Here is a 71,313-nt window from a genome sequence, read left to right on the forward strand (position 1 = left end):
GCAGGAATGGCGAGCATGGTATGGCAAATGATTTGTGAATTTAGGAGTGTTTGGAAAAAGAGGTGCAGGTTTGACTGGTGGGTGAAAAGGAAGGGTGCTGTGTGCGAGGGGGGAGGTGTCCCTGGGGGGGGGACATCTCACCCCTGTGGCAGAAGGCAGCAGAGAACCCATTTCCATTGACACCTGCCCGGGTGGACTCCTGCCTGCTCCGTACCCTGCACTTGTCTGAGGCATGCAACGGATGATGAAATGGGCTGCATTCTGCAGCAGCTTCTGCCAAGACAAACTCGTTAGTCTTTAGGGTGTCACAGAGTCCTTAATTTTGCCACAAAAGGCTGGCACAGCTTCCCTCCATAAATATGAAGTGTGTATGTGTGTGTTGGGAGTGGGGGGGGCTCTAGAAAGAAGCAAGGATGAGGCAGCGGGCTGCCCTTGGGGGAGTTTGAAGAGCAGCAGCTGACAGGAGGGGAATGAACACCTGACCCGCCGCTCCGTGTCAGCAGCTGCCAGAGGGTGGCCGCCAACCCACGAGCAGAGCACGTCTCCCTCTTGGCACGGCCAGCCTGCGTCTCCGTCCGCTTGGTGGCCAGGCCGGGGTGGAAGGAGGCTGACACCAGCCAGGCTGATCCCACTTGAGTCCAAAGCCCGACAGGTCTGGATTCTGCTGTGGGCTCCAGGGACACAGATTCATTTTGATGCAGGCTTTGACTCTCCTGAAACCCATGTCGGCAGCTGGAACCTAGCCTGGGGGCCAGTGTTGGCGCCTGGGCATGTGCAGAGGGCTCGAACTTTGAACCAAAGCTAGCTTTACAACTTCTGGCATATGGTCAGAACTTGGGATCTTTTTAAGCATGCAGAATTTCCCAAACAGCATGAGCAGTGGTAAGACTGAGGATGCTGGCAGCTGCATGACCAAATAAATACATAAATAAATAAAGGGGGGGGGGACTTTTTGAAAGCCATTCTCTTTTCCCACAACCCAGCATCTTCTTTTCTTGTGACCTTCCTGTGGTGGCTGGGATGGGGTGCTCAGTGGGGCATAGAGGGAGTGAGCATTCAGAGGGATGGAGAGGCAGAAGAGAGGCCCCAGGTAAGAGCCAGGTAAATGTCAGGGGGCTAAGGTGGATCTCCCTTCCAAAGCAATGTATATTGCATCCCCTTTCTTTTTTTGCTGAGCATCATGCAAGCTGAGTAATTTCCAAACTTCAGTCCCTGGTATTTTAACCCTTGCTGAATATCAAGGTGTGTCGTATTTCAAATATGCTGTATAAATGTGCCCTTTGAAAGTAAGATGGAAGGACAATCATGGATTGTGGTTATTGTTCCAATTTGCATGCTTTTCTCCTGGTTTAATCTAACATATGGAAAAGCCATGTGCCTGTATAAACTCTCTCCCCCCCCCTTTCTTGGCATAAGTCAGTTAAAGGCAAAAAACCCCTGTGGTTTAGTGGTATTAGTTAGTTAACTCTAGCCATGAGGCTTAGGACAAGTCAGGATTTTAAAGCACACGTTGAGGTTAGTTTAGGACTGTGGCTTGTATCGAACTTGCAAAATCGTAGTTTCCCAGTAAGGCTAGAAAAGGAAACTGAACTTTGTTGGATTCCAAGTATAATTTCCAGCAGATGAGGAGGGAAGAGGGGAAGCCATGAAAAAGCTGCTACAAGACTCATCCATAGGCCAAGACAGGATGGTCCAAACCAGGCTGTGTACAGAGATAGCCAAACAGGGCCCTCCACAAGCTGTTTTACAGTTGCTTCTCCTTAGAATTAAATACTACTGCTCGTTATTTGTGTGGCTCTTGGTTGTTCCAGGTACAGTGGTGCCTCGCTAGACAGTTACCCCGCATGACAGTTTTTTTGCTAGACAATGGCTTTTTGCGATCGCTAAAGCAATTCGCAAAACAGTGATTCCTATGGGGGAATTTCGTTGGACAATGTTTGGTCCCTGCTTCGCAAACCGATTTTCGCTAGACGACGGACGATTTTGACAGCTCCCTCCACGCTTGCAAATGGGCGTTTTCGGGACCTAAGCTTCGCAAGACAGCGATTTAAACAGCTGATTGGCAGTTCGCAAAGTGGCTTTCCTATGTCCGATCTTCGCTAGACAACGACGATTCTTCCCCATTGGAACGTATTAAACAGGTTTCAATGCATTCCAATGGGGAAATGCTTTTCGCTAGTCAATGGTTTCGCTAAACAGCAATTTAAGTGGAACGGATTATCATCATCTAGCGAGGCGCCACTGTACTTGAGATACAAAATCTCAGTATCCTTTACAAAACCAGTCTTGTGAGGTAGGCTGGTATTGCCATTCCTCTCTCATAGATAGAAAAACAGAAGTGGTGAGATGCCAGAGTTTGAACTCAGAATTGCCTTATTCACTGCCATCACGTATGTATCCCCTCAGTGGTATACTGTATTTTGAAGTGCAGGAGGAGCTTATTGTGGTAGTTCTCATCCTTGAGGAGGGATGCAAAATGTAGACACCTCCAGTGATTCGTGTTCACCAGCCGGTTGGAACAGTTTCTGTCTCTAGAAGGAACGAGCCTTTTGTCAAGCCAACCGGCCTTATTGCCTTATCAAGACCACGCTGAGATTTGCAGCACAGCTCAGACATTAACAGGGAAATGGAAGGGGATGGAAGAGAATGGGATGGTTTCTGATGACTCAGTAATCCCGTTGCTGTGATGGTGTGAGTCCTGATCCCACTACCTCTCTGTATTTACTTTGGTGTCCTTTTCCACCTACCCTCGTTCTGGGTATCCCTGTTTCAGGTGAGCAGCCTTCTGCTACTCACTTTATGCCACATTCGTTCTTTGCCACTGTGGCCTAGCACTAGAGCTTGGGGGAAAGTTACATTTTTCAGAGGATAGCTACCCCAAGAAGTGTCTTCTCCGAGCCCTGAATAGTGCCGCCCCTTGCCTATTTCGTGCCCGGGAGACTCCTCTTGTCATCTGTGAAGAAGCCGCTCTCACGAGCAACATGTGCCTGGAGGCACAGCTGTCTGCGATTAGGAAAGAAAGTTAGAAAGCAGCAAAGCATTTCGGGAGGGAGAGCGTTTTGGGAGAAAGTGAAATACGAAGGCTAAACAAGGGTGGAAGGTAACGCGATGGTGTCACTTAGAAAAGGAAAAGATGCAGATGCCCTCATCGGTCAGGCAGATGTGGCCATCCCTTGCCCTGGGCCCCCTGAAACCCTGCAGGCCAGAGGCAGAGATAAGTCAGCCAGCTTTGTGCAAATATGCACGCCCCTCGAGATGTGCCCTACCTTTCGGTAAAGCCAGCCTGCTGTAGTATTTGAATAGGGAGGCCTGCCGTGAGGAGGAGTGGCCCAGGCCGCCCGGGACTTGATTGGTTATACCTGTTGCTGCCAAGACAGCAAAGGTGATCTGAGGTCTCCCGTTCAGCCCCTGGCAAGTGGGGTGGGTGGGCGGTGGGTGGGGGGATTCTTGGATGGATGGATAAGAGGATCGTTGCCAATGCCACCGCTTGGGAGGTTGGGCAGGTGCTCTTCCTTCCTCTGGTGGATCCGAAAGCACGCAAAGGGAATTGATATTAAGGAAGGAACATGGGACGGGTCGATTTTGCAACACATTGTGATGGCTTCCATAGCGGGCCCTCCAGGAGAGACTGAAAATGCAGGTCGCTGTGCTGATTCATATCAACCAACCAGTTTATTTCTGCTAGGAGCAGGGTTTGTCCTTTTGTAAAACGAAAGGGTCTTAATGATCTACTCAGGACAGGTCATCCCTAATTTGTTTCATTCAACTGTAGTTCGTTCACTGAAATACTGTATTTTTTGCACCATAAGACTCACTTTTTTCCCACAAAACAGGGGGGTGGAAAGTCTGTGCATCTTATGGAGCGAAGAAAACAGATTATATTTTCCTGTTTTCTTCTCCTAAAAAATCGGTGCGTCTTATGGAAAGGTGCGTCTTATAGAGCGAAAAATACGGTATATCAGTGCTGCAAAAATGCCTCTCCCCCCCCCCACCAGCCATCTGCTGAATTAAGAGGGAATGAGGAAGCTTGGGGAGGAGGTCCTAATTTGTGCCGATCAAGAAATCCAATGTTTCGGCACTGTGAGTGTTGGTTCCTCTACAAAGTCTCTCCCCACCCCCCACCCCCCGATTATAACTTCATAAGCAAGTCTGTGGGCATCTCTTTGCCTTTGTAAGACGACCATGTTGTGAGGGTGCATCCACTAGGTGAGCGTTGCTGATCTGTGCGAGATGGATCTATACTTGGATCTGCTCTAGCAAACCTTCCAGAGAGAAGGTTTGCCAAAAACAGCCGTGTGTCTTCCAACTCTTTAAGACTCACAGGTTTATTTTAATTTACTCTTTTATAGACCAGAGTCTGTTTTTCGCTGACTAGGGCTGGCTGCCCTTTCAGTAGAACAGCCGCTGGAGGGCACAGACTCCCGATTCCGCCCTGGGACCTATGGAGGTTTATACCTTTGCAAACCTTGTTAGGCTGTAGATACCAGCGAGTCTCTCTGTTGTTTATTGTCAAGCTTATTATCAGGATAGCTGGCTGGAGGGGGTGGGAGTTCAGTTCCCCACTGTGCCTCTCGGGAGAGAGGAGCCGGCCTGTGTGGCCTTGGGCGAGGATGGGAGGAACTGGTAAAATATACGGCGCAAACCCTGGGAAGGCATCTGTAAATCAGAATCAGTTTGTCAGTACATTATTATTATTAATTATTATGATCAAGAAAGTTCAAAGATGCTAGAAGGATGGACTGTTAAGCCATGTATAAGAGTAGATTTTGATGCAGGCAAATACAGAGCCAGAGTGATTGTAATTCTGTCCCATTTCAGATGTCATAGTAAGGAATGCAGATCGCATAATGTAACGTCAGATGTGCATTTTCTTGTCTCCTCCTTCAAAACAATGGTGGACAAAGGAGAAATAGAAGAATGTGGGAGGGAATCTTATATGATGATTGCAATTATTCACAACTCTTTTCATTGTAGAAACTCCTATTAAGGTTCCTAAAAATGTTGTGAAATTTAGGGTCAAGCGTAGACATCATTAAATGCATAATGATGTGAGCCAGTCCAGACTGGGAGCATAGTACATGGTAAATTCCCCACTTCCAGATGTTTTCAGTCCATCCCTTTCTCCAACTGCTATGATATCTAAAAGGGCAGTTTTTCACTGCAACTGCTCTGAAAGCACAAGGGTGCTTTCATGTAAAATGTGTGCATTGCAATGTAGTTGCTAGGAAAGATAAATATAAAAAGAGGGTTCAATAAATTTCTTTAGAAGTAGGTCTGCTCAGTCTATTGGTGGCTACTATATCATCATCATCATCATCATCATCATCATCATCATCATCATCATCATCATCATCATCATCATCATCATCATCGTAATTATGATGTCCTGTCAAGTCAATTCTGACTTATGATAACACCTTTCAGGATTTTCCAGGTAGAGAATATTCAGAAGTGCTTTACCCTCCCCTTCCTCTAGGGGCAACCTTGGGACTGTGCAGCTGGCCCAAGGCCACCCAGGCTGGCTCTTCAACCTGGAGGCATAGCAGTGGGGAATCGAACTCACAGATTCTGGCTCTGCAGTCAGATACGTAAACCACTGAGCAATCCAGCCAGGAGCTGCTATGAGCAGGAGCAAAAAGGGATTTTTTTTGGGGGGGGATGGTGCGTCAGTGGTCCAAATCCAGTTACCTAATTATGTTGTTGCGTGACAACAAACAGCACAACCTTTGGAGGCAAATTTCTTCAAAGTTAACAGATCCCTGTAGACATTGTGAGTTGCGTACCAAGTCATGGGACTTGGCATGGAACTGATAATGTCTATGATTATTTCTTCACTTGGGGTAATTTGACTCCAAAAGTTGTGCCGTTTGCATAGCTGTGCAAGAGGATTTGGGCTGTTGTTTACCAGGGTCTGAATTTTAAACAGGGAGTGAGCCTTCACTGTGCATGCAGAGAGTTCCACTGTTAGATTTCTTCAGTGTTTATGGAGGTTTATCTCTGGAATCATTCTACTGGAAATTAAAATTTTCCTTCTTTTAGTCCTGCCAGTTGTTTACTATCTCACCTTTCTCTCGGTACTAGCACCTAAACAAGCTAGAATTAAGAAAACAAGTACAAGTAAAGGACCACGAAATTATATTTCAACCCAGTGAAACAGCCTATTGCATTCAGAAATGATTTAAAACCACCTCTAAGGGAAAGAGAAAAAAGTACAGCAGTCTTCCTTAAAAAATCCACTTCTGAGAAAAGGAACTTGTTATGTAATCCACTGACAACATATAGTATTTTTTTCAAGGCGAGGGGAGGCAATACACTGTTTCCCCCAAAATAAGACCTAACCTGAAAATAAGCCCTAGTATGATTTTTCAGGAGGTGTGTCATAGAAGCCCTACCCCAAAAATAAGCCCCAGTTGAGTGAAACCCTGCCCTCCACCCTTGTGCAGCAACCAGAAGAAGAGGACATGATTGTCTTTGAATCAATATAGATGGTTGTATGTGGAAAAAAAACATCCCCTGAAAATAAGCCCTAATGCGTTTTTTGGAGCAAAAATTAATATAAGACCCTGTTTTATTTTCAGGGACACACGGTATCATCCAGGCAGCATCCTTGTCATTCCCTCTGTCTCCCCCCCCCCCCCACTTGCATTGACTTGGTCCATTGCCCTGGGGCCTAAAGGTGAAAAAAGAGAGAGAGAGAGAGAGCATCTGATGCCCCCACCCACAGCGTGTCTGGTTCTGGTGTGTGTCAGGCCTTGCCGATGGGTCTTTGTTGACAAGGATTTGATGCTCTTCCTCCCCTACCCCCCACCCCACCCGCAAGAGCAGCCCGGACAAAGCGCTTTTCATAGCAATAACAAACCCCATCCTGTCCAAGCTGCTCTGTCTGGGAAGCAGGATTAAGAAAACAACACCAGGCAGGTCCAGAAAGTGGGAAAGCGCCTTTGTCACCCCAGCCAGCCAGCCGAGGGCATTTATTTATTTATTTTGCTGGTTTTGGCCCTGCTGGCAATACAGTATATGGGCAAACCCAGTGGGTCTTGGCTCCAGTTGGCCGGGAAGTCCGTAGACTTTGGGCCTGCCCAACCCACTCTGCAAGGTCGTTGTGAAGTGAAAGTGGAAGAAAAAGGCTTTCTTTAATTCCAGCTGTTTGAAAAGCGCCTTCCCCTACTTAGGTCATTGTAGAAAGGTTCATGCATTGTAACAGTGCTGCTCCAGTTTTCATTTCGGTGTACAGTGTGGACCCTGCCATGTGAAAGTGGAGAGCGGAAGCTGAGCTTGGGATCCCGAAGGAATCCTCTCCCTGTATGGCCCGACAGCCAGGAAGCATTTTGTGACCGAATGGCTCCCGTTTGGGACCGTTCCGGAAATGAGGCCTGAAGGCTCGGGCTCATTGCCACAGCTATCGGGCAATTTGCTTGAAGGAACCGGGCCTGGCTCTTAATGGGGGAGCGAGAGAACAACCTTGAAAGTTCACTGGTTTGGATGGGTAGAAGGCAGAGACCGTGTCCACACCAGTAAATGAACCATGTTTTCCCTGGCACATTCTTCTCGATGGATCCACTCAGCCAGGGTGGGAGAAGGTGTACCGTCTGCAGAGCCAGTGTAATGTATCCGTTGGATCAGAGCTTGGAATATTTCTTTGGACTACCATTTTCAGAATCCCCAGTTAAGGCATTGCTCCTGTCTCACCATAGGGTTGCCAGTATTTATTATTTTGCAGTCAGGATTTGTGCAAGCATTGATTAATATTAATTCTGTGCCATTAATTTTGACTTATGGCAACCCTTTTCTAGGTAGAGAATACTCCCAAGTACTTTCTGATTCCCTTCCTCTGGGGGTGCTTTGGGATCATTGTGCAGCTTGGCCAAGGCTACACAGGCTGGCTTTTCTCCCGGGAGGCACAGCGGGGAATCAAACTCCCAACCTCTGGCTCTGCAGCCAGATATCTAAATGACTGAGCTATCTAATCTGGTGATATGCAAGCACTACATAGAACTCCCTCCCTACATGCTCCCTTTTTGCACAGTTGGTAGCACAGCTGATTTTGCCATCCGTGCTCACCCGTTTGCTTAAAGGAGAACCTGCTGATTAGGCAGCAGGAGGTGGAGAAACACAAGATTGCCCCTAAGCAATTTCATTTGTGAACAGGACTCTGTTCTATATACAGTATTTAAGAATTTGTTCTTGTTGTTTAGTCCAGTGGTCCCCGACCTTGGGCCTCCAGATGTTCTTGGACTACAGCTCCCAGAAGCCTTCACCACCACCTCTACTGGCCAGGATTTCTGGGAGATGAAGTGCAAGAACATCTGGAGGCCCAAGGTTGGGAACCACTGGTTTAGTCGTTAAGCTGTGCCCGACTCTTCATGACCCCCATGGACCAGAGCACGCCAGGCCCTCCTGTCTTCCACTGCCTCCCGGAGTTGGGTCAAATTCATGTTGGTTGCTTCGCAGGCACTGTCCAACCATCTCGTCCTCTGTCGTCCCCTTCTCCTCTTGTCACACTTTCCCAACATCAGGGGCTTTTCCAGGGAGTCTTCTCTTCTCAAGAGAGGGCCAAAGTATTGGAGCCTCAGCTTCAGGATCTGTCCTTCTAGTGAGCACTCAGGGTTGATTTCCTTCAGAATGGATAGGTTTGTTCTCTTTGCAGGCCAGGAGACTCTCAAGGGTCTCCTCCAGCACCACCAAATGTTTATACCCATTTAAAAACAATCAAAACTGTTTGTATAGAAGCAATAAAACCACTAGCTAAAAATAGTAAAATAATGACAACAAAAGCTCTTTTAAACACTGACTGCCATAACTCAGCTGATCCCATCTAATTTTGGAAGCTAAGCAGGGTCAGGAGTGGTTAATATTTGAATGGGAGATACCCTGTTAGGCTTAGAAGGAACCATTCCTTGAACCCCTGGAGAGTCATCAGGGGGTTGATAGTATGGGGTTAGATAGGCCAGTGATCTAACCTGGCATAAGGCAGTTTCCTAAATTTCAAATAACTCATGAAAAAATACGAGTGTCAACAAGGAGGAAAATAATCAGGAGAATCCCTAATTGAATTGGCTAAAGCCAAGCGTAAAATGCTCAAAGATTGCAGGTCAAAATTGTATCATCAGGAGTCCAGAAACAGAACCTGCAGTCTCCTGGGTGGGAAGCGTTTGCTCTAACACGGACATCCACTTCCGTGGACAGGAAGGGATACACGGTGTTTGCAGTAAAGATGTACAGGATTTGACCTTGCCCCCATGAAAGCTGCATCAAGGGGCAAGACAAGGGAAGTACAGAGGTTTAACGTACAAGGAAGGGGGATGTGTGCGTGCATACGCAGGTGGGGTGAACAGTGAGGAGAGGGGCTAGTTTGACCATAGGAGGTCAAGAGACACCCCCCCACCCCCAGGGAGATCCCAGAAATAGCTCCTCTTTCCCTTTGGCCCGGGAGCATCCATCTTGAAAGGAAGAAAATGTACCGTGTGAACTCTTAATCGAGGGGCCCTTCCTTCCTTCCTTCCGTCCTGCTTTCCTTCCTAGAGACACGATGCATTTTCTCTGGGGACCTGAGAGTTTGCCCTATCCCTAAAATGGCCTCCTCTTTTTCCTCGCTCATTTTTGCCCTTGGCATGCCAGCTTCTCTCAAGGGAAATCAAATTTAGTCAGTCAAGGCTTTTTAGAGCGTAGCAGGGCCAGAGTCAAACAAGGAATGCATGCATGGACTCTAGAGATGCACCCCTCTGAAGAATGTGCAAAACCCCTCTTTTTAGTATTAAGTGCACTGCCTAACAGAAGAATTTGCACGCTCACATGCATAGATATTTTTACAATCGTAGATGCTTTTGCAGTCACACCCACAACTTGGAAAAAAAACTGCGTTGGGGACCACAGTTCAATGGCTAAGAGGTGTTGCTGAAAAATAACTTTTCCCAGCTTTGCCTTGCTCTCTAGCAAAAACAACTAAGCCCGGTCATTGACCCACACCACCCCTCCCATTCCATTGGGATGGCACACATTTCAGCTCCTTGAGAACCCGCCTTCTTTAAAAAGAAAAAAAAAAGCAGGTTTCTAGTCCATAAGCTGTGATGGTAGTCGAGGTAAAGTGGGATTTCCAGTAGTGCAAAACCAGGCATTCTCTGCAGCTCTTTGCCCTTCTGCATAACTGATAGATGCAGAATGGTACACTTATACGCCCAGCTGGAGATCTGTGAGGGGTTTTGGTGTGCAACTTTATACTGTGCTGGTTGCATGCTTGCGATGCGTCACTTGGTTTCCAACCGTATGTTAGCCATCTATGCTGGAAACCAAAATACGGCGTTTGATATGGTGCTGGGGAATAGAAAAGCTCTTTGCTCTGCAGGCTGTTTCACACATGCAACAAGCCTGATGATGCTGTTCCAGTCTGACAGAATGGGCACAGGCGAACTTAACACTTAGCAGTGTTAAATTCCCATGCAAGGCAGTTAAGTATGTTTGTTAGACAAATTCCTGTCCTCTTTGAGGTATAGATTACTGATGCATCAGGCACGTTGTACACACGGTGGAGGTAAACTTTGGATTTGCCTCGTTAAGTACAGTTTAAGCGCACTAAATTGCAGGAGAAGGGTTCTTCTGTGGCGCTTGTGGCTTGGCTTCAATGAAACAACATTTTGTTTTGTTTTTAAATCTCTTCTCAGGGCCTCTGCCAGAAGCCTCTGATGGGAAGGAGCCGGGAGAAGGAGAGATTTTGAACCTGGTGCATCCCAAGGCCGTTCGGAGCGCTGCGGGACGTCGTCAGAACGGCTTGCGGAGATACCGCCGTCCTCGCCCCCGCCTCTCGCACAAGGGGCCCATGCCTTTCTAGCACAGGTAGAGGAGGTGCGTGCTCTGCGGGCGTTCCTGACAATGGAAGGAGAAGCGATGGGAGGGCAGCGAAGCACTGGGGGGAAATGAACCACATGTGGAGTATCCGGGGCCTTTAGCGGGGGCTAGGACAGAAATGGGCATTTTATCATCATCGCCCCCAATGCATGACGATAACTCTTTTTTTTTTTTGAATGGCTGTTCCATTTTGTGCCTCAGTAGTAGGATCGCCAATGTTTATATTCAAGGGCAGGTGTGAACACAACAGACTACAGGGTTTCGTTCCTCAGGCAGCTGGTCCATGGATCTGCGCAAAAGCAAACGCAGGCCCAGATTTAGTCCTACAAGTTGCCTCTTGAATGGAACAGATTTGTCCCCTAAACCAGTGGTCTCCAACCTTGGGCCTCCAGATGTTCTTGAACTACAACTCCCAGAAGCCTTCACCATCACCTCTGCTGGCCAGGATTTCTGGGGGTTGAAGTCCAAGAACATCTGGAGGCCCAAGGTTGGGGACCACTGCCCTAAACCATCAGGGAAAGGAACAAATGCATTTGGAGCTTCCTAGCTTAGGACATCTGGGAAAACACAACGGTGGTGTCAAAAACCGTGTCTGGTGTGGAGAAAGCAGACACAGAAAGAAAAAAAACCCTACTCCCTCTCTTGTAATACTGGAACCTGAAGATGAAAGCTTGGAAAGTTAGGACAGATAAAAGAATTCCTTTACACTAGCGGTTTCAAAACTTTTCCATCCATTTCTTTAGGCTTTCTAGAATTGAGACATCATAGTTAAAATCCCTTTCTGGTGGAAGTTCTAGCAATTATATATTTATGCTAGCATTTCTTTTGGTGTGTGTAAAAAAAAAAAAAGTCTCGGCCACCCCTTCTCAGAAAGCAGAGCCTCTTTCTCCCCCAAAGGGTCTGTTTCCTCATACAAACACACTCTAATGTTAATATCCTGCTCCGGAAAGTTGAGGAAGAAATTATTGGACAAGGGCTGCAACACCTATAAGTCAAACCCATGACACCCCAGAAAATGCTTTTGTGAGCCCCCTCAAGTTGGGAAACACGGCTCTACTCTGTGGCATGGTTAAGCTGTGAAACTTAGCGTTGCAGGATCTGGTCATGACAGCCAACTTTTGGACAGCTTGACTGACCGAGGCTAGGTCAAAACTAGCTACAACTCAGGATGGCTATAGATCACCTCCAGCAGAAGAGGCAATGCTACTTCTGTATATCAATTGATGGAGAACCGTCGCTTTCATCTCCTGCTAGTGCTGAAATCTATGAACCTTGGGTTTGACCCAACTTGGCTGTCCATGTGCCTGGAGCTGCCTTTGAGAAAATAATAGGTTGCTACTGTTAATGTCAAACAAAATAAAACGCAGCCACCCAAAGAGAACAAATAGAAGGGGATCAGAAACAGGACGACCTGCTGTAACATGTGATGGGCTAATGTCTCGCGGAGAGATGTATTCCTCCTGGCTGACCGGCTCTTTTTCTCTTTTCCCTTCAGGATGACGCCCCACCCTGCAAAGGCTCGTCCCGTGTGTCTTCTCTGCTTGATCAAGCTCTCTGCGTGTGCAGGGCTTCCGTGTAGGGCCTTCCCTGCCTGAGTGGAACGAGAGGATGTGGGAGCACCCCGTCCGGTGCCCTCATCATCTTTTAGTGTCTCCTGCTCAGGCTGGTTTGGGCTGGTGGCGCCTCTCCTTGTCTGTCTCCGTCTCCCCCCAACTCTTGATCTCACATAGGCTTAGAGGATGCTGGGGGTGGTGTGTCCCAGAAGGAGGAGGAGGAGGAGGCGGCTGGGAAGGGGGAGAGAGAGAGAGAGAGAGAGAGAGAGAGAGAGAGAGAGAGAGAGAGAGAGAGAGAGAGAGAGAGAGAGAGAGAGAGAGAGGAAGGAACGGGTAGCAGTGGGACTGCAAAGGGCCTTTCAACCTTGCCTTCCACCCCTCAGGGAAGACGACGCCTCGCTCACCATTATTGGAAGGATATCGCAAGGGATGGCTTAGAGCCAAGCCACTCTCGTCTCTCATCCTGGCTGCTAGGTTGCTGCTGTTGCAGTCACAGGGGAAGACACACACACACACACACACACGGGTGGAAGCCAGGGGCCCTTGTGGGCCTACAAGAAGCACTTTTGTCAGATAGAGAATCCCCGCCCAGGTGTCTCTGGCATCCCACTTTACACCCGTCCCGTCCCATCATGACCTCAGAGGCAGGGTTAGGGAACCTGAGCGCCCCTCAGCCCTGGATGTGGATGAGCCCCACCTCTCATCGACCTCGGCCAAGGAACTGACGGGAGCTGTGGTCCATCAGCAACTGCAGGGCCGGAGGTTCCTCGTCTCTGCTCAATGGGGCCAGCCATCTTTCGCCCCTGCCTTCTCCCCCATTTCAAAAAAGTGGAAGACGCTGCGTATTTTTGGACTCCAGTTTCCATCATAATCCCAACATATTCGTCCAACTGATACACCCCCCTCTCCCCCCCGTCTTGCAAGGAGGCTCCTGTCCCTTGGGCCAAGGTGTGGGAAGTCCCAAAGCATCAGCCAAAGGTCTCCCGAGGCCCAACCGGCTGGGTTTCCTCCCCTTCTAGCTCAGTTCTGTAGAGGAGACCAGTTAGGGAAGATGGTGAGGAAGTGGTGAACCCATCCTGGCAGCTCAGTCTTGTAACCGCCTTCGGCTGGGTCTCTTTCAACACACACGTCTCGGCCTTTGTGTGTGTGCGTGCGGAGTCTGAGTTTATTTTGGCATCCACCACCTTGCCTCTGAAGATAGGAAAGCCTCAGATCCCCTAGGCCAAAGATCTTCTTTTATGGCTTTTCCAAAAGCACGTTTTGACCCACCTGGGCAGGTCTGTCTCTGCCGGGCTTTTTGCCCTCCCTCCCCTCCTCTAGTGCTCTCTCCAGGGAGCTATGGCAGATCCTAGAGCTTGGCAGTTTGATCGCCTGTTCAAAGCAGCCGCAGCTGCAGTGGGAGATTCTGAAGTTATAGCAACCACCGTCTTGAGCCTCAGGCGGAGAGCGAGACAAGCCGTAAGCGCAATTATCGGAGGACTTTGCAAGAGCCGAGGGAGCAGAGCGGTGTACTCGGGCGGAAAGACTTCGTTCCAATTATAAAACCCTTAGTCACACAGCGTGGCTCTCTATAAGGCGAGGAGCTAACAATAACAGGCTTACCTTAACCGAGATGCTGTTAAGGATTGCTGAGATGCACATGTAAATGCTCTTTGAACACCTGAAATACGCTACGTAAGTGTTAACTGGTCTTGTTATGGGCTGATTTTGTTTAGAGCAACCTTTTTTTGGGGGGGGGGGAATGGAAAGAGACGGTTTCATTCACTTTTGCTCGTCGCTTCAGCACATGTTAACCACTCGGGGAGGGTGTCAGTCGGGGTGAACGCACCCACTTCGCTTTGCACTTGAGGGGTTTCTTCAGAGGCAAGACTTACTGCAAGCCGCATGGGATGGTGTGTGGAAGCCTGTGGTGGAAGCTCGTATCTGTGTAACTTTTTTTTTTCCGGGTGGCTGTCAACTTTCTATGTAATAAAAACACTAATTTATAGCAGCTACGATCTTGATCTTGTGTAAAGCCCTGACTGGTAACTTGGGTTGTGTTTTTTTCCCCCCCTCTGTGTCTGTAAAGATTTGTCTTATGTAAATAGCTTTATAATAAAGAAATATGAAATAGTAACTCCCTCTTTCAAGCTGCACACAGTGTGTTTTCTTTACTCCGTTCTCGTCGGGTGGGGGCACAGGATGCGTTAAATGAGAGCTTGGTCACTTTTAGTCAACCACCCCGGTTGGGGGATTCTGACAGCTGTAATTCAGAATCATAACTTTTCCAAGCTACAAGCCGTTGGCAATGTCTCTCCCCCTCCCCATACACAGTGACCCTAATAGGGCTTCCAAGGTAACTGAGATATTAATGGAGTAGGTTTACCAGTTCCACACCCTCCAGTGCATTTCCAAAGCTGAGTGAAGATTTGAACCCAGGCTGTCACTCCTATCCATTACACCACACTGGGTATTTAGAACTTTCCTTAGGAACATAATATTCATCCTTTAACATATTCAGACACTTCTCCATTGATCCAGCCATTTAATCTGGAAAAAAACTGTCGGACTCTTCAGATGGCGTTTCCCGTCAGTTGCCATGCGGTCCTCGGTGGTCAACCTGCAGAGGTGCAAGCTGCACCCACCCATCTCCTTGAATGGCAAGATGGCATTTCTTACCCCATCCCAAAATATTTTCCTTACAAAGTTATTTTGGGGCGCTCTTCCTCCAAAATGGTAAAGTTGCCTGCTATGTTGACAGGGTGGCACAAAGGAATTTCCTGATGTTTCTTCATGGTGGTTTGCCATCCGGGTGACAGAAAGCCAAAGAAAGCCTAGAATCGTAGGTGGAGGTGATCCACTAGCTCGGACCATGGGCTGCTTATCCCTGTCTCCAGAGGTTTCTACATGTTGGTGATAATGCCATCAGCTACAGCTTACGGGAAGGAAACACCGTATTTTCCCATGTATAAGATACCCCCATGTATAAGACCCCCCACTTTTCTAATTCAAATTTAAGAAATCTAAGTGGGGCTCAGCAAGTGTAGGAGGAAAGGGATAAAAGCGTTGCAGAATCACTTTGATCCCTGCTCTCTCCTCCACTTGTTTTTGTTCTCTCCTCAGCTTACTTCCGTGTATAAGACGACCCTCAATTTTTAGTCTAAAGATTTTAGACAAAAGTATAGTCTTATACACGAAAAAATATGGTACATGCAAAACAACTACTTTAAAATTACTCTGTGCAAATGGACATTTCCTTCGCCTTTGCAAACCTACTTTGGGGAAGATGCTGAAAACCCAAAAAGGGGAGATGAATAGACAACCTACAAATTATTTCCACCTTCAGATGATCTACAAAAGTCCAACCATGAGCAGATTTATCCTCTTCCCAACCTGCCACAGTACTGCCAATGTTTGATACTGTTAGATTTAGGAGATTCCCCACCTCCTGCAAAAATGTTACTGCAGTTGGCAAAGCGACACCTACCATTTATTGCCTTCTCTAAAATTCATCAAGATCTGAAACTCTGCTGATACGAATGTTCTCTTCTCTGCCCGAGGGAACCTACTCCTGCCTCACCACTCCTTTCTGCCAAAGCAAGTGACTGATGCTGGCAGGACATGCATGCTGATTTAGAACTTTTTCTGGTTTCATCATCACCGTCTTGATTTGAAGGCTCAGAATTAAGATTAGAGCAGGGGGGGGCTAGCTTGAGAACAGGGGGTGTGGAAATATACGATCTGTTCAGAATTTGGGGAAATAAGAGAGCAGCTGCTGTAGAACTAGAAGCTTTTAATCAAATTCTGGAATGGGAACATCTTTGGCTCTCTAGACCTTTTGAACCACAACCTGCACCGTCTGTTGCTGGCTGGGGCTTCTGGAAGTCGGAAACCCAAAGCAAACATTCAGCTTGCTTTGGGTTTCCCAAAAGCTTCCCTGCCCCCTCTGTCATTAGTTTCCTTCTGGCCCTTTGCCCCTGTTCCAATTAAGAAGGAGCAATCTCCTGTTTTCTTCGAATGTTTCTAAGTCAAAGAAAGTAAGAAAGACGTTCAAATGTCTCTCGAGCATCCTCTAGCTGCAGCAAGGAACTGAAATTCCAGTCTGGGAGGTGGAAGAGATTTTTTGTCTCATTTGGAAATGGTGACTGGGAGGGAGCTGTAGTCCTACAGACGGGGCTTTTAACATGTAATGGCTCTGCCTCGTTCACAGAATTTTACAGGGAGGTCTGGTTATTGATGCCTTTTCTGTTTGTAACCTTGCCATTACATCCTTCTACCTCTTCCACATTTTTTTTAACCATCCCCTCAAAGAGGAAAAAACTGCAGTGTTTCGAAACTGGTGGCCAGAAGACTTCCCTATCTAGAAGCCCCCTAAGAATGAGAAAACGCTGATAGATGTGTAGTCACTTCTCTAAAAGAAAAAATACTAAACTAAAATACTAAACCAGGTGTCTCCCACGTGGTGGCTGACAGCTGTTTTGGGCTGTAACTCGTGTCAGATCCAGTTAACCTGACAAAAGGTGAGGAATCCTGGGATTTGAAGCCCAGACATCTGGAGGATGCTTACGTTGGGGAAGGCTGACATGAAGACATCTCTGCTGCACTATTTAAGGGGCAGATACATGGAACAACTTTGGTGAAGTTTAATGCATGTTAAATATTGAAAGGAGAGAAAAAAAAATCCATGTGGCTCGAGATTCCTTCCTAGAGTGGGAAAGATACTCTAAAGACCTGATCACACACATCTGAAGTGCTTTGAATACCTCTGAAGACTGCTTAAGAAACCAGTGGCTTGTACACGGAACGCCTCGCATTTGACAAAAGCAGATTCAAATCCACTAGAATAACTCTGACAGTCTTTAAAAGCTACAAGACTACTTTCCCCCTGTTGCTCGACCTCTGTAAGACCCCTCTCCCCTGCCCCGGTTAATGGAGGGCTTCGAGCAGTCGCTCCTGCACCAGAGGGCAGCCCTAAGCCAACACCAAAAGGAAGGTAAAAGGTAAAGGTTCCCCTTGACAATTTTTGTCCAGTCGTGTTCGACTCTAGGGGGCGGTGCTCATCCCCGTTTCCAAGCCATAGAACCAGCGTTTGTCCGAAGACAATCTTCCGTGGTCACATGGTCAGTGCGACTTAGACACGGAACGTTGTTACCTTCCCACCGAGGTGGTACCTATTTATCTACTCGCATTTGCATGCTTTCGAACCGCTAGGTTGGCAGGAGCTGGGACAAGCGACGGGCGCTCACTCCGTCGCGTGGATTTGATCTTATGACTGCTTGGTCTTCTGACCCTGCAGCACACAAAGGCTTCTGCGGTTCAGCCCACAGCGCCACCACGTCCCTAAGCACCATCACGTCCAAAAGGAAGAAAACCCTGAAATTCAAAGTCGTACATGGCAGGCGGAGCGGATGGGAAGAACAGCTCAGAAGCGCGACCATGGCAACTACACCATGCCATTTCTCCCCAATTTTTCTGAGGCAGCATCTCTCCCCTTTTGCTGCCAATCATCCATCGACTAGGCTCACAAAGAAGGGAGCATGGACAAGAAGGTGGCTGGTGGCAAAATGGAGGCATGGACCCCTATTTTTGAAAGTTTCTCAATGCAGAGGGAGCTAAACAAGCAAAATTTACCCCATCCTGGAAAGTAGAAAAGTACACCAGTAGATAGCAATCTTGACTAAAACCACAATTATTAATGCACAACCTTTTTACCCCCAGAGGTGGCTTGTTTCCCAAACCAAGAACACTAAGGGCCACCCCTACCCCCCCGGTGTAATTCTGTCCCATATGTCAGAGAATCCATACTGGACCACAAAAGAGCTGGAAGGCTCTCCTTGTTCAGCTACAAAGCCCATCACATTAGCTTGTGCATGGATCTCTCTTTCCCCCTCCCTCTCCCTTATCCTTGTGTAAACTCCCTCCCAGGCCTGTCCTGAGGATAAAATGAGGTACTGTATTCTGCTTTGCAAAGGTGGGGGTGTGTGCCAAGGTAATGGGAAAGCTGCTGCTGCAGATGCAGGAAAAACAATAATCAGTGCATAACAGAAGAGGAAAGCATAACAACACACGTAAAAGAGTGGAGTCCTGAAGCACCCTCACTAAATCCGAAGCAACCAATGTTGCCAATCCAGCCGTTTCACAGTTTTTATTATATATACAGAGACACCCAGTGTGGTGTAGTGGGTAGAGTGACAGACTAAGACTCGGGGGTGGTGGTGTCTGGGTTCAATTCCCCATTCACTGGGGAGTGCAACTGGTAAAATCACTTCTTCAATACTTCACTTACTTTGAAAGCCCTGTTAGGGATACTAAAAGCCACTTCCAACATGCAAGCACACACCAAAGAAATGACCCACACATCCAGCCTTTCTTTGATCCGTGAGACCTGGGCTCACCCCTGGCATTTTAGCCCCACAACCCCATTGGACATGACTAGTTAGTTGGCCATCCCTGTTTGAACCAAGACAATATGCGAGCCAGTAATGGAAGCTCACATTGCTCGTCCTTGAACCATGATCTCTCCCTGGCCTGTGAAAGCTGGCAACCTATTAAAGCACTAAGAGAGTAGGGTGTCCAGCCATTACCAGCGTTATTACGTGGCCTCCATCCGATAGATCATTATTGTGTGCCGGGTGGATCTGATTTAAATCAAGGTGGATACAAAAAATTCGATTGCATTTTTAAAAAAAAATCTGACGTAAAATTTAAAAAAACATTATTTGATTTTTTGGGGGGGTAAAAAATCGTTGATTTATTCACCCTGCATTGATTTAAATTGATTTGATTTAAATCCAATCCACCCTGATTGTGGGACTGCAGCATGTTTCGTATCCTTGGTAAAAGGTTTGCAGTGCTTCTTTTTGCAAAGAGCAAGAAGAGATCGGCGTGTCTGGAGCAATGTGGTGGTGCTATAATGGCCACATGCCTCCTCCTGCCTGAGCAAAAAAATGCAACTGGAAATACAACTATTTAAATTAGCATCATTTTGTGCTAAGCAAAGGAGGAGAGCTCTAAATATAGGTCTGGAAGCTAAATATAGACGCTCCATCTATCGGGAAACCATGAAATCCAACAGCACAGAGGCCTACCAGTGCATGAACACTCAAATGTCTTATACCAACTTGTAAAGCGAGACAGGTCAATGGGGGGAATCATCTTCGCACCAACATGGACTCCAAACTCTGCAGCCCATAAGCCAGAGCACGGAGAATATCGCGATGAAACAACCTAGCAAGGCAGGCAGGCAGGCTGCGGTGACGGATCCTGCTGGGTCCACGAAAGATCAAAACAGCTCATGCCAAATGGTCCTGAACACAGTGGGAAGAAAGAGCCAGCTGACTGAAGTCGGTTAATTATGGGATTGAAGGATGAGATCCCAAAAGACCAAAGCAGACTGTTCAAAGACTTTAAACGGAACTAGGATCTTAAAAGGAATAGTTAAGGAATGAATCCAGAGACGACGACGGATGTTCTTCCAGGCCCTTATCGTCTCCTCTAAGCACTAACAGAATCCTTATCCTCTTAGCTGACATCCTGGCCTTGTAAAAGAAGCAGACTGTACCGGGGGGGGGGGGGGATGCAGCCCCACTCGCCCAGGCCAGGAAGAGATGCCGAGGCACACCTTGCGTGATTTCTTGGGATCTGAAGCTACACTCTTTCTTCCAGTTCTCCGCTGCCTGTTCTAGGCTAAGAGAAGGCGGTTCACCCAAGAACCACATCAGTCCCAGAGATCGCTTAGTTTCTCCACTGCAGCATCAACCTTGGCAGGATGAAGACACGGGTCCCAGGGTGTGGTGCAGTTCATGCCTCTCCTGGGGTCCTTTGGCCGGATAAAATGAGGGGCATCCTTTTCAGGAAGCCCTCAAAAACAACACCAATATTCTCTTCACCAAGCTGTGATCGGAGAAGCAGAACTTCGGGAAGAAAGTCATATCCCGAATAAGAAGATTGGTGCAACACATCCAGCAATGGTAAGAGAACGGCAGAAGCCACAAACCGAGGCTTTGCCTGCCCAGTCCTCCTACAGCAGCAGTGCGGTCCCCTAAGGGCTGTAGTTCTCAGCCTCTGGCCCTGCAGGTGTGCTGGGGTTCTATTTCCCAGAACCCCTGGCCACAGCATCTGGAGTCTAAAGTCCAAAAAAGCTGGCAGGACCCACACATATTTAGCACTCGATCGGGCCAGTCCTCTCCAGTCTGGTGCCCCACCTATGCGCTGGACTACAACCGGCTACGCCACGCATCCCAAGCCGGGTTTTCTCAAGGCGCGAACAAAAAGGCATTACGTTGCAAGGCACCAAACAGCGTAACCTGGGATGAATCAAATGCCAAGACAGAACAGCTCCTTTACGTTCACGAAGCTGACATGGTGCTCAAACGCTGCCTGGGGAATTCCAGGCTATGGCAGCTCTATCAGATTTGGCAGGTCTGTATCCAGGCAGAACAAATTCTGCACACTGCCCAGTTTACCCCAAAAGAAGAGTATTTACTGTACCTTAATATTCCCCACAGCCATGCTGGCCTGGATTAAAGGCGCTGTTTAATCCAGTGGTGAGGATCCTGCAGCCCAGGAATTACTTCATGGGTGGCTCCAAACGGTTATTTTATGACACACACACAAGTACACCCCGAGCCCATTGTGTTTTCAATTAATATTTCCACTCCTGGAAGGCCTTAGTTGTGGCAATTTTACTTTTCATGAGATGCACCAGACCTTGTTGGCTCCAAAAAAAGGGGTTTTACAACAGCGGAAGTGGATCTCTGTCCGTCTGCCCTTTCAAGTTGTGGAAGTGGGGCTCAGAAAATTGGTCCCTCTCAAACCTCCAGAGCCAGCCGGCCTCCTTCTAACTGAGTGTCTTGTTTCCCTACAGGGGCCGACCAGTTCTTTCAGGAATCCCAGAAAGATGTTATGAATTAAAGCGACTTCTGGAACTCCGCTCCCCAGCAAAGAGTACTGAGAAATCTCCTGCAGGGAGATGTAGCCGAGAACATGCGCAGAGACCAAGTTTCCCGGCCTTTTCGTCCCTCAGCCATGCAACTATCATCAAAGGTAAGGAGGCACGCTTGGTTTTTTTTTTCCTTCAAGAAAGCAACAAAGCTCTCTGGCTCCATCTGCAGGACCTGTTGCCGAGGATGAGATGGTTGGACAGTGTCACTGAAGCAACCAACATGAATCTGACCCAACTCCGGGAGGCAGCGGAAGATAGGAGGGCCTGGCGTGCTCTGGTCCGACACGACTAAACGAAACGAACGAATGAAACTGGTTCAAGAAGCCAGCCTGCCTCCTTTATCTGTGCAGCAAACCACTCACAGATGTGCTGCGTGTGGCCCTCCATGAAGGCTTGTGCTCAGATGGGCACCCACCGAACAGGAGGCGATGCACCCCACCCCAACACCTGGGCTGTCTTTGCACAATGGATATTTATTTTGAAACAACAGTGTCTCCCAATAAATTATACTGTTAAAAAAAAAAAACAGAAAGAGGGAAGGAGGAAGAGAAGGGGGAACAGAGAGAGAGAGAGAGAGGGAGAGGAAAGGGGGGAAAGGAAGGGAGAGCAAAGAGTACAGGAATCCAGAACAGACCACCAGAAAGACAAAACTTGCAGAACAGGGAGGGGTGGCGGTGTTGGGGCAGCCCCCCACAGGGCTGTCTGGGGCTCCGCTCCCAGATTATGGCTCCTCTTCCTCCTCAGCTGCCCCCCTTTCTCCGTTTCCTCCACCCTCTTTAGACAGTGCTTAGTGTTTCCTGAAGAACTGAGGCCCCACAGAAGAGAAAGACGAGAAGAGCCGCACCTTCGCCTTGGCCGCACCGAGAGGGGGCTAAGGGGGGGGGATAAGAGGGCCTCCCCCTTCTCAACGGGGAACCAAGGATCAAAAGTCCAAGAAAGGCCCGGCAGCTTCCTCTCTCTCCCAGGTGGCTCGAACGAATGCTCAGCGGAGGCACACCGGAGGGAGGACATCGCCACGGCAGCTGGACGGTGGGGGAACGGCCAGCAAGTCCCCCGGTGATGTCCAGCAAACTGCCTGCCCCACCCTGCGGCTTTGGAGCGACTCGGGAGTAGAGCAGGTGAGGAGCCAGTTGCACCAAGGGAGAAAACGGGCACAGAGGAAGCTCAGGAAAGAGTGGTGGGAAAATGGGAAGAGACCACCTCCTCTCTGCAGTGAACGTGCCAGAGAACAGATACCCGGTCGGTCCGCCCCGTCGTCTTCTCTCAACCGTCCTCCTCCTCCACCGTGCAGGGCTTGCACAGAGCCCAAGTCCTGGCCTCTTAGTAGTCCTCTGCTCCCAGCAGGAAGCCCAGGAGGAAGCCGATAGCATGCTGGCGATCCTGCGGGGTTTGCTTTGCCTGAACGTTTGGCGGCGGCCGCAAGAGAAGGCTGGCGAAGAGGGTGGCTGCAGGGGAGCAGACATCGTTGGCACGTGAGAGACGCAGGAGACGGGGGCAATAGGGAAAGAGGGGTTGAAATAGGGAGAGCGGGGGGGGGGGGTTGCTGCCGGTCCGCCGGGCTAGCGCTTACCTAGCATGTTGGCACTGACGTTGTTGCTCTCGGAGTATTTCAGCAGTTCGCGCAGGAAGGCCATCACGTAGCGGAAGACGTTCCGATGGGACCGTGGCAATTGGCAAATCACCTGCAGGGAGCGGGGAGGGATCATGACAGAGCCTCTATGTATGAATGTGAGAAGCTGTCTTATGTGGTGTTACACCTGTTAACCTGTCTAGTGGAGTGCTTTCCAATGGGAGCAAGCCTTCCAAATTTCTGGAGGTTTTTGTAGTCCTTCCTGGGGATGTGGAGAACTGAACCCGGGACCTTCAGCTTACAAAACAGGGGCTTCACCACTGACCCCCATGAAACTTTGCAGAGGGAAAGGAGGCACTGCTCACTTGTAGAGCTATGACTTTGCATGCACGTAAGTTCTAGCTTTTCACAACCCCCCCCCCAAGTAATAACCAGGTTGGTAAGCCAGCTCTGCCTGGGAAGCTGCCACCTGCTGAGGTCAACATGAAACAGGTAAGAGAGGTCATTGTTACCCCTACATGTGAAACAACAGAACAATAGCAATAACCAACTAAAGAGGGGGGAAAAGGAGTTAATTGCTATTACAGTCACTGGGGCAAGGCTGTTATTTGCAAAGAACTGGAAAATCAATTGTCAACTGAAGATGGAGGAATGGGATAAAGAATTGTGGAATTAACCTGTGAAACCAAGATTAGAAAAGGAACATTGACATGTAATGATTTTAAAAAAAATGTGGAATTTCATTTTTGATATGCGCCTTTCAGAAAGGAAAAGGGTATACACCTGGAGAAGAATCCATGCATTTTGGAGAGAAATGGGGCAGTATGAAATATAATGAAAAATAAAAATGCAAACTAGTCCCCGGGGCGGGGGGAAGGGGAGTTACAGGTTTAATAGCTGTGGTTTTGTTTATTTCAAAGTTCACTTTTAGTAGTGCTCTGTACAATTTGTTGTTGTTTTCTATGGTTTGAAAATTAAGAGAAACGTTTAAAAAACAACAAAACAACAGAACGTTTAGGAGGTCTTCTTCAAAGGAGGACCGGGGAACAAGGATATTAATCATGATGGGCTATCATGTTAGCTCCAGGACTGGAGGACGTCTGTCTCCAAACAGTAGTTCCTGGGCAACCCAACAGGGAGAGAGGACTTTTTCCACTCCTGGGCTTTCCCTTAGGGATAGCTGGTTAGTAACTGGGGAAATAGGATGCTGGACCAGACCTGTGGTCTGGAACCAGGACGGTTATCCTTCATGTTCTTCTCCGTACACACTCAGCCCTCCTGGATGGCAGGGGAAGCAGAGAGCAGTTGAACACAGCAGGAATAAGGCAAATTGGGGGGGGGGGGGGAATCCCAACAGCAACTCACTGCGCAAAGCGCTCCTGGCACCCTTCCCCTCCCTGCCTCTCCCTCCCCGCTTTAGGACACTTCTCTGCGGCCCTGTGCCATCTGCACACCGAGAACTGAGTAACTCTGGGCTTTGATCTTGTTTTGAAAAGGTAACTCTCGTGTTTTCAGAATTCACCTTCTTGGTTTTAATTAGGTAGTCTTTGATGAAACCTCTGATCTTATCACATTAAGCGAGGGGCTAATCTAATTGAGCTGCCTAACCCTCTCCCATTCCATTTTAAATCCATTGCTATTTAATATTAGAGGGTCTTTTCCCCTCTAAATTCCTTTCAATCATGCTTTTCTTGTGGCTCCTAAAATAGCATTTAGCCTGACAAAGAATTCTGACACCTTTCTCGGTGACCCTTTTGCGCATCTCAATAGATACCCTGTCCTCCTGTTAATACACATGCTCCTTGCGATCTGTTTTCAATCTGGATCTAGCTACTTACTGGATTTAGCCCCTTGCTTAAAGTACCCAGCTCGCTGGCATGGCAGCAATGTGTAGCCCCCATAATTAAATTATAAACGGCCCAGAGAGTGCTATAAGTGCTAGGGGAAGGTATATAGGCAGCAGACTTTGCTTTTACCCTCTCTGCATCTGGAGAGAGTCCAGGCTTGCCGTGATCTAGGTCCCACCTGTTTGTCTTTCTGGCAGGCCATGGCATCTGCCAGGCATAAGACTTTTTGGTTCCTTGAATTTCCACTTCCACAATTTGCCAAGTAGTGCCCAAGCAAAGTTTCAGGAGATGCAGCCGGCCCCAACCAGTGTTCTGGTTTTCATGTTTTTTGTTTTAAACAAAAGGAAACTGCCCCAGGGCTCCTTAGGAGAGACACAAGACTGCCTAGGAGGGGTACATCTTTGCGGGGGGTCCCCACTGCAGAGCCTAATGGGCAGCAAGCCCACACCTTCCTGGGAGGCAGGACACCCTGAAAACTAAAATAAGGGCAACTGTGCTAAGGAAATACAATGCTTCTGTAAAATAGGGTCACTCTGCTTTGCAGCTTGTTTTTTGCAAAAAGCCAGAAAAATGTGTTGTCTTTTTTTTTTTTTTAAGAACCTGGAACTAATTCCCAGTCATTTCTGGGTTTTAATTTTCAATGCATTTTGCCTCCAGTGAGGTTGGTGCGTCCTAGCAGAAAGTGGCAGAGATTTACGTTGCCCTCCCTATATGCTGTGACCCATACAGAGCTCCACGCCTTGCTACAAAGTCATCACTGGAGAGAGCCTTTGCTGTCATCAGGGCTGCTCTTAGGAGAGCCAGCCTTTCCACCTGGAAATGCACCTTTCCCCCTACCCATTTCTGGAAGCAGGCGAGCGACCCAGGCTGATCCAGGGGTGTGTGTGTGTTTTCTGTTCTGGGGCTTACCTGTCGGCAGAGGCGACTGTCGTGTGAGCAATCAAGGCAACGCTGATACAGCTCATAGCAGATGACCGGTTCAGGCAGAGCCTCCAAGAAGATGAGCAGAGCTTCGGCCACAGAGTGGTTGCTGCCAGCTAAGGGGCCCTGGTTAAGGAGGGTCAGTTTGCTGCCAAGCTGCCCCTATGCTTCTTCCCCCAGGCTGGTTTCACGCAGGAAGCTCTTTTTAAAACCCTTCCGGCGCATTTCAAAGGCTCCACCCTTCGCTCGCCGGTGCCTTCTGAGCAGAGGAAACTGGGCGCTTCACGCACTCGGGAAGCTGGAAGCAGGACAAGAGAGCCCAAGAGGCAGTCTGTGTGTTTCACCCGCCCCCCACCCCACCGGCTCTGTCCGCTCTTATTGCTAGGCTCAATCAGTAGGAAAACAAATAAGCTAGCTTCCCAAGGAGCTACCAGCTCATTCACTTGACCTTCCAACTGATGAAAGATTTTCAGTCTGGTTCCTAGTGAGATGGAATTTACAGGAAAGTGCCTTAGGTGAGGGCTGGGGAAGTAACTGTCTATTCCCTCAGAATTGGTTGGGACCAACACAAGGGGCAGTCCAATGGCATCTGGGGTGGCCGAAGGAGCCCCACCTTAGCCTTAGTTATTTTGGAAAGCCTGCAAGGGCAGGCAGAGACATATTGTCAATTTCTGCTCCCTGCTCTGGCATCTCTCCAGAGGACCCCCTGACAATAAAGGCAGCCAAACTGCAAGAGTTCCCTCTTTTAAACGAAGGCAAACTGTCCACACACATCTCTGAGCTTAGCTGTTCGCATTTTACAATACGGGAGGTTCATCCTGTAACCTGCTCCAAAGCCTAAAGGACAGAGTGGCCACGGAGCCTTGGCCACCAGGGAAAAAGACAAGGGAGGCTGGTTTTCGTTTCACTCAAAGGATACGGATCGTCTCAGGAATGCTGGTGTCGAGACACTCAATGATTTCCTGCAGCTCCTCCTGCATGCCAGGCGTCTGGAAGAGGTCTTCCTACAAAGGAGATGCGCAAGGAAACATAAGAAGCTTGTTCTGGGCAAAGGTAGGAAAAGAAAAAATGGGAAGAGATTGTGGAGGAGGATGGTTAAGCCTTTTCAAGTTCATGCCTGCTGCTCGGACTGGGCAGAGGAAGGAATTAACTCCTTCCTGGGCGGCTCCTTCCCACAGGCAGAGAAAGTAATCTCTGCCCCAGCACAGTCAGCATCCGGAGTGGGGCACATACAGAGTACAGTGTATGCTCATAAACACGTGCATAATATACAAAGTGAGAAATTCAGATATCGGCATGTGGTCAAACACATTTTTCTCTCTTAATGGAATGCACTGCAAGCTAAGGAACAGACGGGTTTTTGATTGCAAATCAATGGTATCTGGGAGTTGCAAATGGGATAAATCTATTTTTTTCATCAAATACCAGATACCATTGATTTGCAATCAAAAATCCGTCTGTTCCTTAGCTTGCAATGCATTCCCTGAAAGAGAGAAAAATGTGTTAGACCACACGCAGATACCGTGTTTCCCCGAAAATAAGACAGGGTCTTATATTAATTTTTGTTCCAGAAAATGCATCAGGCGTTGTATTTTACAGTCATATCATCTTCTGGTTGCTGCACAATGGCGGAGGGTGGGATTTCAGTTAACTAGGGCTTATTTTTGAAGTAGGGCTTATATTACAAGCATCCTGAAAAATCATACTAGGGCTTATTTTCAGGTTATGTCTTATTTTTAAGGAAACATGGTATCTGAAAAAGTGCAAAGAAAGATGCAACAAATTGCAGCTGCTTGCAAACATACCTTGGTGAAAGGGTGTGTGCAGTAAGCTCTGGACACTTTAGAACCACACAAAAATGCATAGATTAGGCACACATGCAAAAGAATGTCCCTAAATTGATCTCCAGGGACTGGAGAAAGCTCATGTGGCCCTCGGATGAAATGGGCTTTGTGGTCAAGACTGGAGAAACTCAGCATGCTGGAGTTTAATTTCCACACGCCACCCCACCCTGCCTGCCCTACTGCCTATGTAAGGGCTGGCCCAGGGCGGCTCTTAACCAAAAGGGCCTGCAAGGATGGAGGATTCACGCCCACCCAATTCTCTACAAGAAAATGTAGGGCACTGCAGAGATGGCCCTGCATCACAAGCCATCCGCTCCTCCCTCCTCCTATGATGATCCTTACGTCATGGTTATCTTGAACTTTGGGAGATGCAAGCCCTTCCTCTGATCAGATTGGGAACAGAAACGGGCAGATCTAGTCCCAGGGATGGATGTGGTTTTAAATGTGCCTTTTTCCTTAAGATGTGGCTGGATATCTCTGTAGGTCTTCTAAGGAGGTGCCCATGCAAGCCCTCTGTGCATCTTCTCTTTAAGGCCAAGAGCAATTGGCAAAAGCGAGCCAGCTAAGAAAAACGGTGAAGTTGGGAGCGGCTCCTGAGAACGCACAAGTCCCCAAAGAAGGTGCTCTTCCTGCCGAACCCGTCTCGCTTCGGGCACTGCTTGTCCTCTGTTTGGAGCGGCCCCGGCTTCCCCTCCCCCTCCCCACTCACCTGATGGCAAGCATTCTTGAAGAGGTGGTCCACCAAGAGCCAGATCTCCTTAGGGACGTGTAAAGGTCGCTCCCCGGAGTCTTCGCTGTCCTGGGGCACCATGTCCAAGAGGGACTTCTCCTGCCGCCCAAAGACAAAGGAGGTTGGCCTTGGAGCCCATGGGTCTCACTCAGTAGACGGTCAGCTAGCTGTGTTCATGTCCACTCTTCCCTCAGAGAGCCAACAGGGGCCTTAGAAAAGATCAGAACCTCCCCGTGCACCTTCACCCTCTATTACAGGAATGGGGAATGTGTGGTTGCACTGCCTCTCCCATCATCCCTCTGCAAGGTGAGGGTGATGGGAGTTGCAGTCCATTATTATCTCTAAGGCAACATATTACTCACTTCTGCATTAATATTCATCTGGTGTCCCTGTTCCATTCCCTCGCCCACCTACAATCTTCTCTTCCCCAGGGATATATTCATTCCTTCTCTTCGTTAGTTTAGGAAAGAAGCCACTTTGGATGTGGGGGTCCATCTTTAACAGGCTACCACGGAGGCAGTGATGCAAAACTGAGCCTGGATCAGTAGCAGGCCATGGAGCCAGCAGAAAGCAGGGTTGGTCTTTTATACATAAAAGTCATTTCTTTACTGCCTTTTGAGCCTGGCATGGGCCGCTAAGGATTTCTATAATGTGAGATGGGCACTTTCATGCCCCTTCGACACAAGTTGGCTGTGTGGTAGCTTTGTGTTCCCTGTCCCCATCCCTCGCCGAGACCTCCACTCACCAGCCAGCAGGAGTTGCTCCTTCCCCTCCCCATCACATGATCTTCCAATCTGGGCAGGAGCCTGGACTCCCCTTCTCTGCCTCCTCCAGCAGCTGGCCACTCAGACGAGGAGGTGGGCAGGGATTCTTGCAGCGCTGCCTTCGAGTGGCCAGTTGCTGGAGGCGGGAGAGAAGGGAAGTCCAGGCTCCTGCCTGGACTAGAAGATCGCATGACAGGGAGCAGGGGAGAAGGAGTAACACAGGCTGGCTGGAGAGTGGAAGTGTTGGCGAGGGGGGGCAGAGAATGCACGGCAGCACAGCTGCCACGCAGTCGACTTATGACAAAGAAGCACAAAACACTTTGTGCCCATCTCTATTTGCACTTAAACATACAAAATGGAATTAAGGAATATCAGTACCCTTGAACAAAAACTGTCCTTCTCTTTTTCCTCACTGTTATTTGGAGCGATCAGCTCTATCTCAAGCAAGAGTATTCAAATAATGAGTGAAAACAAAGAAGAGGACAGAAGGGAAAGAGGAAGGAAGAGAATTATTATTGCCATCAAGGATGGAGAAGGTGCAGCCCTCCACGTGCTGGTGGACTGCAGTTCCCATCATGCCCCACCATTGCTAGGCTGGCTAGAGCTATGGGGAGCTACAGCTCAAAAACGTCTCCGACACTCCCGTCGTCAGTGCTGTCTAAGGACTCATCCTGTGCAAAGAAATACCGCTGAACATGGGGGGCAGAGAAACAAAGAGGAAACAGACTTCCGCAGCACCTGCTTGCTGTTAAACTGGGCTGCCAACTACCTGGCAGAAAACTCTTCCGCGAACCATGACAGAAAACATGGCATGGCCTGTTACCTTTTCTAGGAAGCTGTCCTCGCCCTGAGACCAGAGTGGGAAGGCAGAAGCAGAAGAGAAAGAGAGGGAAAAAGAAATATTGAAGGTGTGTCACTAGCCGAGGAGCTAAAAGAAACACCTCATGCGCTGGGAAGGAAGCCGTCAGAGGGAGGAACAGATGCCTCTAGGCACATACAGAGTTTAGTGGTCACTTCAGGCGAAATGGTTGCTGAAAGGGCAGAAGGGAACTGAATACTGGATAACTCAATGGAGGGGAACCGCCAGCCGCCAGACAAGGGTCTGGAATCAGGTAAGTGCAGAATTGCAGACGCTGATTTGGAGGAAAAGGGCCTTGCAGAACGGGCCGAGAGGAAAAGGCAGCTGCTCCCTACACCGGCGGGTTAAACCTGGGGTGAGTTCAGGTACCGCACCACCAACCCCAGGGAACCCCTTCCGCTTCCTACCAGATCGATCAGCCGTGTGACGGGGACTTCACGGATGGGCCGCCTCATCCGGCACAGGGCCTCCAAGGAGGTCCCGAAGCAGCTGGGCAGGTAGCTGCCCGTGATGGTGAGGAAGTAATCCTTGCCACGGTCCAGGTGAAGAACGAGGATGTCTTCAATCTTGTCCTCCCCAGAATTGAGCAGCGTCACCGAGTCCTTGCTGACGTACACGTCGAGGGAGATGTCGATCGTCTCGTCTGGAACGGGAGGAGAGCACGGAGACTTTGAAACAGACAAGATGGGCTCTAAGGAGAAGCCCCTCCCCAAATCTCTCGGGAACACTTCCTTTTATGAAGAACGGCATTACTGAATCGTTTCAAGAACTGGACAGGTGCCCCCTCTGCCTCCTTCACCCCAGTATCTCCAAAGCAGGAGCCATTCAGAACCCATGCTAAGAAACAGAATACACACTACCCAATGCGAAGTCTACTTCGTGGACTGCAATTCCCAGAACCCCAGGCCAACATCACTTGTGAGGAGGTCCAGCCATGCCAGCCTTAAAATGCAACCTTACCAAGCTCTGCCTCTGGCTGAGTCTCAAGAAGGACTTGCCTTAAAAAATGGAACCTCTTTAGGATTGCAAGCAGCAGCCATTTAACACCAGATGGCCCTGGGGAAGAGGGGTCATGGACTCCCCTTCTCTGCCTCCTCCAGCAGCTGGCCACTCAGAGGAGGAGGTGGGCAGGGATTCCTGCAGCGCTGCCTTTGAGTGGCCAGTTGCTGGAGGAGGCGGAGAAGGAGCACAAGAGGACATTTAGATGAGTGGAAGGCTCCTTGTTCTTCTAGAAATTTGGAGCCACGCTTTTAAGATACTAGATTCCCGGTCAAATACAAAGAGTGAACACCAGAAGGAGAGACGGATTCCAAAAGATTCCTGGAGACTCACTTGGCTCTAAGTAGCCCTCGCAGGGTTCAGCACGAAGCCAGGGCTTGCAATACTGGCTGTCGTTGAGCTTGGGGATGAAGGAGAAATGGCAAGTCACTTGTCCGTTGTTGGTGATCTGGAACTTCTCCTTCTGCAGCTGCCGGAACTTCGTATTCTCGAATGAGAACTGCAGGCCAAAAGGAGATGAAGAGAAAGGCTTTTGAGCAGTTAAGGAGATGTGTTGGGTTTGGGGGGATCAAGATTTTGTCCCCCACCCACGAAGTTGTTGTTGACTACAACTCCCCAAATTCCCGAACAGTCATACCATCTGGGGATTCTGGGACCTGGACTCCCAAAGAAGAACTTTTCTAAACTCTGCTCCAATGGCATGGAGGTACAGAATACACATGTGATGTACAATAAGACTCCCGTATCTATGAGATACTGATCTGCGGTTTCACTTATCCATGGTCTGAAAATATTAAAAATATGAAAGGAAAAAAATCCAAAATATGTATTCTTCCCCAAGAATACACATTTCTTCCCCAAGAATACATATTCTCTGGTTGCCTTTGGCAGCCAGGTCTTGGTAGTACACCATGAAAATGCTTTTTTTCTGGATTTTTTTCTTTTCCCATGCTATGCATAGTGTTTGCAATTATCCACAGTTTTCAGCAATCCCCCATAGATATGGGGGTCCTGCTGTATTCAAATTGCTGGGACTTTCAAGCACTAGGATTCAGAGGACGTAAGCGCTGTCTTTCTGGCAATTCAGAAGAAGTGGAAGAAGAATCTGTGACTCTTGCCTCTCTTCTGCTCAGCTCCAGTGATGGGAGGAAGTCATTCTCCATCCTGTCCATCATCCGTACAATATCCTCAAACACTTTCCGATATCGCCGTTCATCCACAACCTTCACCTATGGGGGAAAAGGTTACAATTTTTAGCTTAAAAAAAAAAGACTGGCAACAAGAACCGAGACGTTTGAGGACTCCCCGTTTGCAACTCTGAAGGAGGCAAACAGTTCTTTTGCCAGGTGCTGCCCAGCAGCAACTAAGAGCACAATGTTGGCTTGCCGATATGTTTGGCAAAAGCCAGCTGCTCCACACTAAGCAACCCACTTTCTAGGGAAGAATTCAGGCAACCTAAACAGGTCTCTTTTGCCAAAATGGTTTTTTTTTTAAAAGGATGTCATGAATACACACAGAGGGTAATGGAGCCAAGATTTGCCTGCTCCTTGCATGGATATCTCTGATGAGAAATACTGCAGAGAAGGGTGGCTGCTTGTGATGGATGCCTTCTTGATACCGAAGGTCCACTCAGCTTCAAAAAGATGCCATCCACTAACACCAAAGAGTGCTCCTAGGCTCTGGCATTTCCTACCAAGAGGGACCAGCAAAGTAGGCCAGGTGGATTCCCTCTCTGCTCTCCCTCTATTGGCAAATAAACCCCTTTTCGCTCAGAAAGCTCCTGCCAACTGACCAGCTGCCAAGCTCTAGGCTTGATGCCAGTTGGGTGCCTGATTTTCATTACAGCCGTGCCTTTCGATGGACGCTTGCTTTGAGCAAGCTGTATAGTCCCAGAGCACTCGAGAAGGACGGACGAGTCAGCCACTCCATACCCTACTTTTAGAAAAACCTGGGAGGCTTGTCATCAAGTTGGAAGTGACTTGATGGCACATAATACAATTTAATTTTTAAATGATCGTTTAAGTTGGGATTTTAAGTTAATTCTGTTTTCATAACTGATTTTGCTTTGGATTTTAACTGATATTACTGAGAGCCACCCTGAGTCTGATTTTTGGGAGAAACGTAAGATATCCATCAATTACAAATACAGCAAGACTGCTGTATCTACAGGACCGATGCCCATGGTTTCACTTATCCACTGCCTGAAAATATTAAACAACCTTGCCTTCCCAGAAATGCACATTTACAAGGTGTATTGCCAGAACCAGTCACTAGGGGGAGCCAAAGACATAGCATTTCTATACCCAAACTTTTTTGCATCCACGCGGGTGGGGGCTTGGAACTGATCCTCCCCCCCATACTATAGCCCTACTGTAAACAGCTGAACAAGATAATTGACAGCAGCCCCGGGCAGAAAGAGAGTTACCCCTATGAGGAAGAGGCTGCTGACGGGCTTGTGGTCGCTTGTTTTTAACTCCATGTGGCTGCCGTAGTAGAGCTGGTTGATGCTGCCTCCCCTCCAAAGGATTCGGTCACACCAGGCAGGCACCCGGCACTTCCCACTGCATGAGAGACAGGAGAGAAACACTTACTGCCTTGTGCCACATTGCCTCTTCTCTCAATTCTATTCTAGGAAATGGGGAAAAGTTAACTTTTTTTCAGCTACTAGCCTCACCATCTCTCACACAACAAACTAACTAGCCCCTCAAGACAACATTTCAGTGCTCTGGCTGTTCTCCTTCATGGGACCCGTCCTTTTCAATTCACCCCACAGGCAGATTTCTCCAAACTGGTGCCTTCCAAGCATGACGTACTATGACATTCATCTGATGCAGACCTGGGCAAAGTGCGGCCCGAGGGCCACATACGGCCCACAAGCCGTTCCTGTCTGGCCCGCGGACAGTTTTGAACATCAAAACCATTTATAGCTTTTTGTCTAAAGTTGATCAGCTGCTTATCTTTAACATACCGCAAAAAAACCTCTATAGTATTTGTGAAGATTAACAACTTTAAAATGAAAACAATCATAACATCACTGTTTCATTTTATTTTTAAGTAAAGTTTGTTTGGCCCCCGAACACAGTTCAGATTTTTCATGTGCCCCCCCCCCTATAGAAATTAATTGACTACCCCTGAGAAGGTGGCCAGGGGAAAAAAATTCTCTCTTTCTCTCTTTTTTTGGGAGGGGGGGGAACTTCAGCTTCTGGAGACTAGCTTTTCCAAACTCCAGGCAGAACTAGTTTTGCTGGCTACTCTGCTCAAAAATAACAAATACCAGCTTCTTAACCAAGAGTGACAAAATCTGCATGTTGCACAAATCCTATTTATTCACAAAGCTGACCTGTTAGGGAGCTGCTTACCTGGAATCCCAGCGATCTGTTTTTGAGTCGTATTTGTATGTGGGGATGAACCTGATCTCTCCTTCCGTAAAATCAGCAAAAGCTGTTTTTTGAGTACGCTGGATATTCAGCTGGAGGCAAAATCAACAACCGATCAGCGCAGCAGCAGAGCCCCCGAAACCGTCAAGACAGGAGAGAACTTGGAAAGGTTTTTCTTTTTAATGACAACTCCTTGTATTTTCCATCAGTGCAGTCCCTGGCCATGGTGACTGAGGGATTCTGGGAGTTTGCAGTCCAAGCAACTCATTTTTCCACATTCCTGGCACACTCGCGGACAGTGCCATGCTAGACACAAAAGCAGAGTACTAATATGTGGATCACATGACTGGCTGGCCAGCACACATGCGCGTGCACACATGTGCGCACCCCACAGCCAGCACCTGCATCAGACTGCCCCTGCAAGTAGGAAATCCAAACCGTTTCAGCTAACCTCAGATGGGGACACAGCAGAGGGTAATGGAGGGTAAGGTGGGCAGGAAAAGCACTAAAATGTCAGCTTTGGGGAGAATTCTGAAAGAAACCCTCGAGCATGGTGCGCTTTCAAGGAGCCTCTTGCAACTCCTTTCCAGATGTTCCTTGCAGGTTTTGAAGAGCCCTGTTCTAAAAGCCGGCCAGTTTACGGAATGCGGTATGCACAAATGTCACTATCGACAAGAGGTTCAGTTGGAAATTATACTTTGAGACAGAGACATGGGGGAGAGACACTGAATGTCAAAGAACATGCAAATATTTATTGAAAATGTAAATGTAAAGAGGATCTGGTCTACCAATGGTCACTACATCAGAGATGACACCTTGGAACGATGAACAACAATAAAATGTTCACCTTCCTTTACTTTCTTATCATACATTAGCTAGCCCCTCTTCTCTAACTCAGTGGTCCCCAACCTTGGGCCTCCAGATGTTCCTGGACTGCAACTCCCAGAAGCCTTCACCACCATCTCTGCTGGCCAGGATTTCTGGGAGTTGAAGTCTAAGAACATCTGGAGGCCCAAGGTTGGGGACCACTGCTCTAACTGACTGACTTTCCCATCTGACCCCGTGGAGCCTCGTGGCGCAGTGGTTAAGCTGCTGTACTGCAGCCAAAACTGTGCTCATGACCTGGGGTTCAATCCCAGGTAGCTGGCTCAAGATTGACTTAGCCTTCTATCCTTCCGAGGTCTGCAAAAAGGGAAACCCAGCTCGCTGGGTGGGGGGCAATGTGTAGCCTGCATAATTAACTTGTAAACTGCCCAGAGAATGCTTGAAGCGCTATGGGGCAGTATATAAGCAGCACAATTTGCTTTTGCTTTGACTCTCCGATGTCTGCCCAGCTTTTGACTGCTTATCATGTTTCGATCCTCACCAAAATGGCAGAGATCTTCAAACAGTGTCCTGCATCAAAGCTGAGAATATTTTTATCTAGCCCTTTACTTAACTCTGCACAGACAGGTGTTGTTTCAACCAAGGCTGGTCTATTAAGTGGACGAATCCCTGGTCTGAAATCCATGTCTTTCATAATAAGGTGGTAATTTTGATAAAAATGTGGATTCTTAAGAAACGAGCAAAGTTATTAGATCATGAATTTAATGGATGCTTTGATATGTGCATAGGAAAAGGTTTATGGTCTGATGAGACGCTTGGGACCCTTTTGTACACTCTGCAGGGATTTAAAAAGTTCGACACTGGCTGGGCTAAGGCATTATGCATGTGGCCAAAAGGCATAAATCCAGCCTGAGTTTCACCATGAGCTTCAGTCATCCTTAGTCCTTGTTTCCTAGCAACAGCTAGGGGAGAGAATGTTCTGAACACACATACACTGGAGTAGCAACAAAAGCAGGAGAGAAGTGTTGCAGGCAAATGGTAACAAAAACAAGCAAGTAAGGCACACTGAACCAATGGCTGGAAAATCAAGGTGTTTACTACGCTAGAAGAGTTTGATAACTGATGCAGTGTCTTACTACGCATATATACTCATAAGCACGTTGAGTTTAAAGGGCTAACTCATAGTTAACATGCACACACAGCAGCGGCCCCAACAAGCAATCCCGGATGCCAGTCATCTCAAGAGAGGTGTGCCCTTGCTAACTGGCTCTCTGAAGGCGACGTGACACCTGCTTCGGATGGAATATCCCGGTCAAAGGGGAACAGCAACATCCCCAGAAACACAAGAACGGCCTCGCTCACCTGGTCATACATCAGCAGTTTCTGAAGCTCATTTTTACTGATCAGAGTTTTCACCTCGTTGGCATCAGGAAGGCACAGCCTGTAGTTCAAATCTCCCAACCAGATGACAACACTGAAGGGGGGGGGGGAGAAAAGAAAGATCAGAGGAACTGTACCCTTGTAGCACAGTGGTTAAACTGCTGTCCTGCAGCCAAAAACTGTGCTCACAACCCGAGGTTCAATCCCAGGTAGCCGGCTCAAGGTTGACTCAGCCTTCTATCCTTCAGAGGTCGTTAAAATGAGTACCCAGCTTGCTGAGGGGGGGGGGGGGGGCGGCAAAGTGTAGCCTGCATAACATGTAAATCGCCCAGAGAGTGCTGCAAGTGCTATGGGGCGGTACATAAGCAGCACACTATGCTTTTAAAAAAACCCACCAGCAGGGGAGTCAGGGAAAAAGAATCTCCTGATATAAAGCTTCAGCTGTCCTGGCTTCTGGTCTGTTTGCAAGCACTACTTAGTCTACCGACTCAGGAAATGGGTATAAAGCATAGTGTTTGAATAGCGCTTGCTTATTAATTAATTAATTAGAAAGATGGTAACCTTAAAAGGTGTTCAAGGCTTGAGACCAGGCTATAAGAACCAGCATCCGACTCTACGTATCACTGCCCCTACACCTAAAACAGAAACAGAGAACCTGTGGTCTATTAGATGTTGTTGAATGACCAGGACCCATCATCCTTCACTACAAACTAGCGAGGACACACAGCTTCCCCAGCTGCCCACCGTTGCTTCGGATCTGCCTACCTCGAGCAAAGCTAAGATCGTTTTACTGAAGGCCCCGTGGCTGAAGCTGGGCAGCTGCTGAACTCAAAACCTCAGCAGCAAAGCGACCTGCGCCGGAAGGCCACCGGAACAGGATCCGGCCTGTCTCTTCAGATTGCGAAGACATCAACAGGAGAGCCCCGTCTTCCCTAACCTGGCACCTTCTATGCATTTCGAATTCTGTTTCTATCCCTGCTGTCCCAAAGGAACAATAATCAGGAACGTCGGTGGGCTGCCGTCCACCTCACTTTGAGGGCACCGGGGTGTGTGTGTGTGTGTGTGTGTGTGTGTGTGTGTGTGTGTGTGTGTGAGGGAGAGAGGGAGGGAGGGAGGGAGGGAGGGAGGGAGAGGGAGAGAGAAGCTTATCCAGGACACCCGGCCCTCCCTTCTCTTCAACGCCCGGGAACATACTCATGTTTCATGATGGTGAGCTGCGGCAGACCCTGGTCGGGAGGCTGGAAGCTCATCCGGGCACAGATGTCCTTGTAATCTTGATTGCGGCGCTCAAAGTCTTCCACGTGGGCAGCCAGGTGGGAGTTGACGACGCAGAAGCTGGTATTGTGAAAGACAAAGCGCACGGCCACACCCCCCTTGTTACCCTGCCGAGGAGGAGGAAAAAAGGCAGTTACCCAGCAAGCAGGAAAGGGAAGTCTGGCCCGCAGAGATAGCCACCCAGAGGCCTCGCCAGTCAGGGCGACACTCACCATTTTCCCCATGATGCCGGTGCCCACGGTCTCCGCCATCACTTCCTTGATGTAGCCGTAGTGATCTTTCCGGGCAAAGATGAGCAACATCATGCCAACCAAGCGCACCAGCTGCACCTGCAAGCAAGGCACAAGATGCCGGCGTGACCGTCCATTTTGTGCTCAGTGGTTTTACTTAAACCAAATTCGGGAGGGGGGGGAAGCAGGCGGTTGGGTGGGTGGGAGCAACAGCTTGCCTTCTTGTATTTGGCCTTGGGGTGCAGAGCCTTTTCCACGGCGTTCAGCCACTCTTGTTCCTTGGTCGACTCAAAGTAGAAGAAAGCCTCTGTGCTCAGGTCCAGCTCTTGGAACCTAAAGCCAAAGCTCATCAGGTGCGGTCCATGGTCTCCGACCGCAGTGCCACCCCCAAGCCTCCAGAACAGGAGTTACATTTCATGTCCCTGAGGTTCCCCCCACCCCCACCCCCAATTTTCTGTTTCTGCAGGGGTTTTTTTTAAAAAAATTCTCCCCTTCCAAATTTGGAACTCCCTCCAGAACAACTTGCGCTTCAAGGAGATGATTCTTCTCCACGTCGTTTTAGCAAAAATGAAAACAAGCCACAAAAAAAAGGAGGACGGTGTCAAACTGGGGGCAATTTTTCCCTAGCTAGCTGTGGCTAAGAAGCAGCCAACGGATAAACAAGCTTGTCCCGTTCCTCCATTACAAAGAGTTAGACCTCCATCTATCCTTGAAACGACAGCAACCGAGTGCTCACGGGATGCAAGCCTGTCCTTCTTGCCTTCCATAGGATAGGACAGTGCTTTCTGGCTGAAGCAAACCACAGACAGCCTTAAGATGTAAAGCTCAGTGGGTTGGAATGCCTGGCAGAGGGGCCAGAGATTCAAATCCCCTCTGTACTTTCACAGGGAGGAGTCCGATTAGATCAGTGAGAACATGTGCGGCTGATGGGGTTTAAAAGTTCCAACCGCTGTGTAGCCCCTTGCGCAAGTTAGGTGGTCCCAGAATGCCAGGAGGAGGGACTGGGGAAACATTCCTGAGCACAGTGGTGCCTCGCTTAACGAGCGCACCGTATAATGATGAATTCGCATAGCGATCCCTTTTTGGGGATCGCTAATGCGAAGGCATCCCAACCGCCGCAATGGGCAAAACTTGCATTGCGACGCCCGCGGATCAGCTGTTCGGCGGTTTACCGAGGGTGCAAAAATGGCTGTGGATGGGGAAAACTTCGCTTAACAGTGAGTACAGAAGCCATTGGAACGCATTAAACTAAGTTTAATGCGTTCCAATGGCATTTTCCATCCCGTTTAGCGATGTTTTTTTATAGCGATGGTTAATCCGGAACGGATTAACCTCGCTATGCAGGGCACCACTGTAGATTATACCTAAAAAAACAAAAAAGCCCTTGGGAGAGTTGTCATAGATCTTGATTGACGATGGTGCACAATGATCCCCATCAAGCCTAATATCCAGCAAAGGGCAACAGGATCTCCATTTAATCATCACTGCCAGAGTTTCACCTGAGTGGGCTCCACAAAGTCCTTGGTCCCTGAAAACCTTTGGGGCTCACTCACCCAATGCAGTAGATGTCGGGGGGTTCTGGGTCACAGCCAAGCCAAGGTTCCAATCCACTGTCTGGAGACTGGCCGTTCACATTCCATGTCCCTACAAAAAACCTGCAAATGTATGGAAGGGCACTGAGCTGCGGCAACAAGACTGCAACCCGAATAGGGGACACCCAAAGACAGTTAGGTCCCCCGATAGGCGCCTGGCTACAAAGGCAGGCAAGACGAGTCCCAGGCACCGTAAAACACCTGCAGCAAATGCTTACTCATGTTTGGCCACCTGAGGCCCTGAATGGGCTTTGTAAGCCAAAGGCAAACACCGATTTCTTTCTTTGCAATGTGTAAAGAAACCCGCCTCAACCCAGAGAGTGGGATTTGTGCCTCTTAAGAGCATGCCACTCAAAACACCGAAATAGCAAAACTTTTTAAAAAAGAACAAACGCTATGCAAGTAATAAGGATTGTTCTTATCCTAAGGATTGCAAACAAAACAGAAAAATGTACGTAACTGTTGAAACCCATGGCCTTACAGGGTTGAACTGAATGTTAAATCAGGGTTTAACATTAAGAACACAAGCTGCATCAAGTCTCAAGCTGGAGCGCTCAACTCTCCTGGCGCAGCTATAGTCCAGAAACTTTGCTTCCATTTCAGATTTGCTGCAAATTGTGGCAATATTTGGAACTGGTCAAACTGAGGTTGAAATCCTGTTGTTCAGTAAGTAAAACAGTCCCACTGAATCAGTGGAATTGAATGAATTGGATGCTTTAGGAGAAAGGTAGCATATACATTTTCAAATAAATGGAACCTACAGAGGAGTCAGCTTGCCAAGGCCCACTAATTCAATTGATATACTCTAGCTGCAATTTATGACACTAAGCAACAGGATTTCAGTCAGAAAGTGATGTTCACTCCTGGAAATAAGACATCATCACATTTTAGGGCTTGGAGGCATCACCAATCCATGGCAGAAGCAGCTGAACCTGGTCTCTGTGTGGGGGAGGGTGTGAGTGCTAACGGCTCACTGAGGCACACACACTCACAAACACATTCTCACACACACATAAAGAGGGAGGGAGGGGGGGGAGAGAGAGAGGGAGGGAGAGAGGGAGAGAGAGAGAGAGAGAGATCTAAATAAACAGTACAGGTTCTGCCTGCCAAGGGAATCTCATTTACTCCTAACCTCCCAAGAAAGATTTCCCGTCACATTTTCATGACATTTAGAACCTTGGAAGTTGGCCGAGATGTGCTACCCATGCCAAAACTCAACTCTACCTTTGATATTTCCACAAGAGCACTCACCTGAAGTTCTGGATGTTGACATACTCCTTCTCTCTCTTGGCGATGGCGTGCTTAATGAGCCCCTCTCGCTGCCCAGACTGCGTATGTGTGGAAGGGGTGAAGAACATGCGCATGGTGTTGCTAACCTTGGGCGGATCCTTGCTGACCCCCTCCTTCTCGCGGAGCCCTCTGGAAGGGAAGGAAAGGTGGACTCAAAGAGAGCCCCCCCCCCTCGGCTGGAGCAACCGCAGGGCAGGCTCAAGGCAACTTACGGCTTGTTTTGTGGCAAAGGAGGGGGCGGAGGCTCCCGACGGGCACTCATCTGCTGGTTCTGAAGGTTTCTTTTCTTCTCCAAACTCAGAGCATTGAAGTTATCTTCAAATCCCAGAATCCCTGAGATTAAAAAAAAAAGAACCATCTGGGGTTATGACTTCAAAATCCTCTAGGGGAGACTTAAGGAAGGCACGTAGGAAATGAAGACACCAGGAGCAGGAGGCGTCTTGATGTTTGAAAGAGGATTCCTCCCCAGGTAGACCTCGCTGGCTGTCAAGATCTGATCGGGGCTGGCCTTCATCTCCCGCCATTGAAAGTAGCACACTAAAGACTAGATGTCAGACGTAGAACTCCAGGAGTGCAACATCTTCTCCTCGGAGGCCCAACTGGGGCTCACGTGGCCTTCATCTCAGTACAAAGTTAAAATCAAGCTGTCCAACTGACAAACAGTAAGAGCCAGAAATCCATAAATGGGTGCAAATAGCCTGTTTCCCCAAAAATAAGACCTAATCTGAAAGTAAGCTCTGAAAATAACCTGAACATAATTTTTCAGGATGCTCATAAGACCTACCCTAAAAATAAGCCCTCCACCCTTGTGCAACAACCAAAAGAAGAGGACATGGCTGTATTTGAATAAATATAGATTGTTGTACATGGAAAAAATCAAACATTCCCTGAAAACAAGCCCTAATGTGTTTTTAGAGCAAAAATTAATACAGTGGTGCCCCGCATAGCGACAATCCGTTCTGAAAAAATTGTCGCTCTGTGGATTCGTCACTATGCGGGGCAAAAAAGCCCATAGGAACGCATTAAAACACGTTTAATGCGTTCCTATGGGCAAAAAACTCACCGTTATGCGGAAATCCCCCATGCGGCCACCATTTTAGCTGCCCGGTAAGCGAGGAAAGGGCGCGAAAACACAGCGGGCGGCCATTTTGGAACCGCCGATCAGCTGTTAAAAAAACCATCACTATGCGAACATCGGTAATGTTTTACCATTAGAAACATTGTAATGCAATCGCTTTTGCGATCGCAAAAAACACATAGCTATGCGGATTGGTCGTTAAATGAATCGCTCGTTATGCGGGGCACCACTGTATAAGATGCTGTCTTATTTTCAGGGAAATACAGTACTATTTATTTCCCAACTTAAATACCTGCATTACTTATATCTCCCCAAAGGTTTTCCCAGAACCACCAACTGGCACACAAATAGCTTTTAGGAGTGCTTGGTCAGAAGTGTTTGGTGGATTCTTCTGTTTACATCATAAAAATTGCAGCTATGAAACCCTCTTGCGCTGGCTATGAACTTAGCAGTTAATCTGTTGTCCACTAGGCCTGTTTCTCTTCCTTTCACCTCATCACACAACAATGTGTACTGAAATAAATATTTAAAACCATTAGAAAGTGAGTACTGCAGCGGAGGGAGAAACAAGCTGAGTGTGTGTGTGTATGTGTGGAAAATGCTGGCATGAAAAGAGAAGACAGCAGCTGGGTGGGCTTGCTACTGGGTTTCTAACTCGGGTGAAACTCTGTAGGTTGAGTAAGTAAATAAATAAAGCAAAAGGTGACTTCTTTTTCCAAGCCCCTTGCTCCTCTGTTAGCATCTTTTTGGGGTTTTGTGCACCTCTGCATGCTAGCAAGGAAGGACGTGTTTAAATTTCAGCAAGTCTGCTAAGCAGGAATGACAGAGGACAAGAGATGCCCGTTAGATCAGGCCACGTTACCTGCAGAAAGGGGATCTGCTGGACCCGACAGGCCTTTCACTTGGTGCCAGGACGGATGGTCCGTAAGATCAGAGAAAGAAGCCTTTGAAAGGTCTGGGGAGAAATGAAAAAGAAGTTTTTTTAAAAAGGGAGGGAAATACCCATGTCAGGCACCAGATATCATCCTAAACTGCTCAGCAGGGCAGGAGGGAGCAGAGACGGTTACCTTTCTGAATCCGCAGCACCTCGGAAAGAAAGCTCAAGCAGAGCTCTTCATCCGGGACCTCGAAGAGCCGTTCTGCGGTCCCGTTGCCCTGCACTCGAATCTTGCAGCCAGCTGGAAGGACAAGGAAGAAGAGCAGACGCTCGGGAAACAGGGCAGGAGGACTGATAAGCAAAACAGGCCACATCACGAAACGGGTCTGGCTTTAAAAGGAGAGAACGGTGGATCGAAGGAAGAACAAAACAAAATCCACCACAAAGCACTCGCTGATTTGAAGTGGGGGGTTGCTTTGCTGTTTATGCCATCTTAAAGGCCGCAATGAATTTCTTTTTAGACACAACATTAACAAGCGCAACATTTTTGCTCTGATAAGCCTGGATGTGAACTGTGCCTCAATAGGAAGAGATGCCTTTACAAAATGCTACAAACTGTAATCAGAGTGGACTTTGAGCTGAGAAGCAGCCCCACCCAGAGATCCAGGAACAGAGATCAGGTTGCTGGCAATCATTTGATATGATTTGACATGTATTGTGGGGTGTTTATTATGTCAAAAAGAAAAGGAAACTACAGTATGTTAAATAAATAACATCACCACAATGAAAATAAAACATGGAAATAACAAAGAAGAGCTAGCTGGCTCTCTGTTAAAAACATTATTAAAACACTGAAGATGATGACTATATAGAACAGAACCAGATACATATTTCTTAGAGATAAATGCAAAAAACCCAAAATGTCTGTTATTTTCGGACGGACCACAGTACTGACTGGCCTTCTTTCGAACAGATACATCTTGGCTTAATAACATTTTGGCATGCAGCCACGTTTCAAGATGGGCACAGCCTTCTAAAACATCATAATTTCCTGTTTCATCCAAATGAAGAAATTAGGGTTACTAGCTTCAGAACAAGCCAGGATTTTAACTCAAGCTCAAACCATGGTTTAACATCCTGGTTTGTTTCAAAGCTGCTAGGCCCAGTTCTCTGGTTTGAGGAATTAAGGTTAATTAGTGCCTTCCTGTCTGCTGAAAAAGAAGGAGCAAGAGGGCTGCATATTCCAGTTTTGTCTCTTGCCTTATTAAGCAGAAATGTGATCACCAGAATGTAGCTTCCAGTAAACATTACATGAGGTGGCTTATTGATTCAGCACAGTATGAGAAAAAGAAGAAAATCTACTGATACCAAGCACCAGCTTGAATAGCTAAAACCAAGCACAATTTTCTCTTGATGATCCAGGAAGCCATGGTACAGGCCAAAGAACAAATTTTCTTTTTTGTCTTGGTTCCTCACAGAATTATTTAAGGCCTCAAGGAACAGGGACATTTCCAAAGCTCTGAAGCCGGACAAATGGCAATCCGATTGGCTATTAGTTTCTACCACCCACCTCCTTCTGCAGCATTGGCAGCTTCAAGCATAGTTTCCCACCTTACACACTTCTGCCTGAATGATAATGATCCTTGAACAGACACTTATCCTCAAAGGGATCAGATACGTTTTTCTACAATGCAGTTTGGACATCAAACGCTCCAGCCTTCCTGTACCACCCCAGGGTCAATAAATAGGCACCCCTTTTCTATGGGTAGCAAAAAAGAGGCAGCCACCAGCCACACAGACGACAAGTTTTTGAGAATTCAAGAGTCGGAAACGGCCAAGGTTTGCTTTTTATAAGAGTGAAGCCTTTTTGCCAGTCATGTAGATAGAATTATCATGCAAAACCCTCAGTTTTATCTTGCCATACAGAGAAAATCGATACCTTCCGTGTCCCGGATTCCTCGCATTTAGACATCCATCACGATTCCTCTTTTTCACATGCATCCCTAGGCTGACATCCCATTTTATGAAAGTAACCCTTTATACAACCACTGGCTACATGGGCTAGTGAGCTGTAGTCTCTGGCTGTAGAGCCAGGTGTTCAATTCTCCACTATGCCTCCCGGTAGAAGAGACAGCCTGTGTAGCCTTGGGCAAGCTGCACAGTCCCAGGGCACATCCTTGGAAGAAGGGATTATGCGCTTTTCTGCCCAGGATATCCAAGGCAAGGGGCTGCTATAAACTGGAATCAACTTGACGGCACACAAAGCATCGGGTTTTGTATCTTTACATGATGCCATTGAACCAGCAGAGTTGAACCACCAGTTTGATGTTCAGTTCTGATTCTCGTTCAGGTCAATAAAGAAGTTCGGGGCTAAATCCAAATTTAATTATAAACATAGCAGCCCCACAAGATGAACAAAGTGTTGCTATTCACGGGGTTCTGCTCTACTTTGCATACTCAGTATGGTGTAGTGGATACACTGAGGGTCTAGGACTATGGAGGCCTGGGTTCAAATTCACCCCCCAGCCATGGAAACTCACTAGGGGAAGAGAGGGAAGTGGTAGAATCACTCCTTAAATATCTCCCTTACCTTGAAAGCCCTATGAGGACTGCTATAAGTTGGGTCTGACTTGACGGCACGTAACAGAACAACTCTGCTTGAGACTAATAAGTGGCTATAGCTCTCTGGAACCGGTTTGAGGTACACCCACCTGTTCAGGTGTGCTTCTTCCAGGCCGGTATTATCAACATGGAGCAACCTCAGGTTCCAGGCAGGATTCTACTCTAATCTAAATGGGAGCTACTGGGGATTGAACCTGCGATCCACTGAAGGCAAAAGGTGTGCACTGAGCCACAGCCTCTCCCACATTACTTGTAATAAATCAGTTATCCAACGTTAGCTGGCATTCCTCTCTAATGTAGTGGAATGAGCCACCTCACAGCCCAGTGATCTAGCAGGTCGTGGCAACATCCTTACTCTCCTGTACTTCCAGACAGGACTGATTTATATTATCTAGCTCAGAGGTTCTCAACCCTAGGTAACCCAAATGTCCTTGGACTGCTGTTCCCAGAAGTCTTCCCCACCTGGTGCGCTGGCCAGAGTTTCTGGGAGTTGAAGTTCAAGAACACCTGGGTGACTCGAAGTTGGGGACTACTGAGCTAGCAGGTGTTAACACTAAGGATATGCAAAACGTCCTTAATACCTTGGTAAATGTGAAGGCCCAGAGAGCGCCCAAAGCGGAACAGGCTCTCCAACGAAGTTGCCCTGCCTGGAGCGACCCTCTGTCTGCGCTGAGAACTCCTTCAGAACTGCCAGGCTATAGAAAGCCCGGTTGCTCATCCCTCCAATGTTCAGGACGTGGCCTTGGCTAGTGGAGGCCTTGCACGAAACACAACGTGCTTACCCCGTGGAGCAGGACGCCTGCTGCCCACGGACTTTTGAGCACCACACCCGCCACTTATAGAAGCTGTCTGAGCATTACAGCACAGGAGAGGCGGCGTTCTCCCCCCTCCCTCCTTTACGTTTATCACCTCCTGCCCGACCAAGAAGTGTGCTCACATCTATTCATTTCAAACAGGCCCTGCCGGCTTCTTATCTCTGCTCCATCTATGTTTCTACCCTGTTTCCCTGAACATAAGCCCTAACCTGAAAATAAGCCCTTGTATGATTTTTCAGGATGCTCGTCATATAAGCCCTACCCCAAAAATAAGCCCCAGATAAGTGAAACCCCGCCCTCCACCCTTGTGCAGCAACCAGAAGATGATGACATGATTGTATTTGAATAAATGTAGATTATTGTACATGAAGAAAACAAAACATCCCCTGAAAATAAGCCCTAATGTGCTCTTTGGAGCAAAAATTAATATAAGATCCTGTCTTATTTTCGGGGAAACATGATAGTAGATGGTAATTTCCTATTTCCCAAAGAGGCACCCCCCCTTTTTTATTTACATATATGTTCTTATTGTACATGTACGTCCTGAACTCCAGCCCAAGCTTTCAAAGAGGGCAAGGTCCCAAGTACAAAAATCCTCCTGGCTCTCAGGTGGCATGTGCTCACTCTGATCTCTATTCAGCAAAAGAGCTAATGAGTTTAACAGGCCAAGCTTTTATGTTTTCTGTTTTGTCATTTGGCTGAACACCTTTTCTGAATTACCAGCATCATTTCCCTCTCATTCTCTTCCATTTCAGTTTCAGATCGTGGTTTATCTTCTGTTCTAGTTCAGGAATAAACTATTATTTATCCTGGTTCAGCTTCATTTCCTTATCTAAAATAATATCCAAACACAAAGCCGAGGACAAGACAGACCGGCTGCAGTACACCAATTCGTTTTTATCAACGCACTGTGGCCTTTTCCATCCCTTTATCTCCTGGGTCTTACAACCTAGCTTCCTCAACCTGCACATTCCAGATGTACTGAACTACAACTCCCCTCCCCTCCCAGCATGGTTACTATGATCACTAAGGATCATGGGAACTGTCAATGATCCTATCTGGAGAGTTCAGAGTTCCGGGTTCGAGAGGGCTGAATTAATCTCTGTCTCCTCTGCAATCAAGGCAGCAAAGTGCAACCTTCCAGATGTTGCTTCACTACAGCTCCCATAAATCCTAGCCCTGAAGGTCAAAGATGAGGGATGATGGGAGGACCATACCATCTCCATCTCTGCTCTGTTAAAAGAAAGCTCAAGTACAATGTGGTAACACAGAACGCATGCACTTCTTTCTCTGCCTTCCTGTTTCCAAACCCCTAACGGAACCCAACTGCAAGCGCCTACAGGCAGAGACCTATATTCCATAATGCACCACACAGGCTAATGGTGCAATAGTAAATTCTTTAAACCCCAGCAGCAGCTTCTCTAGGAAAAATCAGCTACAAGCAGCACAGCCTGGAAGAGGAGATGAGCAGCGACAGGGATGATGAGTCAAGTGGGAAAGAGGACACATCAATGACAAGCAAAATCTATTTCTGACAAAAATCCAGTAAAGAGGACTCACTGTTTGTCGCTATGTCGATCAGCAAAGTTTCTTCAGCCTCTAGAAGAGAAGAGAAAGGATCAGAAAACTGAGATGGGCCCAGCAGTTCAAAAGAGTTACTGGGACTCCTGCTCCCTTTTTCGTATTTTGGCACAGGATCCTGGTCCTTCTCAACTTCCTGCCAAGAAGCCATGAATCGCCAAGAAGAACCGACACAAATGAAGGGGTGAAGAAGTTTGCATACCTTGCACACATTTAAAATGACGGTTGATAGGAATGTTTTCTTGAACCGGAGGGTCTTTTTCCCAGGAATGGATCACCAAACTGGAACAAAGTAGGAAGACATTGTCAGATCATTCGTTATAGAACTGAAAGATTATGAAGTCTGGGAAATGGACTTTTGCTCTGATAGACAAAAATAATCAGATGTATAATAATTTGATTAATTTGCACCTAAACTTGGGCAGTTAATACCCTCCAGTCTTTGGCTAAAACCTTCTATGATCTTCACTACTGGTTCTTTCAACTCAGAGCCCACTTAAACATTTACATGACTATGATCCAGAATGGAAGCAGTTAAGAAAAGGCTCTTCTATCTTGTCGTTTTCAGGACAAAATTCTAGGCTGGGCTTTATTCCTCCTTCATCCACAAAGGAGAGGTCTTAAGGAAGCCTGGCCCTACAGAAGCTTTCCCTTCTGCACCATTAGACAGGATTAGAATTAACAGGTGGATATTATGCAGAAGATGTCAGCCGAACCTTGTGAAAAGCTTCATGAAAATAAATGCTGTCCGACAGTGGAATGACTAGCTTTTTTGCTGCAGATGTTTAAGGAGAGGCTAAGTGGTCATTTAAGATGCACTTCGTATCCTACACTGAGCAAGGATGAACTAGATGACCTCCAAAGCTCTTTCATCCTGTCACTCTGGAGAATTATTCTGGCTGTATGACAGTAGTGCATCACCTCTGAACCTGCAGAAGGGAATACAGCACGCCTTTCAGCACCATGAAAGGCCATGCATCCTCTAATGTCTGCTCAGCTAACAAATCTCACAAGGAATCGGAATGATGTCTTACAGAATTGCTTCCAGCATCTATGAGTATTCACGTAAGAAGTATAAAAATGGACAATGTTTAAAATGAATTATCAATACTTATACATCCCGAAAGCAATTCTGCAAGACAGCCTTATGGAGAGAAGCTGCTGAACAAGCTACATGTCTGAGCAGGATCTGAGCCAAACTTTTCTCGGATCTGAACCGAATACAGAGTCCACTACAGGGTCCAATTAATAAGGTGATACCGTAACCCCAGAAATAGAGACGGAAACCAACTAAACCAATTTTAACAGTCCAACAGAATGAAATATTTCTGCACTGATGGCCAGATATTACCATCTTCAACACTGACAAGTACAGTGGACCCTCGACTTACAGACGGCTCGACTTACAGACTTTTCGAGTTACAGACTTCTCTGGCTGCAAAATTTAGATTCGACTTGCAGCCAGAGAATCAACTTACAGACCAGAAAAAACCCAAAATTAAATAATAATAGAATAAAAACCACTGGTTATGGGATTAATCAGTTTTCAGTGCATTGTAGGTCAATGGAGATTCGACTTATAGACTTTTCGACTTGCAGCCACCATTCCAATATGGATTAATTCCTTAAGTAGAGGGTCCACTGTAACAACTGATGCAGGCTAATGCTGTGGCCAGCCTTCCTCTGGAATACAGGACACCTTTCAGTGCCTTGAAAGGCTGAGCAGACTTATATATGGGTGTGTGAAAGCTGACATGGACCGGACTTCTGGTCAAACAGGAGTCACACAGCACACAGCTGACATAGAGAGCTGTCTAGCAGCTTGATCCCCAAACCAGTGTGAGTTATTCCCCACCCCCCGCCTAATAAAAAGTTTTTACAAGGGCATGAAAATATGGTTCAACTCACTCATATTCTGTGCCACGCTGGGCCAAGCCCAGCTCACATGGTACTCGCCTGCCAGACGTCACCTCCAGACCCTAAAAAACTGCTAAGGAAAAGGGGAGGGAGAGCAAGCCACCATCAAGTCCTGCCCTTCTCATGAACACTAAGTGCCCCCAGACACCCAATGCCACTCACATTCTGGCTCCTACTAATTAGCATCACCCCAATTTGAAACCTTTCCCTGTTACTCTCCTCCACCATCCCTACACCTTAATTAATGACATCCCTCCCACACACACTTTACAAAATTAACTTCTAAACAAAATACCAGGGGAAGAAAAGCAGAAACTGAAGCCTGCAAACCAGACTCGGATCCCTTCAGCTGCCTGGCAAAAGCTTTCCAAGATTCCAGGCCAAAGCTACAGCTCCTCAGCAGCCGAGCACCTCCTTGGCTGTCATTTTATGAAAATAACCTGCTGTGCACCATCACCAGTTCTGAAAACAAATTCCAGAGCACAATCAGGGAAAAAAATAAACACACGCAGGCACACACATGCCCTGCCTGCTTCTGTTCCTTTAAGGAAGAGTTCTGATGTGCAGAGATTAGCAATGATATTCCCATTAAGAACAATTGTTGCTGTTTTTCCTACATAGGGCCCAAAATTCGTCTTGCTCAATATCCTCTCTTAAAACAAGGGTCTCCCCCAGAGGCTTTCAAGAAGCTCTCCAAGAAGGGCAACGCTAGACCCCCAACCGTGTCGGGCGTCCAGACACACAGGACTCCTAAAAAAGGGTCCTCTTCCATCATCCCGCAAGCTTCCAACCTTGCGGAAGACCGCTGCCCAACTCTGGTATCTTCCCAGGTCCCTTAAGGCTACTGTTGTGAAACACACTTCTTAGAAAGTAATCCCCCCCCCCGCCTCGAGCAGCGCGGTGGGATTTATTTCCATGGAAACAGGCCCGGGGACTGCTCTGCAAGCCAACAAAGTTTGGAATGCCTTCCCCATATCCACCAAGTCTTTGCTGCCAAGCAAAAATCTGCCAGAAAGGGGGCTATGCGTGGATTTGGGCTGGGGGGGGGGAAAGAGAGCTGCTAACCCTTACCCCCTCCCAGCAAAACCCATCATCCATTCATTGCACCAACCTGACCCCCCTTGGGTCCCTTCCTTTGAAATGCTAGAACCACCCCCAGTTTCCAACTGGAATGCACAAGATCACACACACAATAACTTGCTTCCCCCCTCCCTCAAGCCTGACACTGAGGACAAACCTTCCAACCCCCCACCCACCCCCTGGTCCCTTCACCCACCCCCGGCCCCATTTAAAGGATACAGGGAGGCTCCTCTTCGAAGTCTGGGAGAAAGCAAGAGGCTCCATCGCTGAGGGTGGCGGGCAAGCCAAGGGGGGGGCGGGTGGGGGGGGAGGAGAGGAGAGGAAAGGAGGAGGAGGAAGGAGGAGGAAGGCGTCGCTCGCTCCCGTCCGGGCTGAACGACAACCCCCCCCCTCGTCGGCGGCCCACTTCCTGTCCTGGCGCGCTCCCGGGGGGAGGTCAGCCCGAACACACTGGGGAGGGGGGGGCGCGCACGCGCGCTAGCCTCCGCCGCCGTCACCGCCGCCGCCCGGGTAGGGGAGCCAGAGAGGGCGCGAGGACGGGGCCGGCAAGGCAAGAGCGGCAACGCTTCCGGGTTCGAGGCGGCGCGCGGTGGCCCCCTGGAGGCCGGGAGGAACGCGGGCGGCTTCGCGGGGGTCTGTGTGGACTCCAAGGGAAGAATTTGTCAGTTGGAAAGGGGGAGGGTGTGGGGAAGCTCCGTGTAAAATAATAAAATTCAAACAGCCTTACAAAAATATCTTTCCCTTAACGTTGAACGTGTGTGAACGACGGGCAAGGAACTGCAAAAAGCTGAGGGGAAAAAAATAAACCTCTCAGCCATGAAACTCCAGGTGCACCAAAATGCCAATAAGAGCAAATGGATACCTGACCAAAATTTTTTTTTTTCTCGACAGCACTTTATTGGTCCTGTCATTTTGCTCACCGAGTTAATATGCTATATGGAACCCCTCTGGGGTTACAGCTGGTGGAAGGGAGCAAAGTCAAAATGGAAACAAAAGATTTGCTTCCTTATGAGGGCGATGCCATTAGCAAAAGCCATAGCTATTCCAACTGAAAATACAGTATATATTGGTCATTTAGGAGGAGGCCGTGGAAGACAGGAGGGCCTGGCGTGCTCTGGTCCGTGGGGGTCACGAAGAGTCGGACACGACTAAACGACTAAACAACAACAACGCCAGAAAAATTTAGTTGTTTGCAGTTGAAATACAAACAATTGAGGGAAATATGAATACTGTACAGGGAAGCAAGAAGCACACTACACACCACATCTGCTGGATACCAACAACACAGGTACTGTACCAGGCACAAGATGATTAGAAGCAGGTGGGAGCAGCAAAGACATACTAATGGATTTCCATCTACAGTTGCAAAAAGCAATGATTTGGGTGAGAATAGGGTTTGATCATTGTTCTTGTGTGTCAGAAAATGCTACAAGGCTACAAAATGCATTTCCTCTTTTATAGATTTTTACTTTTTAAAGGCCCTATATATAAAAGGTCCTATATATATAAATATAAGGTCATAAATCCTGTAGCACCTTTGGAACTAACTGCTTTTTATTTAGTAAGTTTCCTTGTGGCCAAGCACAGCGTTCTTTGTCAATGGGCCTAGTCTAGTGGGACTTACAATACTACGCAACAGGATTGCAGCCATTAAAAGCAGTCCTTAGATGCAGATGTCTTCAGGAAGAATCACAGTTGGGAAAATTTAAAGTTCAGTACAAAAATAATCTATTAGAGAACATTGTCCAGGTGACAACACACATAGTTGTAATGTTGTAAAAATTATATTATTGTTTTTATTGTAAGCCGCCTAGAGTGGTCGAATACGATCAGATAGGCGGGATAGAAATAAAATAAAATAAAATAAAATAAATAAATAAATAAATAAATAAATAAATAAATAAATAAATAAACAAACAGTATGCTTGGATATACAAAAACTTTTGCAAAATAAGTACTTAGTCTTATAGCTGTAACAGGACACGTGGCTTCTTTAGTGCTGACGAGATAAATGGCTACCAGCTAGATTACCTTTCCATATGTGGGTTTTACTTTGCACACAGTGGTTTTTGTTTGTCAAGTCAATTCTGAATTATGCTGACCCTTTTCATGGTTTTCCAGTTAGAGAGTGTTCAGAAGTGGTTTAACATCCTCTTCTTCTGGGGGGGGGGGTGCCCTAGGACTGTGCAGCCGGCCCAAGGCCACACAGGCTGGCTGGACTTGTACGAGGCAGCAGGAAGGTATAAATTATATGTTGGATTTATGCTGGTATGAACTTCTGTTGTATGTTTAGGAAAAAATTCGTTACTTTAATATCCTAGTTGTTGTGTGTTGTCCTTGGGCAGGATATACATGTCTCTTTGTTTCAATGTTTAAAAACCAAAAGAATTGGAAACAAGGAACTAATCTCATCATTTATTCCAGTGTTTCCCAACCTTTTTCGAGTCATGCCCCCTTTTATAATAGCCAAGTAACCTGCACCCCCACAAAAAAAAGGTAAAGGTAAACGTTCCCCTTGACAGTTTGTCCAGTCGTGTCTAGGGCGCGGTGTTCATCGCCGTTTCCAAGCCATAGAGCTAGCGTTTGTCCGAAGACAATCTTCTGTGGTCACATGGCCAACGCAACTAGACATGGAATGCCATTTACCTTCCCACCTAGGTGGTCCCTATTTATCTACTCGCATTTTTGCATTTTGCATGCTTTTGAACCACTAGGTTGGCAGGAGCTGGGACAAGCAACGGGAACTCACTCTGTCGGGTGGATTCGATCTTGCAACAGCTTGTCTTCTGACCTTGCAGCACAGAGGCTTCTGCAGTTTAACCCGCAGCGCCACCCCCCTCATTCACATAAAAAGGCATTTTAATGGGGTAAAGAAAACACGTCAAAAGACATTTTTCTGAATATAATTCTATTCTGTTCTTTAATATGATGATCCTGTTTGCATCTGGGCAAACAGCTTCAAAATTCACGGCTGAGTGTTTTTACTGAAGCCACTTGTGCCCCTGTCCCACCCTGACGGTCGGGTTAACGGGTTCTGGGAGATGGAGATAATGAGGGTAGGTTAAAATTGGATTTCATGGTGGGAGAACCATCACCCTTTTCACCTTCCCTTACAGCAGTGGCTCCTCCTGCTTAGCTATCCTACCTAAGATGGTGGCAGCCTGGGATGTGAGCCCGAGGCAAGGAGGGGAGGGTAAAATGGTAGCAGTGGCCTTTTTTTCTCTTCCACGATCCTTTCTTCCACACCCTATCTAGCCTGCTGCTGCCTCCTTGCCTCTTGAACCCTGCCACAGCCAGCCTGGCTGTCAGGGGCCGTGACTGGATCTGGCTTCTTTCTCCTTCCTGTCCCAGTCTTCTACCTCAGCTGGCCAGCCACCAGATCCGAGGAGCATCCGCCGGTGGTGGAGAAGGGGAGCACACAGCCAGGTTGCCCCGGGGAACCTGGAAGCCCCCCAGCGGGGAGTAAAAATTGAGTACAAGTGATGGAGGTGCAGGGTATGTGCAGAAGGGAAGTAAGGAGCAGGATGCGAGTTGAGGATAACTTCCCTCTCCCTTCTGAAAACCATGGCAACCTTCAGAAAACACATTGCAACTTCTCTTGGGGGTCACAACCCACAGGTTGGGATGTCATGATTTATCTAATGGAACAGGCACAGAATTGCTGCATTCTCTACCTGAATGGGAAAACAATGATGGCAGCCTTCGTGCAATTAGCTATACAGTGGATCGTGGTTTTCTTTTCTGTAAATCACAATCAGAATAGGCCCATTTGTGAATCAATAGAAACTGCAGAGAGGTTGACTCGCTAAATTTCCACTGGGCCTCCTCTAGTGTGATTGATTACACTGAGCAACAGGATTTTTAAAAGGAATCCTTACATACAGATGTCTTCAGGAAGGATCACCGCTGGGGGAAAAAAATTAGAAGATTGGCATAAAAACAATCCATTAGAGAACACAGCCTAGCTGACAGCATTGTATAAACAAACAAGAAGCAGAAAGGTATGGGAACAACTAGTTCAGAAAAAAGCAGAACTTAGATAGTTAGTAATTGATAAGATACAAAGAGCTATAGTTTAGTTTAAAAGGCAGCATTATGAATATGGAAGCGATTATTCAAGGTTAGTAGCCAGGTAAAGGTAAAGTTTCCCCTTGACAATTTTTGTCCAGTCGTGTTTGACTCTAGGGGGCAGTGCTTGTCCCTGTTTCCAAGCCGTGGAGCCAGCATTTTGTCCGAAGACAATCTTCCGTGGTCACATGGCCAGTGCGACTTAGACACGGAACGCTGTTACCTTCCCACCGAGGTGGGAAGGTAAAGCATGCATTTGCATGCTTTCGAACCGCTAGGTTGGCGGGAGCTGGGACAAGCGAAGGGCGCTCACTCTGTTGTGTGGATTCGATCTTACGACTGCTTGGTCTTCTGACCCTGCAGCACAGAGGGTTCTGCGGTTTAGCCCACAGTGCCACCACGTAGTAGCCAGAGTCATGTCAAAAAAGGAAAGCAAAAAAGGTTTGATACTTGTAAAAATTAACAAAGTGGGGGGTGGGGTGGGGTGGAAACGTTATCTAAAAGAATAGACTATGTGGTGTAGTGGATAAAGTGGCAGACAAGGACTCTGGAGACCAGAGTTTGAATCAACACTTGGCCATGGAAACTCACTGGCAGGGTGGAACTCTTAAAACCACTCCTTAAATACCTCAGTTATCTTGAAAGCCCTATTAGGGTCTCTATAATTTAGTTTCGACTTGACAGCACATAACTAAAGAAAGAAGTCTGGAATTTCTTAAGTTCTGCCTGAAAGTATATAATTGAAGCACGGGTGCCAAGCCTGATGTTGTACAGCGTGTTGATTCTCTGCCAAGCCAATAAATTAAAGAAGGTCATAAGAGAGTCAGAGACCCCAGTAGTGGAGAAAGAAATCAAGGTCATAAGGAGTGTTAAGAAAGGAAATCCGGCTGGTCTGTAATGATTTCCCTGAAGAATTTTACAAGGAATTAGAATAAATTCTAATGCCTCACCTGATAATTCTCTTCAACACAATTCTAGGAGGAGGAGATATTCCACACAGTTGGTACCATTCCAGAAGAACAGCAATACCTAAACCCGACTGCATTCCTCAACTAGACCATGATTCTATTTAACTGTAATCATTTGTGGTTTCTATATTAGTTTGGCCAAAATTGCCATTGTCTACACCTGCTGCATTCATGTATTTATGGAAGGTTTGGTCAAATGCTTCCAGTCTCTCACATTGTCTGTCTTGCTATCTCTGTTATACAAAGCCAAAGGCACTCTGGCTCAATGGTATAGAAGTACAGTAGAAACCCCATATCTGCAGGATTGGCAGCTACTGATTCACTTATTCTCTGGCTGAAAATACTAAATTAAAAACCCTAGAAATACCTCTTTGTATGTATTTCCAGGGTGTATTTACCAGACGTGGCCACTGGAGGGAACCAGAGACCATGCAGTGTATAGAATTTAATCTGTGCTTTTCAGCATCCATGGGGGAGGCAAGATGTGAGAGATCAAATTAATGAAACAATAGGTCAGTCAATATATAGAGGTGAATCATTTCTATTTTCTTTCTTCAGCTGATTCACGCACAACTGATTATCTTTTTAGCAACAACAAATATACATTCTGAGAGACTGGAAGTTTTTGATCAAACCATCCATATACTGTATATGTGGTCGCAACAGGTGTAGAGAATGGCAACTTTGGGCAAACTAAGAATACAGGTGACAACAGGACAGAAAATAAGAGACAATTTATAGAACAAGTGGTATCCTTGAATATGGCATCAAATGAACAGAGTAGGTACCCACAAATAGAATATAGAAAATTCTCAACAAATATATTATTGAGATACATGCCAACATATATGTGAAAAGCTCTCTGATAAACAGTTTGGGAATATAAAGGTTTTACTAGAAAATCTTTTTTGTGCGAAATATTAAAATTCATAAACACATGTAAAGGAAAGAGGTACATTGTAAGATTTAAATCTTCTGTTATTAGTAAAACTTAGTTTTACACCACAGGGGAAGAATTAATCATACCTCTTTCAGTGGCGTTGCTGGGATAATATTTGCATCTCTCCATCTCACACATTTCACTTTTAAAATAAGATCGGGAAATGGATCAAAATAGCATTTTACAAAGTTCCCTCCCTCTCTCATACGCGCACACACATACTTGTCAAAAGGAACAAATCTCAAGGGATCACTAAATACATTGAAAAGACACATTTCATCCACCATGCAGCAGAGTTGTAATGGTTTCCTTTTTGCCTCCTTTAAACTTAATAGGAGATACAATTTATGCCTGAAGAAGACCCAGAGGCGGCTGCCAGGGTTAACATTTTTAATTTCCTGTTTAATTAGAGCTGCTGATGGGTAAACCAGGCACTCCATCACCAGCGGCAGCCCGTGTTGTAAATTTCGGCTTCATCTACTCAGTTGAGTGACCCTGGAGATTACAACTCGATGAATATGAATGAAGTTTCTTTATGTGCCATCAAACAAGAGAAGCTATCTCTTAACCCAAGACTGTAAGAATTTGTTTCTTCAGCCTGTACTTGGTCTGTCCTGGAACCTCAGTGTGCTGCGCATGATCTTCAGGGGAGGGTACACACCAGACAGTTGCCCAAGACTATTGGATTTCCTCAGTGCCCTGTGAACTAAGAAAATATCGTAGGCACCTAACTACTGGCTGGCAGGTGTATAGTGAGTCACCTTGGTTATAAGGGTGACAGTTTGGGGTGAGAATTCGAAATTCTACTTGGCCATCAGGCTTATTGGGTGACCTCGGTCCAGCCACAATCTCTCTTCGAGTGCAACCGGTCTCACCTGGGTTGTTCAGAGGATAAACTAGCAGGGACAAGAGCTATGCAGACTACCTTGAGCTTCATGATGGAAGGAGGAAGGAAAATGTAAGAAATAGACTGCAAATTAATAAATATATGAGGGATTAAGAGCTGTAATGGAGTTGCTGTACGTAGGTGAGTTCACCTGTGGCTCTTTCCGTTTTCTTCCTTTGGAAGAGAAAGCTTAGAACAGTTTAGGAACTTGTGGGTCTTTCAATCCGTGGTTCTCAACCTTTAGCTCAGATATTTTTGGGTTTTAGCTCCCAGAATCTCTAACTATTGGTTGTGCTGGCCAGAGCTTTAAGGGAGTTGAAGTCCAAAATCATCTGAGGACTGAAATTGGAGATGGAGGTTTTACAAACTTGCAGGCTGCCTCTAGTAGTTGTGGCTGGAGTGACTGTCAGTTACGAAAAGCACTAGCCAAGAATTCCATCGTACCTCTGAATGCAAAGGGAGTCCTGCTTCTTTGCAGAGTGCCTTTTTCCCTCTTTAGAGTCTGCTGAAATTTATTGCAGAAAGCAGCCGTGTTTCTCAGTTCGCTGTCTTTTCAATTAAGTAATAAAACCTTTTATCCTTTCTCTTACTAATGACTGAGAGTGAGTGATGGAGACTGTAAGTGCCAGTTGATGAGAAAAGGGGGTAGACTCCTTGAAGCTATTCTGCTCTGTGAATCCCTGCACTTCTGCTGCACAGACAGAGGAATTTAACTAACATTTAAAACTCTGAAACTGTTTGAGAATCATTGCAGTAGATGTCGGACTCCCAATTCCAGCACCTTTAGTCAGCATGGGCAGTGGTGGGAGACGATGGGAATTGCAGTCCAACAGCATTTGGAGGGGTGCCCAATCCCGATGTTGGACTGAGAATAACCCGGTCTTTAACCACTTCAGTAGTTCCTGGGGACTGAAAGCAACTTCCATGTGCAGAGGAATGAATAACCTCTACTGTTGTGCTCTGGGTTTGGGGGCTGATCTGAATGGCTTTGGAGATCCCTGACGCGGGGGGGGGGGGTTAGATTTGAAGTTAGCCTGCCCGTCATGGTCTACAAGCTGTTCTTCTGATGACATTTAAGCTCCCTTCCAGCAACAGCTGTGGAAGAAATAAGCTTTGGATGATGTCTCCCAGTGGCTGTGCTGGCTGCCCTATTCTGGAAGCCGTAATCCCCAGAAGTGATATTCTTAGTAACTCTGCTTCTAACCCTGAACATTTGCAGTTTACATTTTGGTGAGTAATACTGTACTGGGGATAACTTGAGGTGATGCTTTTTAATAAGCCGTCTAAGGGCAGTTGACACCCAGTAACATTTGCGCCATGCGTTTCAGTGGTGAGTGTCAGCTGCCAACTTCTTGATGATGATGATGATGATTTCTGTGCATTTGTGAAAGGACAATATCCTGGTCCACTTGCAAGGTGCCAGATAGTCATTACAGCTTGCATGCAGAAGGTGGCAACATTTTCCTATCCATCACAATTGCTACGGGGAGTAAAAACTCAGGAGCAGCTCATGATCAGGGTTCTGGAAGTCCTGGTCTGTTCTGAAATTCTGCACAGCAACACGTCAAGAGGGCCAAAAAAGACACAAGGGCTGTGCTTTGTGACTGGAGATCTTTAATTCCCATCCACCCCCTTTGTCTTTTTTTTAAAGCATGCACCGAAATCTTTCATTCCAGTAGAGTCAATGAAACCAGGAGCAGGAGATACCTGGAGTAATCACACGTTTGTTGTTTCTGTTGGACTCTTTGCAACCTTGCATACTGCCTCTAGTAGGTGTGGCTCTTTCTGAGCTGGGGTGACTGCCAATCTGTCTCTAGCACTAACCAAGAGTTCCCTCCTGCATCTAAATTCGAAGAGAGCCCCACCTCTCTGCTTGGTGTACCTTTTCCCCTCTCTATAGTCTGTTGGCAGTCGCTAGTTTGTTCAGGTCTGTTGCAGAGAACAGTCCTATTTGTTGGTTTTCCTCTTGGTCTGTTTACTGTAAGTAAACGAAACCTTTTATTATTTCACCTGCTAATATCGGAGTCAGTTATTGAGACTGTAAGTGCCTGTTAATGAGAAAACGGGATGGACTAATCTCGGAACTGGAAGCCATTCTGCCTGGTGAGTCCTTGCACTTCTCCTGCACGGTTAGAGGAGTTTAACTAAAAATTCAGAACTCTGCAACAGTTTCCAGCTAAGATCCCAACCCTGCTACTGTACCCAAACAACAGCAAAGGAGTGGACCAAGGTCACCTCTTTCACATATATTTTCTCTTTACAGGGCGTAGAATGATTTTGTTGTTACTTTTATGTGCGGTCAGGTCACTTCCAACTTAAGGTGACCCTAAGAATTTGTGATCTTCAAATGCCCTCCCATTATCCATCATCCTGCTCAGGTCTTGCAAACTCAACCCTGTGATTTCCTTCATTGAATCAATCTATCTCACATTTGGTCTTCGGCTTTTCCCGCCACCTTCAACTATTCTTAGCCTTATTGTCTTTTCCGGTGACACTTTTTTTTCTCACAGTGCAGCCAAATATGATAATCTCAGTTTAGTCATTTTTGCTTCGATCTAGAGAGTTTAGTGCAGCCCTGCATGTATGCAGCAGAAGAGCTTTGAAAAGTTACTTCTTTGGACTTTGGTGATCGGAATCCCCCAACTAGCCATGCTTGTGGAATATTCTGGGTATCGTGAGCCCCCAAAAATAACATTTCTAAGCCCTGCGCAGGAAGGAGGTTCCAACTTATACCTGTCCGAGCAATTGACCTTAGCAAGTCTGTCTGCCTTGCCACCCAGTTTTCAGAAAGCTCCTTTTCGGAGTTTTGCTCTTTACTGGCTGGTTCTCACTACGTGTTTTCCTCTTTCTTTTCCACTCCGCATCTTTTTGTCTTTTAATTACATCTCCCTAAAATGCCTGTTTCGGATACTTAAAAGAGGTGGGATCCAATTAACTTTATGGAGCTTTAACGCGCCTTTTTTATTTGTCGGCTGATGGCTCAGGCTGGACCAGGAGTTGACTTTTGTGGATGTGCTTTGGGATTTTTATGGCAAGTGTCTAGACACGGCCTTGGCTCGTAAATGCCTCCGGGACTGAAGAGGATGGAAGCATCTGCTGAGACATTTTGGAGCAGGTGCTCTGCATACTTCCAAGTCGGAGCAAAATAAGAATTCGTTTTAACACCCCCACCCCACCCCCACCCTCCAGCCATAGAATCGAGTCAACAAAATCTCAGGACATTTCTCCAAAGCCTGCTCGGATATGCAGGACAGAATGATCTTATTTAATTTGCACACTTTATGCACATTCCAGAATCCAGTTGTTTGGGGGTAGGATTGGGGACAGAGTCTGGATCCCTGCCCCCTCCCTCAGAAAGTGCAGAATCTTAAGCACAATTTCTTGGTAAAAGATTTGGACATTGAATGGAACTCATTCCTACCTGAATGATTGCTTCTCTTCCCGAGAATTCCTTCATTTCAGCTACTGCAAGAAATAAATAAAAATAATAAGAAATGAGATGCATGATGTGCCACAGAAAAGTAAGAAGGAGAGCTGTTTACAAATAATAAAGTAGTGACTCAAGGTCATCACAGCTTTTCATGTATGGATACAAACAGGTAGGCAAGGACGGACAATTTGAATTGGAATGGTTTGGAGCATCATAGAAATGAAACATTTGCAGAAAGAAAACCAATCCTGATGCAGAAGAGAATTAACTGAATACTCTGGAGTATTCAGTATGACAAGCACTCCTGCTATGAAGGATGAGGGGGCCCTTGGCAAAATACCCAAGGATGGTTTATAAATAATACTTTCTGAAGAAAAGAATTCTGAATAAAAGAGATTTTAGCAAACTTTGAAAAAAATGTTTTTTGGGGGGTGGGATTATGACTTCCAGAATATCCTACCCAGCCTGATGGTAGGATGACATGGAATTTGGGGGGGCTGTAACACATAAAGTATTCTTTATGGATTGCTGCCTTGTTGTGGCGAAGGGGCTTGAGTAATTCAGAGAAGTTATGGGCTATGCTGTGCAGGGACACCCAAGACAGGCACGTCATAGTGGAGAGTTCTGACTAAACGCAATCCACCTGGAGCAGGAATTGGCAAGCCACTCCAGTATCTTTGCCATGAAAACTCCATGGACAGAAACAAAAGGTTAAAAGATATGATGCTGGAAGATGAGCCCCTCAGGTTGGAAGGCGTCCAACATGCTACTGAGGAAGAGCGGAGGACAAGTACAAGTAGCTCCTGAGCTAATGAAGTGGTTGGGCCAAAGCCGAAAGGACACTCAGCTGCAGATGCACCTGGAAGTGAAAGGAAAGTCTGATGCTGCGAAGAAAAATACTGCATAGGAACCTGGAATGTAAGATCTATGAACCCTGGGAAGCTGGATGTGGTCAAATAGGAGATGGCAAGAATAAACAGATCCTGAAGGTGAGGCTCCAATACTTTGGCCATCTCATGAGAAGAGAAGACTCCCTGGAAAAGAACCTGATGTTGGGAAAGTGTGAAGGCAAGAGGAGAAGGGGACGACAGAGGATGAGATGGTTGGACAGGGTCATCGAAGCACCCAACATGAATTTGACCCAACTCCGGGAGGCAGTGGAAGACAGGAGGGCCTGGTGTGCTCTGGTCCATGGGGTCACAAAGAGTTGGACATGACTTAATGACTAATCAACAACAAGTCCATAAAGCAGTGGTTCCCAAGCTTGTGTAACTCAGTGTTCTCAGAAGGCCACTCCCAGAAACCTTGGCCAGCACAGCTAGTGGTGAAGGTTTCTGGGAGTTGTAGTCCAAGAACACCTGGCATACATAAGCTTGGGAACCACTACCATAAAGGGTGCTTTCTCAAGCTTCGATATTTGGATCAGGGCTCATGAAAACATGAGAAGAAATTCACATTTGGCTCCCAACATGTGTGGACCGAGGGACTTCAAGGCAGCCTTCCTTCACCTGGCATCCTTTAGATAAATTAGATGACAGCTTCCATCATCCCCAACAAAAGAGATTACATCTGGGGATGGCAGATCTGTTAGTCTTTTGCAGCAAAAACAACAAAGATTCCATCAAAAATAGCAGCCAGAATCTGATTGGCGTTCTCTTGAGATTTGTGCCATTCTTGGTCATGTGCCTTGGTATGTGCCCCGTTGCACAAGAAAGGTGTGCCCTGGGACCCTTTGAATTAACTGCAATTGCTCATGTGAGCTTACACAAACTTCTACCCCCCCCCCCAAAAAAAACCCCAAACCACTCCCACCCTATAGAACTGTAACCAGCATACTGTATTTTATTTGGCATAAACCTTCACTCACTGCAAGCAAAAATGATGAAACAGGGGCTGTCATGAGGAGGCAAGACTTGCTGGAAAAGACAGTAATGCTGGGAAAAAATGAAGGCAGCAGGAAAAGAAAAAGAGCAAACATGAGATGGATTGGCTCCCTAAAGAAACCATAGGTTTGGAAGACCTGAGCAGGGTTGAGGACATGGCATTTTAGAGACCACTCCTTCATAGGGCCATCGTGAATTTGAGGTGACTTGACAGCATGTACAGTATTAGTAATAACAGTTCCTTCCCTCCCTCCAATACTGTGTTTCAAAACACCTTGTTTTTAATGCATAGTTGGACCTTTCATCATGAGTGGGGGAAACAGATGTCCTGCTGCCCCTCCGTGAGCTGATTCACAAAAGGCAGCGGTAAGAGTTTCTGCTCCTTGTCCTCAAATATAGATTCAGAGTTAAAAGGGAGAAGAGACAACTCTTCCTTCATTAATTAATAGAGTCTGTGGGATACAGAACATCTGCTAGTGTATCACCCAGATGCTACCATTATACATCGCTTGAAAAACTTCCATTTTGACATTTGTCTGTACAGTTAAAAAGCAGCTTTAATTGCCATGGCTCCATCCTGCAAAATGATGGGACTTATAGTTTGATAAGGCACATTGGCTGAAAACCTGTTGCTTAGCATAGTAAGTCACAGTAGAGTTGCCCATTGAATCAATGGGGATACAGTACATCAGTTCCATTGATTCAAATGGGCTTATTCTAGTTGTGACTTACTAGGAAAAATAAGTCACAACTAGAGCAGGTTAAACTGGTGCCAAGCTACGGGAATCAAGCAGTATAGATACATTCTGCTGGGCGACAACTTCACAAATATTCCAGCTAGCATGGCCACTGGTGTTGTTATTATTGTTATTGTTGTTATTGTTGTTATTGTTGTTATTGTTGTTATTGTTGTTGTTGTTGTTATTATTATTATTATTATTATTATTATTATTATTATTATTATTATTATTATTATTATTATTATTATTATTATTATTATTATTATTATTATTATTATTATTATTATTATTATTATTATTATATTTAAAAAACCCTACTTCCAGTTTTTGCTATCATCCGATAGAATCTAGCTGGGTTACTCTAGAAAAACAGATTGATTTTTTTAAAAAATCTTTCATCAACTGGCTTCGGTCTAATCGGAACTCTGCATCAGAAGTTCAGTTTAGCTGAAACTTGATCAGAGAAAGTTATGGTACAACTGATCGATTTCTTTCTTGTAAACTCCATACTCAAGGCCCTTTAGGAATAGCAACTGCATTTCGTTCCATAGCAACCTCCTTAGGACTTCAGTGCTTTCTTTCAGAGTTTATCCTGATGTGCCTCTGCTGGACGGATGCCGGTGCAATGTGTGGAAGTAATGATGTGTTGTGCGTTACATTTGTGCATGCACTAGGGCATTGGGGGTTAAGGAAAGGAAAGAGTTGGGTAATTGTTTCTCAGACAAAATCAATGGGTGGGAATTGATGGAAAGAAAGTAAACGCAACGATACATACTGGCTACAATCCTGTTGCTTAGTGTAGTAAGCTACACTAGAGTAGGCCCATTGAATGAGTGGGGATTGGTGAGTCAATCTGTTTGCAAATTCCATTGATTCAAATGGGTCTACTTTAGTTACTTCAATAAGTCATGAGTAAATCATATGAATCAATGGGATCTATGGAGGGGTTGACTCATCAAATCCCCTTGATTCGGTGGGCCTACTCTAGCGTGACTTACAGTACTGAGCAACAGGATTTTAGCCACTGTTTCCTTTCATGGTGAATAGCATAATTAATAAACAGGAGGTAAATCTTACACTATCCCCCCCCCCCCAATACAGTACTGTTTTTCTTCAGTTCATTCTCTTTTTCTTTCCTTCTTGGGATAGGGCAGTGGGTTAGAGGTTTGATTCCCTGCTGGGACTCCTGCCAGTAGAGCCTGCCTGAGTAGCCTTGGGCAAGCTGCACCGACCCAGAAATACCCCCAGCAGAAGAGAGTGGCAGACTTCTTCTTAGTCCTCTATACCTAGAAAACCCTGGAAAGGGTTCTCATAAGTCTTTATCAATGTCGTGTCACCTAATCTTGACTCATTTAGGCCTGCTTCCAGCTTGTGCCAGGAATTGCTGGCTTAGTGCAAAAGTAGTTGTGCGTGCATTGCATATGTGCAACACTGGCATGTTGGAAAGCAAGGAAGGAGGGGACGGCGAATAGACCCTGAGTGCTCTTGGGGACAAGGCAGGTCATGGAGTGGCCATGTCATGACTCATGAGCCTGGTCGCACCATCCGTTCCCGGTGGTGCAGGGCCTGCAATGTGCAGTGGGGGGGCGCGAGCGCTCCCTGTGGGCTTGCAGTGAGCCTCTAAAAAGTTCCAGTAGTGGCATAATTCTTGGAAAAAGGCGGGGGGGGGGGGAGTGGCCAAATTCTTGGCTCATTTTCCTGGAATTCTGTAATCAGCTGTCCCGCAAGCGGTTCCAGATGCCCTCATAATATTTGCCTGTCGCAACTGTGTGACATTACATGATCCCACCTAGTGACATCCCATGATTTGTCCCTTCCTTTCTGGTTTTGGCTCTGACAAGTCAGGGAATAGGACATTGGTCATCAGCCTACGAAAGCCACTTTCCATCATGGGCAGCAACCTGCAGTGATGTTCAATTCACCTCTCGGCGGCCTTCCTTTGACCAAGCTCCTCTTAAGAGTTATACTTTTTGTTTTGCCAACCAGCTGGGGATAATTTTGTCGCAACACCCTTTCCCTTCTTGGGGTCCCTGCCCTTGATCCTCAAGGCTCACTCGGAGTTCTCCGGTATCAAAAAGGATCTCTCCAAGCGAGGAGCTGCTTATTGAGCAGGGGTCAGCTCTGCTAGCCCAGGCTGTCCACCCTCTCTCTCTCCCAGAGCTGCTCCCCCCACTGCAAAGCCTTATTACTGCAGAAAGCTGAGAGGGCCACTTAATTTTCTCTTTCCCATGCTCAGTGTTGAGGGTCCCAGTACTATTCTAGCCAGCTTCTGTGCACAGGAAGGGGAGAATCCTGGTTCTGTTGTATTACTCAGCTGTGACCCCTCGGCTCGGTGTCTTGGCTTTGACTCCCGGCACGTATTCTGACTCCTAGTTCGTCCATCTCTAAAGCCAAACCTCGGCAGCTGCTGGCAGTTTGGTTACAGATGATACTTGCATCCCGTTGTTGTTTGTTGTTTATTCGTTTAGTCGTGTCCGACTCTTCGTGACCCCATGGACCAGAGCACGCCAGGCCCTCCTGTCTTCTACTGCCTCCCGGAGTTGTGTCAGGTTCATGTTGGTTGCTTTGCAGACACTGTCCAGCCATCTCATCCTTGGTCGTCCCCTTCTCCTCTTGCCATCACACCTTCCTAACATCAAGGTTTTTTCCAGGGACTCTTTTCTTCTCATGAGATGGCCAAAGTACTGGAGCCTCAGCTTCAGGATCTGTCCTTCAAGTGAGCATTCAGGGTTGATTTCCTTTAGAACTGATAGGTTTGTTCTCCTTGCAGTCCAGGGGATTCTCAAGAGCCTCCTCCAGCACCACAATTCAAAGGCATCAATTCTTCGGCGGTCTGCTTTCTTTATGGTCCAGCTCTCACTTCCATACATCACGACAGGAAAAACCATAGCTTTGACTATTCGGACTTTTGTTGGCAAGGTGATGTCTCTGCTTTTCAAAATGCTGTCAAGATTTGTCATCGCTTTCCTCCCAAGAAGAAGGCGCCTTTTAATTTCAGGGCTGCTGTCTCCATCTGAAGTAATCATGGAGCCCAGGAAGATAAAATTTGACACTGCCTCCATATCTTCCCCTTCTATTTCCCAGGAGGTGATGGGACCAGTGGCCATGATCTTAGTTTTTTTGATGTTGAGTTTCAGACCGTTTTTTGCACTCTCCTCTTTCACTCCCATTACAAGGTTCTTTAATTCCTCCTCACTTTCTGCCATCAGAGTGGTATCATCTGCATATCGGAGGTTGTTGATATTTCTTCCGGCAATCTTAATTCCGGCTTGGGTTTCTTCCAGTCCAGCCTTCCGCATGATGTATTCTGCATATAAGTTAAATAAGCTGGGGGACAATATACAGCCTTGCCGTACTCCTTTCCCAATTTTGAACCACTCAGTTGTTCCATGACCAGTTCTAACTGTTGCTTCCTGTCCGACATATAGGTTTCTCAGGAGACAGATAAAGTGGTCAGGCACTCCCATTTCTTTAAGAACTTGCCATAGTTTGCTGTGGTCCACACAGTCAAAGGCTTTCGCATAGTCAATGAAGCAGAAGTAGATATTTTTCTGGAACTCTCTGGCTTTCTCCATAATCCAGCGCAAGTTAGCAATTTGGTCTCGAGTTCCTCTGCCTCTTCGGAATCCAGCTTGTACTTCTGGGAGTTCTCGGTCCACATACTGCTGAAGCCTACCTTGGAGGATTTTGAGCATAACCTTGCTAGCGTGCGAAATGAGTGCAATTGTACAGTAGTTGGAGCATTCTTTGGCACTGCCTTTCTTTGGGATTGGGATGTAGACTGATCTTTTCCAAACCTCTGGCCACTGTTGAGTTTTCCAAACTTGCTGGCATATTGAATGTAGCACCTTAACAGCATCATCTTTCAAGATTTTAAATAGTTCAACTGGAATGCCATCACCTCCACTGGCCTTGTTGTTAGCCAGGCTTTCTAAGGCCCACTTGACTTCGCTCTCCAGGATGTCTGGCTCAAGGTCAGCAACTACATTGTCTGGGTTGTCCAGGATATCCAAATCTTTCTGATATAATTCCTCTGTGTATTCTTGCCACCTCTTCTTGACGTCTTCTGCTTCTGTTAGGTCCCTCCCATTTTTGTCTTTTATCATGTTCATCTTTGCGCAAAATGTTCCTCTAATATGTCCAATTTTCCTGAACAGATCTCTGGTCTTTCCTTTTCTGTTATCTTCCTCTGTTTCTTTGCATTGTTCATTTAAGAAGGCCCTCTTGTCTCTCCTTGCTATTCTTTGGAAGTCTGAATTCAAGTTTCTGTAACTTTCCCTATCTACCTTGCATTTTGCTTCCCTTCTCCTCTCTGCTATTTCTAAGGCCTCGTTGGACAGCCACTTTGCTTTCTTGCATTTCCTTTTCTTTGGGATGGTTTTCGTTGCTGCCTCCTGGACAATGTTACGAGCCTCTATCCAAAGTTCTTCAGGCACTCTGTCCACCAAATCTAGTTCCTTAAATCTGTTCTTTACTTCCACTGTGTATTCATAAGGGATTTGGTTTAGATTATACCTGAGTGGCCCAGTGATTTTTCCTAATCTCTTCAGTCTAAGCTTGAATTTTGCTATGAGAAGCTGATGATCAGAACCGCAGTCAGCTCCAGGTCTTGTTTTTGCTGACTGTATAGAGCTTCTCCATCTTTGGCTGCAGAGAATATAATCAATCTGATTTCGATATTGCCCATCTGGTGATTTCCATGTATAGAGTCGCCTCTTGTGTTGTTGGAAAAGAGTGTTTGTGATGACCAGCTTATTCTCTTGACAAAACTCTATTAGCCTTTGTCCTGCTTCGTTCTGAACTCCAAGGCCAAACTTCCCTGTTGTTCCTTTTATCTCTTGGCTCCCTACTTTAGCATTCCAGTCCCCTAGAATGAGAAGAACATCTTTCTTTGGTGTCAGTTCTAGAAGGTGTTGTAAATCTTCATAGAATTGTTCAATTTCAGTCTCCTCAGCAATGCTGGTTGGTGCATAAACTTGGATTATTGTGATGTTGAATGGTCTGCCTTGGATTCGTATTGACATCATTCTATCATTTTTCAGATTGTATCCCATTACAGCTTTTCCCACTCTTTTGTTGACTATGAGGGCTACTCCATTCCTTCTACGGGATTCTTGCCCACAATAGTAGATATGATAATCATCTGAGCTGAATTCGCCCATTCCTGTCCATTTTAGTTCACTGATGCCCAGGATGTCGATGTTTATTCTTGCCATCTCCTGTTTGACCACCTCCAGCTTCCCAAGGTTCATAGATCTTACATTCCAGGTTCCTATGCAGTATTTTTCTTTGCAGCATCGGACTTTCCTTTCACTTCCAGGCACGTCCACAGCTGAGCGTCCTTTCGGCTTTGGCCCAACCACTTCATTAGCTCTGGAGCTACTTGTACTTGTCCTCCGCTCTTCCTCAGTAGCATGTTGGACGCCTTCCGACCTGAGGGGCCCATCTTCCAGCGTCATATCTTTTAGCCTTTTGTTTCTGATCATGGGGCGTTCTTGGCAAAGATACTGGAGTGGCTTGCCATTTCCTACTCCAGGTGGATTGCGTTTAGTCGGAACTCTCCACTATGTCCTGTCCGTCTTGGGTGTCCCTGCACGGCATAGCCCATAGTTTCTCTGAGTTACTCAAGCCCCTTCGCCACGACAAGGCAGCAATCCAAAACAAGGGGACTTGCATCCCAATGACTCTTTATCCTGAGAGAAAGAACAAAGCCATAAAAGATTTCTCAACCCTTGAACCCAAAGCCCTTTCACCGCTGTCCTGAGATACCCAGGCCTCTCTCCTCTCACCGGCTTGCCTTCTCGTTTCTGCCTGCTCTCTCTCTCTCGTCTGCCCGGCGTCAGCATCTCTTATATGCTCCATTTAACCTTTGCTCAGCGGCCTCAAGCCACACGGGCAGCAAAGGTCTCTCAAATGCCAGTCCCGGGCCCAGGAGAGAGGCTGTCACCTGCCTTGGAAGGACAGAAAAAGGATGTCAAACCTCACTCTGAAAAGAGAGGCAATATTTTGTGAAGAGGAATCTGGCTGTGTGGTTAGATCTCTTCACAAGACAGCCTCCTCTGTCATTATTTGTTTTTCTTCCTCCCTCTGCCACATCCTTCTCTTTCTCTCCTCTTCTTTCTTTCTCCGCCATGCCCTTTTCTTCTTTCTCTCATCCCCTCTTTCCCAGCACGGGCGCCTGTCCCATGTTGTCACTAACAGCGTAAGTAAGGGATGTGCTGTTTGGGACGACTGTTTTGATGGAGAAAGTCATCTTCATTCTTCCACTCCTGTTCTTTCATTCCAACCATGTCAGTTCCATTTTAACTATATACCTCTGGAAATTTATTTATGAGCACACAATTTGTCATGGTAAAGCCGCAAGGTGGATTTGCAGTCGGGTTTTAAATTGGAAGGCTGGGTGTTTTGTTCTCTCTCCCCCCCCCTTCCAATGGTATATGCAGACTTTATGAAGACTGTTAACAGTCTTCTCCTCCCCTCCTTCTTTTAAGACTGCATTCTGCAGATGAATAGTTGGGGATGGTGTTGCCTGTATTTGTGAGAATTTCAACAGAAATCCTTTGAAGGAGCCATGACACCAATTAGGGCTTACAGTGACTTTGGAGAAGTCTATAAATAACATTTCTGATGAGCCAGGTTGCTAATACATTGACACATTTTTCTTGGGTCTATGTTGCTGGAGGCTGCTAACATATATTTCCTTTTTTTAAAAAAAAGAAATCAAGTTCTTTCCATCAAATGTATGAAGAAATGTGTGGATTTTGATAAGTTCTTATTAAAACCAGCTCAAATAAAATTCTCATCCATCACTTTCAAAAGATACAGCTCTTCTTGGAGCTGAGAAATCCCTGTGCCTGTTTGCCACCCATGTAGTTATTAAAGATCAAGATGTAGCTGTCAGAAAAAAAAAGTAAGCCACCACAATTTGGCATAACAAACATGGTTGAATAAGGAGGGGTAAAAATTGGACTTTTAAAAGTAAGCATTCAAAGCCCCAGGCCCGGGTGAACAAATCTATCACCTTCATGTCTTCCCATATTATTTGAAGTTATTTCAGTCAAATATGAAATAAAATTGCAAAACATGGATTTTTTTAATATTACAATATATACCAATTCTGATCCAACTATAATTTGGGTAGAAACAAGCAGGTAAAGAGAATGTGGCACTTTTCATTAGATGGTATTAGAATTTTTTTAATGGCCCCAAAACAGCGTTCCACATTGCACCTTATTTGTATTTATTTATTTAAAATATTTTTAATATTCAGCTTTTTCCTTAAGGAGGACTCAGGGTGGCTTACATCATTAAAAGACACCAAAACGCACATTCAAAGCATCAAGGTACAACATTCCATTTAAACATCTCTCTCTGACAGACAACTGCTGAAGGAAAGGTTGCCAGAAGAGAAAGGTCTTCACCTGCTTGCGGAAGGACAGCAAAGATGGGGCCCAGCCTGGCCTCCAGTGGGAGGGAGTTCCAAAGTCTAAAGGAGCAGCCACAGAGAAGGCCCTCACCCGTGTCCCCACCAAGTGCACTTGTGAGGGTGGGGAGACTGAGAGGAAGGCCTGATGATCTTAACGCTCAGGCAGGCTCAGGATTTGGGA

At 46.8% G+C, this 71,313-nt stretch overlaps 1 protein-coding gene across 2 annotated transcripts; it reads right to left on the reverse strand.

Moving 5' to 3' along the window:
* Positions 1-21,771: 21,771 nt before the first annotated feature.
* Positions 21,772-51,286, reverse strand: OCRL (OCRL inositol polyphosphate-5-phosphatase). Of its 2 annotated transcripts, XM_078380746.1 has the most exons (24): positions 51,011-51,286; positions 49,703-49,773; positions 47,997-48,076; positions 47,774-47,812; positions 42,967-43,077; positions 42,762-42,854; positions 41,034-41,154; positions 40,783-40,950; positions 39,493-39,594; positions 38,158-38,272; positions 37,922-38,038; positions 37,629-37,816; positions 36,417-36,528; positions 34,212-34,321; positions 33,278-33,413; positions 31,971-32,081; positions 31,186-31,351; positions 30,261-30,496; positions 29,818-29,841; positions 28,210-28,329; positions 26,576-26,660; positions 25,645-25,772; positions 22,889-23,000; positions 21,772-22,763 (listed from the first exon to the last, which is right to left on the reverse strand). In XM_078380746.1, the coding sequence occupies exons 1-24, from the start codon at positions 51,053-51,055 to the stop codon at positions 22,639-22,641; spliced, it is 2,715 nt and encodes a 904-aa protein (XP_078236872.1). In that variant the 5' UTR covers positions 51,056-51,286; the 3' UTR covers positions 21,772-22,638. The 2 variants fall into 2 exon arrangements, with proteins under 2 accessions (XP_078236872.1, XP_072837623.2); XM_072981522.2 differs by lacking the exon at positions 29,818-29,841 and having other exon boundaries at positions 51,011-51,285.
* Positions 51,287-71,313: the final 20,027 nt, after the last annotated feature.

The sequence above is a fragment of the Pogona vitticeps genome, chromosome 11 (genome assembly GCF_051106095.1).
Source record: "Pogona vitticeps strain Pit_001003342236 chromosome 11, PviZW2.1, whole genome shotgun sequence".
In the NCBI taxonomy this organism is placed as follows: domain Eukaryota; kingdom Metazoa; phylum Chordata; class Lepidosauria; order Squamata; family Agamidae; genus Pogona; species Pogona vitticeps.

Bases quoted from the DNA above. Each gene is read 5' to 3' on its own strand.
- OCRL (XM_078380746.1), bottom strand. From the start codon at position 51,055: ATGGAGCCTCTTGCTTTCTCCCAGACTTCGAAGAGGAGCCTCCCT. The intron at 49,774-51,010 runs GTATCCTTTAAA...GCAGTTTTTTAG, and splicing joins CTTCGAAGAGGAGCCTCCCT to GGTCTGGAGGTGACGTCTGG. The intron at 39,595-40,782 runs GTGAGTGCTCTT...ATACATTTGCAG, and splicing joins GTCAACATCCAGAACTTCAG to GTTTTTTGTAGGGACATGGA.